Below are 60,432 nucleotides of genomic sequence, written 5' to 3' on the forward strand. Positions count from 1 at the left end.
GTCTTCAAATCCATTTCTAAAATTGTTTGAGAAAGATACTATGATGCTCTTGAGATAAATTGTCATTAATAAAGCTTTTTTTTACTGCCTTTTCTCTTTCAGTCGTGCTAAGGATCCGTGTGGCGTTCTGAGAGATACCAGTGTTAGAGAACAACTGACAATCCTGTGAGAGAACCAGGAGCTTAATTCACTACCCTTTATTCTTGGATGTTAACACCTGCTCTTTTGAAGACTTCACCTTTTTTGTCATTAAAAACCAATGCCTTTAATATTGGGTATATCCACACGTGTCCCATTCAAAGGTCATCTGCCTCTGCTGAAAATGTCCCATTTAGACTGGAGATGCACATCAGAGTGAATGGACAGACCACTAAAATTTGTGTCAGAGTTGTTGCCGTCCCCTCACTTAACTTTTCCGTCCTGTATGTCCCATGTCTCTTGAATTCTCCATTCATCCCTAAAACCCCTACCTCCTTTCTGCGGTCCCCCTTACTCCCACCATCTTCCGTAGCTGCCTTGATTTGACCAGCGAGCGGCCACAGCTGCTGCTCGACTTCTGTGCTGAAGGGGAGAGCTGACTGAAGAGAACACATGAGACTTATGGCTGATAGAAGGTGCGTTTGTCAAACAGCAGGAACTGGATCACGCACAGATTTTTGAGCAAGGTGCTCAAGATTGCTGCCTTTCAGTCCCATTCAGGTATCTCTATCTGTCCTTCGATTGTGCGGGCCTGATTTAGTCAGAATTTGTTTCTACAGTGTAGCTTGAAAGGAGGTTGAGAGTACTCTTTTTTTTCTGTTCAAGACTTCAGGTTTCGAGACTGGACTGTAACGTGTTGAATATTTATATGTATGTCTTAATCCCAGTTCTGATTTTAATGTAGAGCTCTGATACTTCTGTACTGTTTAGGCATACCCTAAAAGGAATTTTGTAGAGTAGCCTGGAGAGGAAATTCATACTGATGGAGTGGAATTCAATAACATATAGTTTCATATTTATTGTTCCAGGTTTATCCCCTTGTAAAATCTCTCCAAAACTTGGCAGTCATGCTTTGAATATTTATATGTAAATCATAAGCCCAGTTCTGATTTTAATGTAGAATTCTGATATTTCTAAAGACAAAAGGAGAGCCCTGACCTGTTCCAGATCCAACTGTGCTGACCAGTGTCCCTTCCACTTGCAGTCCTCTCAGGTTTCTGAGAACCCTTTAGGCTTACCCTTTCCCTGCTGTCTTGCTCATACAGCAGCCCCAGGCGTACCACAACCCTGAATCACACCCTGCTCTTGGCAGAGTCTGCTCAGTCCTGATCACAGCCCCATCTATCCCCAGGATGTTACCTTCACTAACATCATATAATATTCACGTTGTATACAAGTATCCTCCTTTCCCAACCCATGGCTGAACCATCCCATCACAGCATTCCCCATTTCTTGAGATCCTTGTTGCTTTTACCAATTCCCTGAGGGTGGGGGGGGGTGGGGTAGAGAGGGTAAGGGCTTGGTAATGAATTCTGCCTTGGATTGCAAAAGGCTGAAGAAAAGCTTGTAGTACTGAGTTCCTAACAACCTTCACCTAAGCTGGGTTGAACTGAGAACAGCTGCAAACTGGGGTGAGCAGGGTGATCTAAAGACAGAAAGAAACCTCACTGGGATTGCCTATCCCCAGCAGGAGTAGGTCCTTCCTTTTGTTGTTTACATTAGAATCAAACATGGGCTGCAAGTCAATCCTTTCAGCTCTGATTTCGAAAGTGAAGGTTCCAGATGGCACTTTGTGAAACCGATGCCACCAAGCGAACAATAGCTCACTATCCTACCTGTATAGTAATTTATTTGAAAATCAACTCTTAGTGTACAAATGCTCTTGTTACAGCAGGTGCTCGCCTCTCCTCGGGGCTGCACATACAGCAAGCAATGTGACTGATTGCACTGGTGTGATTGCACCATCTGGTGCTGCCCTGCGTGGAAGCATCAAGAGATTTTTCCTTACCTCAGAGCAAATTATATAAATATTTAAAGCTGAACAATGTGGTTTCAAACAATCCAGTCTGTCTTTGTCCATTGTTAGCGGCAGCTTTTTCCCCCTAGCTTTGGGCAATTCCAACAATCTCTGTTGGTTTCCACAGGTTTAAATTGGCTTGCAAGTTAATCGTGCTCTTAATAACACCTCACAAGTGCAAACTTGGCTGAATTTGTACAAACTGTATACCTATGTACGTTAAGCCATATTGCAATAAATGCAGCAGGTAAAACGAAATAACAGTAGCATGACCTGTGTAATCCCAGTTCTTATGTTTGTAGCTCCAAAGCTGTTAATAATATGTAAAGTTAATTCTTGTCTGAACCTCATTTAAATAAAGCTAGCTTTATCACAATGTAAATTGTCTGTTGGTAGTAATTGGACAGGCAAGTGCTTCAACTTGCTCGTTTTCTCCATTAATCCAGGGCCTAGGTAAGCAATGCGACAAACATAACTGTAAAACAAGTACAAAAGCTTCTTGTAACTGACAGCTGACAAATATCGCGCCTGAAGCCACGCTAACGGTGCAAGGAGCACGGCTCCACCTAACGATCCCACTTTGTTCCGGTGTATTGCTTTGGCCTCTGAAACTCTCATTTGAGACTGTGACTTCTGGCTTGTGCTTAAAAGCTTGAAGCTTTCTCAAATCCAATGTATTGGGTTACCAAATCTGATTTTTGTTTTTAAGGTAGATTTTCATTAATTAAATAAAATACAACTAAAATTTTCTTCTAATGTGTGTGTGTGTTGTTGTTCTTTTTTTCAGCTTTACTTCTTTTTGCTTTATCTTCAGTGAGTTTGATTTGCTCCTGATGCTAAATCCATTGTCAGTAAATACCTGCACTAGTCACAGGAAAGGCAGGCGCTGAAGCGCTCAGTGCAGGATGCTGTTTCCTCCTTTGTTTCATATTGCACCCATGGGCTCGTACTGCAGGTGCCTAATCACTGCCCAGCTCAGCAGCATCAGGAAGAACAGACTAAAGCAGCAGCTCCCACCAGACTGTGCCTGAGGTGCACAGCTGTAATCCTCTGCCTGTCCTTGTGCAAAGTCTATGTATTTATGCTATCCTGTTACTCGTTAATATGAGGTCTCTAAACGGCCATTAGTGTAGGGACTGGAGACGAAGCAACCTGAAGCACTGGAGGCTGTTTTGTTGGAACAGCTTGAGTATCCTGCCTATTAGCTCAGGCTATGGAGTGGATCTGGCTCTCCTGTTTGGATCAGCACACGTGTGAGGCAGCTGTGTGCACAGAGGGACCTGCATGGCCTGGCTGCAGCAAGTGCCTGGGGATGGGCAGGCTGCCTGCCAGAAATGGGATGCCTGAGGTGGCCTCGTGTGCTTGCTGCAGACTGGAGCTTTGTTATTCACAAGGCCATGAGGAACTGGTGCCCTGCAAGGAAGGGCATGGCTTGGGATGGAGAGGAGAAGCCCGGTGGGACTGGCAGCACAAGGTTTTGAGACCTGGCCTTGGGGAGATGGATGAGATGTGTGACCACTTCCACAGTGCTAACAAGGTGGGAGTTTGGCCGTTTAGTCTTTACCAAAGGGAGAATGAAAGATTATGTGTGAAACACCCATGTCTGTCCTGCTACAAAATTCTCATGGAAAGTTTTTAAAATAGGATGAACTGTTTTCTGAAGTGTCTCTGGTTCCTCTCTAGCAAATGGCTTCCATTGCTGGGAAGGTCTGCCTAGCTGAGCTTTTGGTGCTGGGACTGATGATAGGACAATGTGAGGGCAGCAGAAGGCCAGCAAGTCATGGAAGCTGCTTCCTGAGAGTGGTCTCTGCATCGCATCTTGCAGCAGCTTGATCCTATCCCTCTAATTCAGCCTATAGCTGTATCCCCATCCCTCCTACAAAGGAACCAGAGTAGCAAGAATAACCATCGCAGTAGTTTTTCCTCGAAGCAGCTGGACAGGAAGGGAATTCTTTTAAACTCACAAGGAATTTACAAGCCAACTGCTGGCCTGAGCAACAGAGATCCCAGGGGCCCATCATGAAGCATCCCATCACAAATCCCAGTGTCACAGTCCTCTCGCAGTGGCCTTCTGTGGGCCCTGGGTCCTGCAGTGATACAGCGCCTGCCCTGCATGAGCTGTCTCTGCCCAATAAGTGGTGCTGCGTTGATTCTACACTCATTTCCAGGAGATGCTGCCTGCTGTTTCCTGTACAAATGGCTGTACGAACTGAGAAACTGACACAAACCTGCCTGCACTGCCATGTCCCTCTTTCTGGTGGCAGCCTTGAGGGTTACACATTGGTTTTTACTGATCTCCCAGATGGTGTTTTCATATTACTTTATGAGAAAGACCAAGAATTATGAAGACAAGTGTAACCTGCCCAGTACTCGGGCTGTGACATGAACTCTCCTAAACTGCACTATTTGCTGAGCAATCTTAAAGACTGCATTATTCTCTTTGGCATGAATCTCCCTTCTGGGAAAATACTTTTATTGGATTTTTGCATAATCTGTCTTGATCCTGCAATTGGATTTAGGCTTGCATGTCCTCTCTGCTCCCCACAGAAGAGGCAGCTAATACCTCACAGATGAGGGGAGGAACCTTCATCTCTGTCAGTGGCTGCTGTGGCAATAGCTGGGCACATTGCCTGCCGTTCTTTCTAGAAAGGTGTAGCTCATTAAAAGAAAAACAAACCAACCCTTTAAGCCAGTATTCTTATGGACTGGTGGATGCAGGGCTTATATTTGCCATGGCAGCATACTGACTAGATTTGAAATCGTTGCTTTGTTTTCTGTCATTCACAATTGGTAGCTGCTTGTAGTAAGAAGAGACAGAGTATATTATCTGTATATTATTTCTGAACGTGTCATAAGGCCTGGACCTTCCCGTTACCTATTTCTGATTGTGGCTAACATACAGGGGGAAAGCAGTGACGTGCTTTGGCAAGCCAACCCATCACATTTCCATGGAGCACTGTAGAAATGAGGAACTTTGGCACACCACCACTGAAAAACCAATCAGTTCTTGCATTTTGAGTTGCAAACTATGCAGGATATTGATCAGTTGTCCCCTCATAGGGGTGAAGTAATACCAGCAAGGAAGTGGCGGTGGGAATTAGACTTGCCAGTTGATTAAGACTTAACTGCAACAGATAAAGGCTTTATGAACACAGTGGCATTTCTGCGATGAAGACCTTCCTGAAGAATATGTTTGTCCATGTAGACGTGTATATCACCATTAAAAAGAAATGGAATCTGTTCATATCCTGAAAGCAATACTTTGCAACGAATCAGAACTGCCGTGCAGCGAAGTGCTTTCCCTTTCTGCAGGAAAAGGCAGGAGTGGCAGCTTGTAACATCCGATAAAATAAAAAACAAGAAGTACAAAAGTATCTGGACAACTAATTATGCAAAAATTAATTAAGAGTAAAGTTCAGTGGAGCTCTGTTCTTCCCCTCACTGCTGTTTTCTTATGTAATGGAGACTCTGGAACGAGCTAATGGGTCTCCTGCTCTGGGTGGAGGACACAGAGCAACGTTTGGAAGGCTACAATTGAATTTTAAATAAGTTAGACTGAAATATTAATGATTCTCCTGCTTAGAAGAGCTTAAAATAGACCCTCGGAGAAGGAGTGCCGAGGTTTGCCTGTCTAAATGTTTCACTGAGAAATCTCTGATGCTGCTTGATTCTGTCGTGAGCCCAAAATACAACCAAGTCATGGGAACAGAGAGTCAGAGAAAGAAGACAGCATCATTTGTAGGCAGAAGAAAACGTAGTAGAGGGAGTAGCAGTGATTGTACTTTTTGCCCCTTGCTTGGGAAGGAGGTGCTCCATGCTGGAGGAGGGACATGTGAAAAGAAACTACCAGACAGCCTGCCTGGAGTTTGGTAGTTTATGTGGATGGAAGGGAATACTATGTTAATTCATGTAAGAAAATCCACTGAGGGATTTTAAATATGCAGAAACCACACCTAAGGCAGGAAATCCCAAAACTGAAACCGGGAAAACAAACATAAATTTACAGGGAAGTACCACATATGCTTGTCCCATGCTTACAACCTGCTTCAAGTACCCGCTTACAGACACTGCTTAAGACAGGATTTAACAATGCAGCAGTTTTTTAGTGTGCTGTTATGGTGCTCTCTCCTGCTGGAGCCCTTTGGTAATCAATATATGCCTGAATTGGGAAGGAATGGGTTGTTCTTCCAGTTCTACGCTGCTGGACTGAGGTTGGCTGACATTGTTTCTCCTCCCATCCTCTGCTTTTTAGGTTTATTAAACAATTTTTACTCAGGAAAGCTAGAACTTGGAAGAACACTGCATCAGATCATGGCATCTGCTCCTCCCATACCCAGAGAAGCTGACAATGTAACATCTCTGCATCCAGCAGGAGCCCTCTTTACCCCAGTACACCCTCCAAGGCCACCACCTCAGAGAAAGAAAGGACTCTAATGCTCAGACAGCAGTTGAAAGAGAACCAGCTCTTCGGTGGCTGTGTGATTTAGGGTGACTAAGATACAATGTGCAATGCACGTAGTAAAACACAAGTTATTCAACAGAGCTCAGAGGATAAGGTATTTTATGCCAGCTGTTTTCAAAAAAGACATGACCACTGTCTATAGTAACACCACTGACACCAGGAGCACCTGTCTCCTCCATAGCCTTAGATGTAGTAGATTCCTGGTGCCACTGGGGCTGACAGTAGCATCCTCTGTCACATAGATTTGGAATTCCCAGTTCACACTTTGCCATTTGTTAGCTACACTTAATTAAACCAGGTGCTGAGAAAAATCTAACAAGAAAGGTGCGAGTTCCTTTCATTTACTTTTAACCAGATCTGTGGGCATCTGTTGAGCCATTCAACTAAAGGCAGCTCCTAATCATCATAAACACACAGAAAGGGAGGGAATCAGAGGAACGACAGGTGGTGAACCTTGGTAACTTAATTGGTAGTAACCTAATTAGCGAGAACTACAGCACCTTGAATTGGCTGCTTCCTGAGACTATTCAAGGATGTGAAACCCATCAGGATGAGTCAGCAGGGAAACTCCCCGGAAAACTTTGCCAATTAAGAGGTCTGGCTGCCTTCACCATACACAGCTCTGGGTGGAAGGGGATCAGGAAGAATGTTCTGGGATCACGTAGGAACTGATTAAGAGATTTTTGAAGAGGAATGTGGGGATGTGTTAAGAACTGATAGGGGGTCTCTACTAGGAGAGTGGTTAGGCCCTGGAACAGGCTGCCCAGGGAGGTTGTGGATGCCCCGTCCTTGGAGGTGCTCAAGACCAGGTTGGACGGGGCCCTGGGCAACCTGATCTAGTAAATGTGTATGTTTGGTGGCCCTGCCAGGCAGGGGGGTTGGAACTACATGATCCTTGAGGTCCCTTCCAACCTGGGTCATTCTGTGATCTGTGATTCTGTGTGGAGTGTTTAGTGGAAGGATCAGTAATAGAGGAAGAGATTAATCAAGGTGGATTTGAGTAGGAAGGAATATAGGCATAGAAGACTGGTTGAGTATTAAGGTCAGAAGCTTGTGCTGACTGAGCTGTGCTTGATCACCACAGCTGATCTGCCTGCTTAAATCTGATTTCTGACCACCTTCAGTGTGTCTGGCTTTCTGCTTCACAGCTGTAGGTGTGCCTACCATGGAGCAGAGCTCTGTGTGCTAACGTGTGGGAGCTTTAGGGGGTTCTGGGTGCTGGTGCTAGACAGGTGTGGTGCCAACAGTGGATGTGATCTGTATGGAGTGGGGCTGCATTCCACCAGTGAGGGGGAGGAGCAGTATCAGGCCACCTGGACTGTTCATCTGAGAGCTGTGTGCATGCAGGTGGGTACTGGCTGGTAAAGACAGAAGTTTCTATCTATCTGTGTTAACTTCTGAGTCTGGATGTCAATGTACTTGCAAGAGTGCGCATTTACCCGTACTAACTGGATGTGCTCAGGCTCTGTCTCCTCCGTGACCCTGACGCTGTGGAGCTGTAGCAGCCCCCCATCTGCTGCAGGGATGGGCAGTGCCGAGGCCCAGAGCTGCCGTCCTTGACTTTACGCTTCTCTCGTGTAGCTGGAACCGAACGTGCAGGAAAGCGTCAGGGTTTCCCCTCTGCAAAGCTGCTCTGCCTCCTGGCCGTTGGCTCGTGGCTCCCTCCCGGTAGCACCGCCGGCAGACGGGGGGACACAATCCGAGGCTCTCCCTTTCACCCTCTCTTCACCCAAAGCACTCCAGACACCCCTGGGCGCTCCAGAGGCTGCTCACCACACCTCATTCAGCCCAACACCTTCTGCCTCTTCCCACAGGAGAACGGCACCACCTAGCGTTATCTGCCTGCTGCAGCTCGAGGGGATCCGCAATGCCCACAGCACGGTTCCAGCTGGGAGCAGCTGGGCTGGAGCAGAGCAGAATGGGCACAAGGTAGACTTGCTCTTTGCGTAAGTACCTCCTCAGCAGGTTCTGATCACAGCCTCTGAAGTGGGTCCGCCAGCAGTCGGGCTGCTGTGGCTCGGTGCTGTCACACAGGTGGAGAAGAAAGGATGAGAGCTCTCCCCTTCAGCCTGTGGCTGTTCTGCTAATAAGTGCGTGAGTTATTGGTTTTGTGAGTTAATGAGTGGGTGAATTAATGAAGCAACAACTTTGGGGAATTAACAATCTGGATCAGCCTATTGAAAGGAGATTGAGCCCTTGCTAACGAGCTCATGATCTGTGGAGCGTGTCACTCTGTGAATCTGAGAGGCTCAAATGAGCTGTGACATTTTGTCAGTGTCAGAACTGGGATCTCTGACATGTCCTCCTGGTGGGGATGAGCTGCTTTTGCTATAGCAGCTGGGGCAATGGGTTGAATAAGTGTGTGTTTGTTGTGGTGGCAAATGAAAAGCTGAACAGTAACAATAACTGGAAGAAAAACTGGCAAAAAGAGGGACTGTGAAACTTTGAGTTTCGTCTTGCTTAGAGAGCCACTGCATCAATGCTGATAAACCTTGGCATGAGTGTAACTTGAGAAAGCAATGACCAAGCCAGAGGTGTAAGCTCAGGGATTCTGATATCAGTGTGTACTGGCAGTGGGCCATGAATATACAGACAACCAGAGCTGAGACTTAATGCTGTGGCAGTACAATCAGCTGCTACTTGCACTGGGAGGATTCAAGTCCTAAGGTGATGGTGATGGTTAATGACCACTACTTTGCAACAATCCCTATTGACACAGGAGCCCAAACATAGCTGCTTGATGAGGACACTTACAAAGGACTCCCTCCCTTCACAAAACAAGCATCTTCCATCATAGGCAGCAATGGGAATGTCACCACCCACTCACTGGCTAGTCTGTTTTACTCTTTAGGTTCTCACAGAATCTCAGATGTGGATTTATTGAAGGAACGGTCATGGGTCACCCACAGGGAAAGTGGTGAACAGGGACAACACCACTGCTTGCCTCACATTGATGCCAACTGTCTTTATGCTGAACTGATGAAACAGCTGAATGAAGTCTAATTGGTGAGTCTCATCGCCATACAGCTTTCCTGTGTGGCCTGTATAGCACCCTAAGGGCTAATGACAACAAACCAGCACATCTCTGGAGGCATTCAAGGCCAGGATGGATGTGGCTCTGGGCAGCCTGGTCTGGTGGTTGGCAACCCTGCACACAGCAGGGGGTTGAAACTAGATGATCATTATGGTCCTTTTCAACCCAGGCCATTCTATGATTCTAATTCTATGGCAGAGCTCTGAGTGCTGCTGGCAGATTGCTCACCTTGGCTATTTCCAGCATAATTGATACAGGCAATCATTGTTTAATGAACTTCTAGTGAATGAAAACTATCGATATGGAAGAACAGGAGGCAGACAGGAGGACGTTTGCTTTCACCTGGCAAGGGCTCCGAGGTGTATTTCCTCACGTCTCACAAGGCTTATCACAGCCCTCTGCTTATGATGAGCTGGACGAAGAGCTGGAAGCATTAATATTACCACCAGAGGTCACTGTGGGGCAGCGCATCAGGTGCCTTAAGAGACGGCCGCTTGGCGGAACCTGCTAACCGGGCTGTGAACACCTGTCATAACACTCCTGCGGTTCGGTAAAAGAGGAGAAAAAACACCCCATAAAACCCAAACAACCGAGGATTCAGTGAGGAATTAGTCTTCTGGGGAGACAGGGTGGCAGGTGGGAGAAGAACTGTCCCTGCTGAGGTATTACCCAATGGTTATGTGTGCTTCTGAGTAAGAGGAGCTACATGCTGTGCTGGACACTTCAGGATCTTGGAGAGTATTTGTTCTAGGAATCATTATAATAGGTTGGCCATTCTATAACTCACTCTAGAAAACAAGAGCCTGAATCCTGCAGCAGCACTGGGAGAAATCAATGAGTGATAGAAACATGTAGTTCCCTGCTGCACCATCAAGTGGAGTCCATCTGCCCTCCTCTAGCACCTTGCTCAGCCTGGAATGCTATGAAGAGAGGCCTTGAATGTAAGTAGCTTTTAAAGAAATAGTAACTTTCTCCTTCCCAAGTGGTATTTGGGTCCCTGCAACTCATCTCCCCCACTGCTATTTTAAATTAGTGAAATGGAGATTAAAGCGAGCATTGCTTACCAGTTTAATCATCGGGCCATAGATTTCTGTTCCTTTTTACTGACTCTCATTGTCACTTACAGTTTTGCTTTACTCTTTGCTTTAATAATCTTTCCCTTTACCTTGGCATCTAGCCTGTAGTTTAACATGGTTATTCTGGGAGGTAAAATACGTGATTTCCAGTGTTTTTAGATAGAGAAAATGCTTGCTTTGCAAGGATGTATGGGATTTGATATACAAATACACTTCCCCTCCAGCAGAGCTTACTAGAAATCCAAAAGGACATGAATGTTTCTTTCCGTCATAGAGTGCCTCGTTCCCAAAGCTCTTTGCACTTCAATGAAATCTGAATTGGAAAAAGATGACAGGTATAGTATTTCCCTGGGCTATTTTGTGCACTTGCTTAAATCAGAAGACCTTCCTAATCTCTGTCTCTGAGAAATGCTTGGGAAAATAAGATGTTCTTGCAAGAGCAAGTTGTTAATAAAGTCTTTTCCTGTTGGATATGCTAAGTATCCTTGTAGCACTTGAAGAGATGCTGGTCCTAGAGAAGAACCATTGGCAAGGCTGTGGCAGAGCCAGAAGCTTTGTCCACAAGGTCTAAATCAGGTGTGCTAACATCTGCTCTTTTGAAGACTTCACCTTTATTGCCATTGTCACTAAAAAGCAATGCCTTTAATGCTGATTACAGCTGCCTGTGTGCTCCATGCTAAGGCACAACTGCTTCAAGATGTGGCCGATCTCTTTGACCACTTCATTATGAAAGAAATGAAAGGGAGAAATAACGCATTCAATTTTGTGCTGCAATGCTTGAAATACTTGTTTGGTGTCAATCCAGCTGAACAGGCTGTATCCTGTGCCTGTGCTTCCCCCCACAGTTGTTACACAGCCTTTTTACACCTTTCCCCTTCCTTCAACAGCTCTTTTGCAGCCTCATGCTGGTGAGAATCTTTGGCTTTGTTTCCCCTTCCATCTTAACCTTACACCTTAGTTGCAAGTAGAGCCTCATCCAAAATGCACAGCCCTGGATTAAGGTGCAGAATATGGCCCCTCATTTGCTTTTAGATGACTTTTTCCAGATTGTGGCTTTTCTGCATCAGAATTTCAGTCTAAGCCAGCACTGAGCTTGTGGCCTGTTGGATAGCTCTAGGGTGGCTGGCTGCAGCACAAGTCTTTGCCACAAATGTCCCTGTCAGCTGGAGAGAGAGAGTGTTGTTCCTGGACCTAAGCCTCCCTTCAGCAGGTGTCCAGCTTGCTCTGGTTACTCTCTAGAGCCTTTGTGAGTATGAGTAGCTGGAGCAACTCACTTGTGTAATCTTAGCATGTTTCCTCTTGTAGGCTGACACCAAGAAATGCCTCCCTGTTTATCCCACTGGACTCTGAAGAATAATTTTGACGCTCAGCTGGTAGGTTTTAAAGACGAACTGCGAGGAACTGCCTTGTTATACACTGCTTGCAAGTTGCTGCTTCTTGCTTCAGTCAGAGCAATCCATAGCCCTCAGACTATTCCAGTGACAGCTTAATGCCTAGAGTGTCACTCCTGCAAATCACCCTTCTCTCTTATGTTGAGTAGCTGAGATATCAGTGCTAAGAGTCTGTGGTATTGTAACCCTATTTCTTGGTCCTCAGAACCACATTTGACTGTGTTCCTTGGCAGCAAGAGGAAATAAATGCTGTCATTTCTCATTTCGGTGTCACCGCTGGGGTATACCACTGCAAGTAAGTTACATTGCTGAAGCAAATAAACCCACTTGGCAGCAGCAGCTGCACTTGTTTTCTCTCACCATGCAAAACCTCAGCTGGTGTAAGCACTCCAGTGGAGACCAGACACACGTTATGCCAGTCATGGTGCGCTCTCTTTCTAGGACATCAGAAGGAGCAAAACGACCCAGGTGATACTGCAACACTGAGTGAGTTCCTCATGCATTTTAACCCTTCCACATCAGGAATTTGTGCTGAGACACGAATACAGGGCTTGAGAACTTCTACTTTCTGTTGGACAAGTTCCTTTTGGGACAGAAAGTGACTCCTTTAGGAAGCTCTCTAGCAGCAGGATTCACCTCACAGTTCCTGGAGCACCGAGCAATACAGACATCACCTGTACAGACCTGTATGTCTTCCTGGGAGCATCCTGGACCTTCTGCTGTCCAGCTGTGGGGGTGTGGAGAAGCAGCAGCCCTCAGAGGGGAGCATGATACATCCATCCTTTGGTGTTATCACAGAAACCTCTGACACATCGAACGCTTCCAGAAATGCAAACCACCCTGTTATTTCTACACCCTACGTGTTCCCACCATCGTTAGAGGAAACAGCAACCAGAAAGCAAACGAAGCTATCGAAGTAAACCAAAAGCAAAGAACAGCCTTAAACAAAACAAACATAAACCCACATGAAAAGAAAAACAACAAAACCAAACCACCCCAAACAGGAAGGGAGGAGTCCTCAGATGTACGGTGGCAGTTTTACAGTTTGACTGACTGCTTCCTGACTGGTTTAGCCCTCAGGACTGCCCCGCTGTTGCTCCCTGTGCGCCAGTGAAGGGCAGCCCCGCTCTCTGTCCCAAGGGTGGGATGGTGTGAGAGGAGCCGCGCTGAGGGGCAAGTTTCTTCTTACCGAGGTGACCTTTGGACGTCATACGTACGCGACGCTGTGACGGAATTTGGCGCTAACGTTCCAGAAAGCCATTTCCGAACGTTAAGGCGGCGACTTAATGTAAAACGAACAGTGTTTAAATTTCCTCGATATTTTTAACACTGTTGTCAAACCATTGCACAACAGTACAGTGTGTCAGGGAAATTCACGTTACTCCTTTGGAAGCTTCCTCCCCTGCAGCTTGTTCTCACCAGCTTATAAAGCCAAACAGCCCAGTAGAGGAGGGAAGTCACCGCTGCCTATCTCTGTAGTGGAAATGCCAGGTGTATGGGAAATCACAGCTTGAACCTCTGATTAATCAGCTGAGGCAAGTGCTGGGTCAGCTGCGGGAGCACAGGTGAGAGTAATCTAGCTGTGCTCCCAGAAGGGGGTGGACTTTGACTCCACCCCCTCTGAGACCTCATTTAAGGGCTGACTACCACTGAGGCAGCATCTCTTGGAGATTGCTCCCCAGTGGAGACTGCCTCAGTTTCCTGGTCCAGGCATTGACATTGGTGAGTTTTCCTTTGTTAATAACCTTTGACTATTTATCACTATCTTGGTCAACATCTTTATATTAGCCACCTTTACACACCACCTTTACACCAGGTCACAGCCTGAAGCAGTGATGGAGCACGTGGTGGGAAGGCAGGACCAACCCAGGGGAGCTCAGGTGTATGCAGTGCGCCTGAGTGACTGGAAGGGGTGGAGCCGGGATCTGTCCCTTCCCAGTCCTCATATAAGGGCTGGCACTGGAAGCAAGGGGAGCTTGCTGGAAATTCCTGCCTACCTGGGGCTTTCCAAAGGTATGTACATTTTCTTCTTTCATTTCAATACTCTCTGGAGTTGAAATAGGGAATAGTAATAACAACAAAAAAACACTTTTTTTTTTTTTTTTGTCTGATTATCATTCAATGGAATTGGTTTGAGCTAAATTAAAGTATGGACCAGGGGCTGCTGAACAGCTCATAGAAAATGGTGTGGCCATGTGTATGCTCCCAATGCAACCAGGGAGCTGAGCTCAACCATTGCATTTTACATAGGAGCTCACCTGGAGCTCTTAAAGGATCACTCGGTGATGTAGTATCTGATAACAACACATTTTTGCAGTTGTGGTCATTTTTTGAAGTGAACCTGTGGCTGTCCCCTAAAATACTGCTACCTCAAAACCCTGAGCATATTCTGAATAAGGAAAGATCTATTACTCTAATACAAGACATAACAGACTCAATACCATAGAATCATAGAATGGCCTGGGTTGAAAACCATGATGATCATGTAGTTTCAACCCCCTGCTAAGTGCAGGGCTGCCAACCACCAGACCAGGCTGCCCAGAGCCACATCCAGTCTGGCCTTGAATGCCTCCAGAGATGGGGCATCCACAACCTCTTTTGGCAACCTGTTCCAGTGCGTCACCGCCCTCCACCCTATGTAGAAAAACTTCCTAATATCTAACCTAAACCTCCCATCTCAGTTACAAACCATTCCCTCTTGTCCTGTCATTATTTGCCCTCTTAAAACAACAAGAATGTAGTGCTATATCCACTGCTTTAAGCCATTAGTAAGTTATTTGTTCATATGTATGAAAGAGGTTTTATTCTGAATGCAGAATACATTGCCTGGCTTTTATACTTGTTAGATAAGAATTCTTTCAGGAAGGTAAAACCCAACAGCCTTTCACCTGCAACTCAATAAATCACATTCCCTTTAATTCAGTTTTTATTCAATGAAATGATGTATAAAAACTTACAAATCTGAGAACTTAACTATACACAAAATGATATTCAGTTTAAATGTATACACAGAGAAGAGCTGTGGTTTGTGACTTGCCCTCTCCCACCCCTCCCCCCAAAGCACAGCGCCTCCATTTACCATGGGGCACTTTGTTCTGTCCGTTTCAACCTTCTGCTGGCCCAGTATTTGCTGGGTGGACTCCATTGAGGCTGTCAGTTTGGTTTTTTATGCTAGGAGCAAAACATCTGGGCGTTTCATATAAAATAATAAGAATCAACAACTTGATTTTTAACACAAAGACACAGTGCTATCATCATCAGTAACTAAAATTACATAATTCATCCTTGCCGTTTTTTGCGGACTTTGGCTTTGAAAATAATGGGACTCTCAAAGAGCAGAATTTGCCAGTCAAAACTACAGATTCACTTTAAAACAACCATGATTCCCCCATTGCTAGAACATCTCTGTAACCGCTTTTTCTTCATCTTACCTCACGCAATCATACCAAATGAAACCATGGACTTTCCTTGCCCCAGTAAGGCAATGACGTTTTTCTCTCTCCTCTCATCAGGAATGACTCAAATCTCTACCTAACAACACGTGCACATGCTGCACTGATGAGGGTACAGCGCCCACTGGGCTGTCGCTTCTCTGGTTTCCTTTGTATCCTGGGTGACGACACTTATCCAACAGCTTCTGTTCTACAGGCCAATAAAAATGCACACAGCTCAGGTCGTTTCCCATTTGATTTAAAATCTGTGCAATGACTACTTTAGTCAGACAACTAAAATACTTTCCGGGCTGAACTGGAGAGCAGACGGCCAGTTGCTTAAAAAGGATGTGTGCATTTATTTACCTGTACCAAATATACACACAAACACTTTCCATATATATATAAATCTTTATACATATACGATAGTTTATATATATATATATAAAGATTGCCATCACATTATTATTACAGCTACTTAAGTCAAAATTTGACTAAGTAACTACTTTGCTTGAATCAATCATGCTATCTGAAACAGATACTCAAAGGCAGACTTGAAGGAAAATATAAGGCTAAAAGGAACTCGGTGCTCTCAGCTCTTTTTAACCCAACTAACAACTTTTTGCATTCACTTCAGTGAGGAAAAATTCGGAGATTTTTAAGTTATTATCTTAATCGATGTGCATGTGGAGTTCTAAAAAGCACGGTGTTTAAATAGCCAGATCTTCTCAGACTTCTTTTACCAGGGAAACTAATATATATATATAACATATTCCTCGCTTACCAAGCTGATACTCTGTTCCTTGTTACAGTCATCACTGTATCTAAATACACCTTCGAGTGATCTAAATTTCATTTAAAATCTATTAAATTTGGATTAACTAACACTGTCAACATAGTTAGCTGGATTATTTTTCACGTGTTCCTTTGTATTAAAATCAATTATGTTGTAGTTTGATGCAAGAGCTTTTTGTTTGTTTTGGTGGGAGAGGCAAAGTCCAATTTCCTAATGTGCCAGTACAGTTCTGGTTGCTGAAGACAAAGGGTGGGAAAGTTGGCGGAAGAGATGGCAGGGGGGGAAAGTGAGGTAAGAGGCAAGGGGAAGAAAAAATTGATTTAATAAAAATGAGTAAAGAAACTTTAGAAAATTGATATAGATTTCACATTCAGTCTAACAACACTGCTTCCTGCTCCTTTTTGATGGAGGCTAACACTGCATTATCAGTCTCTGTGGCTTCCGTGTCCCCACCACCCAGCAGAATGGAGCGATCTTCTTCTAGCGTGAAGACAGAGTTTTGATTTTGGCACGAATGTTTGACTACTTCATTGGGAGTCGAAAATGTTTTGTCACACAAGTTACATTTGTAGGGCTTGTTGGTCTGTACTAGCATGTTGTCCATTTGACTGCCTTCCTCGAAAGTACAGAGCTCCAGAGTCTGTTTGTCCACCATCGTGTACGTGTCCATGCTCTGGTTTAGGCACACGTGTCTGGCAGCCTGGTTAGCCCTACAAAAGCTCTTGTCGCAAGTGCTGCACTTGAAGGGTTTGCCAGTGTGTATGTACATGTGCTCCCTCCAGTGGCTTTTCTGAATAAATTTACGACCGCAGATGGAACATTCATACTTCCGTCTTTTTACTTCCCTCTCTTGATCTGCCTGCTCCAAGTTGTCTATGTCTGCAATATCCGAGGGGGGAGGCGTCTCTGATTGCTGCTGCCCATCGATTATTGGAGAGTCTGAGATCTGCTGCAGCTCACTGTCACTAATCATCCCAGCTTCAGGCACTTCCATAGCATCCTTCTCAGCCGTGTTGTTACAGAGAGACAAAGAAACGTTACTTTCTCCCTGCTGGCTGGACGTGAAGGGAACTCCCGTGTGGATCTGCAAGTGTTCACGCAAGCTACTTCGTAAATTGAAGCGGCGACCACAGAGGTGGCAGGCATAGTACTTGGGGAAGCTTCCATTCCTTTTCATGATGCTTGGCTTGACGTGTGCTATCGTGAGTGATGCAGGCTGTTCGTCTGAAGATGCTTCCATGTTGGCTTCCTCTCCCGCGGGTGAATTATTACCAGCAGCAGATACCAATTCTGGAGATAAAGATGATGGCAATTGGTCGGAAGCGGCCATATTTGTCCTGCTGACTTGTGGCAGAGTTGTAGGTAACTGTGAGAGCTGTGAGCCTTCAGAAACCTGTTCTTGGGTCATGCGGGAAGTCTGTGGCCTTGGTTCTCGCCCGAGTTTGTCAGCTGCCGATGTAACTTTAGCGGGATGTCTGATCTGGTGATCCGCGATCTGAATGCCATATAATGAAGATGCTAATGGAAAAACTTGATCCGGGTGAGAAAAAGTTCCCTGACTTGCAAGGCTGGCCTCCTGAATTAGTGGATACGCATGCAGAAACTTTATTCCCTGCTCTAGTCGAACTGGGTCAATGAGCTGTGGTGCCATCTTCCCAGTGTACATCAAATGCAAGAGATAACTGAAGATATCTGGCTGTATGTCGGTTGCTTTCAAACGGACACATTCACTGGAAAGTGAAACAAAATGATCAATAACAGATTGGGAGAATGCTTTCCATCAGATTTAAGTTATTCAAGTGTTGGTGAAAATCAGAACAGTAAACTTAAAATTCCAAAGACAGAATCTGTGATAAGCGAAGAGAAATGCTTTGCCATTTGCAAGATGACTTTTTTCCCCTCAGCAAACTAACTGCCTAGAAAGATGAAGCTGTCCCACTGTAAATAGCACCCTTCTCAATGGCTGCTATGAGGCAGATTTGTTGACACACTGATGTATTTCATAAATTGCAAAGATATTTTTCCTTTTTTTAAGTGTTTAAATACATCTACAGCCAAATTAAAACCTCCTAGCACTGGTGTCTACATTCACAGTCTCAGTTCTTAGCCCTGAAACCGCCCAAAATTCCTCTGACATGTCCCTGTTTGGCTTCTATGTCTTACTAGTGCTTCTAGTCACAGTTGTGCCAATGTGTGTTAACACCTTGCCTAAGCTGTGTGAGGATCCAGAATGATGCAGGACATGGTGTGAATTTCTTGATGGCTGGAAGCAAGAGATATAGCCTGAGCACATCTAATGCACAAAGGCCAGGCTCCCTGTAAAACAATAGTTTCTTTCCTTGAACGGGGAGGAAGAAAAGGTAGCAGCATCAGGAGTATACTTGGTGAAACACATCAGTCCCTTACAGTACTCAACAAGTGAGACCGTTTGTGGTTGTGATGCCCTCTTCAGCCTAACAGAATTGAAACCAATGCCATCCTTCAAGTTAGAACATGCCCTATGCATCAATCTTTAGGATACTCTAGTCTGAAACACCTACCAGTCCTCCCGTTGGATCTCTGTGTAAAAAGAAATGTGAGGTTCACAAGACAAGAAAAAAAATCGGGAGCATTTTGGTTAGGCTAACCAAGTTAACTTGGCTAACGAGAGAGCTGCTGGGATTCTAATTGTTGTTCAGTTATCTGTAGCTTTTACATTAAGCACATATTAAATAAAAGACAAATCCAGAAGCAGCCATGACTGTGCACTGCAGTCTGAATGCTGTAACCACAGTAGGTGAGGAGGAAATCAATCATAGCCAATTCTTCCCTTTCTTGAGGTGTGCCCTCTGCTTGAGCTCTATAACTGCTTCTGAACTCTGATACGTTTCCCAAAAATAAACTGGCAGCACTGTCTTCCAGTGACTGTTGTATGCTCCTGATGAAGCCCAGGCTGCTACATCTGCCTGTCTCTGAAGTGCAAATTTACTTCCGTCCTTGAAATCTTTAAAACTAGACTTTTTAAGGATAAAGAGTGTTTCCTGAATTACTACTGTTAATGAATCACAGTCCAACTTTGAAACAGATTCTAGATTCACTATGGCATACGAAGAAGCAGAAACAACACCGCAGGTTTCAAGCTAACTCAACAACTTTTGAACAGTCAGGTTGGGCTTCCCATAGTTACCTGGTTTGGTGAACAAACAGCATCTTGAAGTAGTTGGAGAAAGAAGCAAGGACCGATTTGTGTGCCTTGAAGTAGACATCGCCGATAGCAACCGTGCAGTCACACAGGAAACCAAACTCTCTCTGAGCATTTAGTTGCTGCAGCAGAATAAGTCCATGGTTGGCCAAATCCATTTTCTTTCACGCTCTGAAAAGCAAATGACTTTCATGTAAAACTGAACAGTAGATAAGCAGATGCAACAGAACATCTCCCTTCACAGATACTTTCCTCTAGTATCTGGACAATCTGCAAAAGTAACACTTCTTAACCTGAGCAGTGACATCAGTGACCTATTGCAAACACACAAGGATCTGTTTCACGACATACAATGCAGCTCACAAAGGCGCAAGTGATTTGCCCAGGTTTAAACAGCAAAGCAGAGCCAGGAACAGAAGGTTCTGTGAATGCATAGGGTAAGCTTAGATACAGAAAAACAAATAGCCGAAGGAGAGGAAGAACAACTAATAAGTACTGAAAACATCTGATTTTAATGAGAACAAAGCATTTGGGTACCACTTAGAACTATTCACTCATCTGATACCAGTCTCCTGCAGGGATGGCAAGAGACAAGAGCAGAACCCAACAAGAGCCATGTCAGCTAACTTCTTACAGGGTTCTTCTGCCTCTCTAAATACCTTTAACCTAAACTCTAGGTGTCCATCTGGCTGAATGTGAACTCTGCCATGAAATCATTGTGCTTTCCTGATAGGCCTTTCCTGGGAATTACCAGCTGCATACCTGACTCTTTCTAGGCTGACAACATGAATTAATTCTGGGTATCTGCAAGATGTCCAGACTCTTGGAAAAATAAGAGTCAACTGTTTCACTATTAACCATTTATTTACTTGCTGAGATCGGCTACAGCATGATATGGGACATGATTTTGCAGTTAGAGTTAGGTAGCATGGTTAGATTGTGGTTAGACTTGATGATCTTTAGGGTCTTTCCAACCTGAGCAATTCTATGACTTTATGTAAGGGCCTGAATCTTGTCTGTCACAGCAGGAGAGCCGAGGGGTGAGAGGAATGGCTCCATCCATGCTGGCTGCCCACACTGGTTAGGGTTTGAATAATTCTGTTTGTACAAGCTGAGGTCCCATCCCTCTCTCCCCACTTGCTCTGTCAGCGGGAACACAACTCATGCTCAATGTTAGTTAATCCCACACTGGGCTCCATGCAGGTAAACTTTACCACACTGAGGAAAACTCGCAGGGCTTCTACTGTAGTTTAAAGATGGATTTTATTCTGTGTGTTCTACACTTTCAGTTCTTTGATGCTCGGTGCCGTTTGCACACAGAAAGGGAAACTTGACAAGCAGAGCAAACCATTGCTAGGGGAGCTCCAGGAGGAGAGGATCCCCTCCAGTTATTATCATCCCCAATTGGTTTTAGCTTATGGCTTCACCCTTATCCAAGCAGCAGACTCTGCAGTAGCAGAGAAGCCAGTGCCCTTCCTCAGAGACGCAAACTAAGCTTTACTCAAAACGACACGGCGTCTGTACGCGTGTACGGCACCGCGTTTCTGTGCATATTTAACTTCAAAGCGGTTAAACGATCGTTAAAGGGCAAGAATTAGACTCTGAGGAAACTGCACGGTGCAGAGAGAACACGGGGCCGGCGGACGCGGCCGGGCGGCAGGCAGGGCCGGGCGGGACCCTGCGGCGGGGCGGCCCCATCGCGGACGGCTGAGTGCTGAGAATCACAGAATGAATCACAGAACGACCCGGGTTGGAAGGGACCTCAAGGATCACGTAGTTCCAACCCCAACCCTGAGAGCGGGGCCTGGCGGGCGGCGAGAGCGGCGCTGACAGGAAACAGCTGCTGGGCGCCCTCAACGAGCGCCGCGCCGCCCCGTTTCTCCCCCAACAGCTCAGAAAGGCGCCCCGGCTCCCGACGGACCTCGACGCTCCTTTGGCTCCGTAGGCCGAGGCTGCCCCTTTCGGTCACGACCAGCGGTTCGTGGGCCCGGCGGCGCCGCGCGGCCCCGTGAGCGCGGAGCCCGGTAGGAGCGGCCCGGCGCGTCGCCGCCCGTCGCACCACAATGGGGCCGCGCGCGGCCCGAGAACGGCCAGGGGAGGAGGGAACGGGCGCGCGCGGCCCGGCCGCTCCCGCCTCCTGCCGGCGCCGCAGCGCGCGCCTCGGGGCGCCGCTCCGTGCGGGGGGCGGGTCCGCCCGGCCGCGCTCCGCTCGCTCTGCTCGCTCTCCTCCCCCTCCTCCCCCGGAGCCGCGCTCGGCCCCAGCGGCCCGGGGTGTCGGCGCCCTCCCATTGGCCGTTGGGGCGGAAGGCAGGACGGCCGCGCGCCGCTCTCACTGGCTGAGCCCCGCCCCTCCTCCCCGCTCCCTGCCGCCCCCCCCCGCTCACGCCACGCGCGCACGGACGGACGGAGACGGCGCGAGACGCAGCGCGAGCGGAGCCGCCAGGGCGCGCGAGACGGGAACCGCCGCCGCCGGGGCCGCCCAGCCCTGCCGAGGAGAGACAGGCGGGGCCGCCCCTCCCGCCGCGCGCGCGGCTCCCTTCCCCCCTCCCCCGCCCTTCCCTTCCCCGCGCCGGATGCCGCCGCAGGGGGGGCCGCCCCGCGCCGCGATCCGACCGGCCGAGCCCGGCCCGGCCCGGCGAGGCGGCGGGACGCTCCGAGCCCCCTCCCGGCCCTCACCCCCTCGCCCCCTGCTCCGCGCGGCCCCCCCCCGACCCCCCCTTTCCCGGCGCGGCCCATCACCCCCCGTGCCGTGCCGTGCCCCGGATGGAGGCGGCCGTTCGGCCCGGCTCGGCCCCGGGGTTTCTCCAGGCGGTCGAGCGGCGGCCCCTCGCCCCGTTTCACCGCCGCCGCGCGGCCGGGCCGTGGCACACAATGCGGGCCGGGCCCGACGGGCCGCGCCGCGCCCCCGCCCGCCCCTCCGGCTCGCCTCGCTCCGGCGCGGGCCCGGCCGTCCCGGTGCGCGGGGCCGGGCACACACGTGCGGGCGGTCGGTCCACGCGCGGCGCGGCGGGCGCTGCTCACCTGGGGGCGCGGGGCCGCAGAGGCGCCTGGTGCCGCGCGCGCCGCCGCCGTCTCCGCGCCCAGCAGCAGCAGCAACAACGGAGTCAGCGCGGCGGCGGCGGCGGCGGCTTTTCCTGTCCGGTTACGTTAGGGTCACATGACCGAGAGCGGAGCACAGAGGCTGCGGCGAGGAGCCCCCGCCGGGGGGGAGGGGAGGCGGCGAGCGCTGTGGCGGCGGCGCCGGCGCCAGCAGCCGCCACCCTCCCTCCGCCCGCGCCGCCGGGCACGGCCCCGCCGCTGGGGGCTGCCGGTGCGCGGAGCCGCGGGGCCGGGTTCGCGGCCCCTTTAAAACTCCCGGGGGGGAGCGCAGCGCGGAGTAGGGGGGGAGCGGCGCGGTGCCCCGCCGCCCTGCTCCACTCGCGGCCGGGCGGGGGCGGCTCCGCGCGGTGGCGCGGCCTCAACGGCCTTAACGGCCGCGAGAAGCGGCGGCCACAGGTGCGTCCCGCGGGGCCGCGGCCTTCATTCCTTCCTTCGTTCCTAACGCGCCTCTCAGGGCCCGTTCCCGGGGAGGCGGCGGGCCGGGCCGAGGCCTCGTCTCCTTGACGCCCGCGATGCGCTGCGCTGCGGGGCCCGGGCGGCAGCGGGCGGTGCTGAGGCCGGGTCCCTGCGGGCACCGCGCGGGGGGCTGGCGGGGCAGCGTGATGCTTGGGAGCTCGTTTGGGCGGCAGCGGAGCGTTAGGTTTTAATCATTTTTGTTTCTTAGGTCTCTCAACTATGTCAGTGTAGTTCAGGCAGCACATGCAGGGCACCTGTCTGACTCGTGGGTGCTGGCTGTGGCTGGGCTGCTGTCTTCACAGTGGTTGCGTCCGTTGTGCTGTGTGGAGGAAAAACATCCAGTGCCAAAGCTTTCAGGGTGGTGTCTTGACAGCAAGTGAACTGAGGGCAGGGTGGGAGCGGGGGCTGCTCCACGTTGGTCTGCTCCGTAGCTCATCAGGGGACTGCAGCCAGCCGGGGCTGCTGTTGTTCTTACTGGGTCTGAATTGATCACGGGCTGGAGGAGTTGTGTATGTGTGTGACTGCTTCTGCACTGGAACTAACAGAAGGCCGGGTAGCTATAGCTGGAGTCTGCTTGCACTGGGCAACTCATAGATATCAGCTCATTTATCCAGCGGTGCCTGAAGAAGAAACAATTAAGTCCTAAAAATGACTGGCAAAACTTAATTTGATGCCCTGTCCTTGGAGGTGTTCAAGACCAGGTTGGACAGGGCCCTGGGCAGCCTGATTTAGTACATGTGTATGTTTGGTGGCCCTACCAGGCAGGGGGGTTGGAGCTTCATGATCCTTGAGGTCCCTTCCAACCCGGGTCATTCTGTGATTCTGTAATTTTTTTTGGAGCCGAAAGCTGTCAATGTTTGCTGCTGTTGTGATACTTTGAGTTTGAGGAAGCCGGACAGCGCTGCATCTTCTCTGAACTTGCTTTGAGTATCCTTGCTGTGCAGCAGCACAAGAGATGTGCATGCAGCAGCCCTCACAGCAATGTGTTAGGTGCTAATAGACTGTATCTAACCAGCAGAATGAAAGGCTTTTAGTCTGACTGGCAGATTTCTCCCTTTTACGTCTCTTGCGTTTCAAAATGCAAAGTAAAGAAAGTAGGTGTGTGTTGGAACTTGTGTTGCTTGGTGGTGGACAGAGCTTCTTCTCGCAGAACGTGGTGAGAGATGCAGTTTTCACTTGAATTCGAATGGGCTGCTTGGGAAGATGAGTGTGTTTCTGGCAGGTGCATCTTGGCTGGTTTTGCTCTGTGGCCTGCTTTTCTGTTGCGCTGGGATAATTCTGTGTCAGCATCCTGTGAGATTCTCCTCTGTGCTTTCTCTGAAACTGGTGGAGAATGAGCTTATTATTGATAACTCCAGCTCTAAAGAACCTGATTTGCTCTGCAGTTCTGTATTTCACCAATAACGTGACTCTTTTTGAGGATTTATTTCCTAATCTTTCTAAGTTTTTGAAAGGAGAGTTCAAAGTGCTTCTGATGTTTTGAACCCGAGAGCACTCTTGGTTGTGTTGCTGTTGTTGATAGGATCAGTCTCTGGGTTTCTTGGCAGTGCCAAGCCAGGGGAGCTCAGGTGCATGCAATGTACCTGAGTGACTGGAAGGAGTGGAGCCAGGATCCACCCCTTCCCAGACCTCATTTAAGGGCTGGCAGTGCAGGCAAGGATGTCTCCTCTGTAGATGCTGGCTTACCTGAGGATCTCATAGGCCTTCTTAAGCAGTGAGTGGTTTCATTCTCTTATTAATGTGCCTACAGCTATCATTTATAACCTGACTCTCACTTGCTGTGGCTTAAGGCCCTGCTGTTCTGCCATCTTGTTATGCTTTCTATCATGTTATGGGGGAATTGCAACAGCACCAGTAACTTCTTGCTTAATAAATATAATTCCTTTGATAGTGTCTGATCCTCTTGTCCAGGAATATCTTCCTCACTATAATTTGTCATTCCGTCAATCAAACCTTACTGGTGTATCTCTGCGTTGAGAGCACAAACCAAGAAGTGGTCCTAGGACATGCTCTTGCACAGGGATGCAGCAGCAAATGAGGAATGGCTCTGCATTTCCTCATGCCTTGGTTTCACTGGCATAGGGACCTGGTGGATGTGCTTACGATAGGCTAATGGTCAACCCATTAGACAGCAGGTCTCAGTTTCCTAGAGGCAAAGGATAACTGTTGTGTAGGCCCTTTCTTTTTCTTTTGGTGTACGCTGTATTTGTGGAAAGAAGGAAGAGGTAGAGTTGCTGTTCTTCTGGTATCGTGATGTTGGTTAAGGATATAGACCTAGAGGGAATGGTTTTAAGCTGCGCCAGGGCAGATTCAGGCTGGACATTAGGAAGTATTACTTCTCATAAAGGGTGGTCAGGCATTGGAATGCACTGCCCAGGGAGGTGGTGGAGTCACCGACCATGGGAGTGTTCAAGAAATGTTTGGATGTTGTGCTGAGGGATATGATTTAACTGGGAAGTATTGGTAATGGTTGGACTGGATGATCTTCTAGGTCTTTTCCAACCTTGATAATTCTGTGATTCTGTGATATGGAAGCATATTGTTTTTACACCTAGCGAACAAAGCTTTGTCTACAGCATCTGGGTACCTACAACTGACACCAGCAAAACAACCCCTAAACAAAACAGGACAAAAAAAAAAAACCCAAACAGATATTTTTTGCTAATAGAGCATCTGTCATCATAGGAAATGGTTTAACTACACATAAAAATAAAAATGGTTTTGTTAAGAGCCTCTTTTCCATCAGGAGTCGTAGTGTCACTTAATTGAGACAGCTCCTGCAGTGCAGATTGCCACTCTTTGTTCTGCCTTTGCCTTCATCCCAGCTTAGCTCGGTAGAGCCGCCCTGCCTGCTTTCAACTGCAAGAGCTGAAACGTGACTCTGCTGCGTTCTTAGCTGCGGAGATGTTTGTAGTGGAGCAGGATGATGGTTACATTTGTATATTTACTTGTGTATTTTGCTTTCCTAGGGGAAAAAGTTAAAGCTGCAACTGTACAGAGTGCATTTCTGAAGCTGAGGTGTTCTGTAGATAATGACGCATCTGAGTGAATAGCATTGGTACCGTGTAATGCTATGTGGTGACTTTAAGCTTATGAGATACTTAATACTCAACAGTTGTACCATGCGTAGTTATGGCACAGTGATTTTTGAAAGCCAGCAGAGATCTTTGCCTTCCTCCTCATTGTAAAGAATTACAATCTCTTGTTTTTTCTCAGCTGCTCTTATGTACTTCTCAAGCCACAATCTTTTCCCCTTATGTAGCTAAGACACAGTTAAGCTCTCTTTCCTGGCACCTGAAGTGTTTTGGGCAGTGGCTTTGGTTTTTAAATCCCTGCACGTTATTTATGGTATCCAGGTACCTCAAGTTCAGTACATCTTTTTGGTGGCTGTCAGGCCGTCATTAAGCAGTCTGCAGACTAAGATGCCAAGGTGCTTGACAGATGCTTAATGCCATCCAGGGAAGAAGAACCTCACAGGTCAGTCATTTCCAACCTGAAGTCTTTCCTTGTCTTGAGGGTGTAGACAAGGTGACTGGTTACCACTTGCTTTTACAGTTTCTGAATCAATCATCTACGTGTGAAGTGTGCAAAACTGGAAAACATTGTTCACAAAGTCCTTTCTATCGAGGTCTCTCAGCTCTTTTGTTGTCAGGTAGGTACCATGTTCTTTAGAAGGCAACTTTGTGACTTAGATATGAGTAAAAGTCATTTAGGTGGACACGTAGTATCTGACTCCTCTTTCCACTGTTGGGCTGAACTTTGTCCTGTTCCTACGGTTAGGTTAGAATGGAGAGAGAGAATCTTTGTTTTAGGTGGTAGATGCTTGAAGCCAGCAAATATGCCATCCTCCTAAAAGCTCTTATGTGCTCTCTGGACTGAATGTAAGTTATTTTTGCAGGGATCTTAAGGAGGTGTCATTCACATAATGCTTTATTTTTCATATGCAGAGCTGGCATGCTGACCAAATGCTTGTGGCCAGTAGAGAGGTTCCTTGCAAAAACTGCTGGAAGTCAGGAGTCCTGACTGTTAGCTTCCTTTGCTATTGTAGCAGTGGCTCATCTTCTAACAACTCTTTCTAGTAGATCCATCAAAGAAAATCATTTTCTACAAGTTGTCCTTCGTGTCATCTACCAGAAGCTGTTAGCACCGCTGTGGGCTCTATAAAGGATGGTCCATTTTGAATTACATTTGTCATTTAAAAGTTGCGTTTCTAAGAGTTGTAAGTACACCAGGCTTGCTGTCTTTTTCCTCACGTTCTGTATTTACTGTCATTGCACTCTTCCTTGGATGATCCTTATGGGCTACAATAGACCCATTTTGGAGCTTAACTGAGCTGTGCAAATTGTAGTGAAGGAAGTTCTTTCAGTTGAACTAGAAAGGTGTGTAGGGGGTGAGACAAGTGAGATATATCATCAATAAGAGTTTTTAGAGTCACGGTGTTTTTTTGCTTCTAGAACTGCATTTAATCTTGTCTCTGCCACAGAACTCCCTGCTAATCAGGTCATGCAGTAAACTTGCACAGGACCTCTGTCAGCTGCCCAGCTTGAAGCAGGGCTGAAGATTGCAGATGGGGATTGCTGTGCTATTGTATTTTGCTGCGAAGGCTCAAGTTAATTCTTGATGTGTTTGTATTCCTGGCTTGGACTGGGATCTCTATGTATAATAGTGAAGATACTCTCACACTGTCACTACACAGTTCACAGAATTGTAGGGTTTGAAAGGGACCTCTAGAGATCATCGAGTCCAACCCTCAAATCACTTCATCTCTTAACAAACCCAAACCCTCACTTGAGATGCAGCTGCCATGGGGTACAAGGTTGAAGCAGATTGATACAAAATATTAAACTGCAATTACAGGTTAACTGCATAAGTAACACTGAATAGTCACTCAATACAGCAAATGGGGTTGGAATCTTGGAGAAGGCTTTAGGATTTCACAACCTTCATCACCTGTACAGACAGAAACTGACGTAAAGTTGCAAAACTAACCATGCTTCTGTTTTCGTGTGTTTGATTTGCTAACTCTCAAGCACCATCTTAAGGCAGAACACCTGTGATATTCAAACCTAGATGTTTCACGCCTTTAAAGACCATCTTGGAGTCCTCAAATGCTTTTGTTAAGAGTCACTTGTGTAGATGGATGCATTTGGCCTGCAGGGTTACATTTCAGCAGCTTAAGCTGAAATACTAAAACTATTTAGTGTGTGAGATGAATGGGAACATATTGTTGCAGGCTCAGGTGTTATATTTCAATGGGGGATGAGGGAGAAGCCTATTTTGCGTTAAAAAAAGAAGTTAAGTTTGCAAGAATAATAACAGTTAAATTTTAACTTAATTCTTTGTTACAGTAGTTATGTAGGAAAAACCAAGCACCATTTAGTGGATTTAATGTACTATTTCTCTAAACCTATGTAAGAGATGAGTGCTGAGGAGCTGTTGTGCAGTTAATAGTAAGCTTCTGTCACCAAGCTGTTCTGCTGACTGATTCACTTGTGTGAATGGGGCTGACAGCTCAGACCTTCTCAGCAGCTCACAGAACTGGTAGTTGAGCTATTTCCAGAACCAAGATCTCCAGGTATTACCTGTTTTGATTCTCTGAGGAAAAGAGCCTCTACTGTTAAAGAGGAGTTGGTGCTTCTTACAATGGACAGATTTGTAGCCAGCTGTTTTTCCTGGCTCTGCCCAATTCTATTCTCATTAGAACAAACAGCAGTGTTGTAAGAAGCTTATTTCTTGGAAACGAGTCTTCTTCAGGACAGTGTCACTTCTATCCAAGAAGGAGCTGTGGAAGACTGGGGAACCATCAGAAATGCAGGAAGTAAGTAGCCACATAATCAGCATCTCTTTAACTGTCAAGGGGACAAGGCACAAGAGTCTGTCAGCAAATTAACAAGGTCAGCCCAGAAGGGGTCCATCCTTCTGTCTGTGCTCATTAAGGAGGAATACTAGTGCTCTGTATCCAGCCTAATGGCTGGCAGGACTCCCCTACAGCTGTATTGTTTGTACCTCAGCTTTATACACTGGCACGCCCATAGGTTAAGACTTCTTTAATATCACTGTTACAGCAGCTGGTATAACATTCATAATTTCTTTATTTGAGTAGAGTATGTACATATTTATCAAGAGAGACAATTCCACTATTTTCCAGAAGCATGTAAGACAGGAATTTTCTTGGCTTTATGGTCATTATGGTTTTGTCAGTTTCCTTCCAGAGTTTATTCTGATGTCAGAACACTACCCTTGCGAGTTCAAACATAACCTGTGAAATAGCAAACACACCATTAAATCAATGGACAATTCGTATCAATCTTTAAAACAGCTTAGACTGTAAGCCAGAAAAGAACTACAGGTACAACTCAAAAGCTACTTGCAAAGAACTGAAGACCAATCCCACTGCACATTTCATGAATAAGCAAAAAGTGGTATATAAATTGCACTTATTATTACATTCTTCAATGTGATAGCATGGAAAAAACCCAGCACAACCAACCTCAATGGTGATGAGTATGACTATCATCCACTCAAGGCGCAGAGCATGCTTTTCATTCAGGTGGTTTCGCATTAGGTCTGTCAGCTCCATGCAGTGCTGCAGCTTTTCATTCATTACCTGCAACAGATTTCAAACACAGGGCAAAGCTGGGTTCTACATGTTGTATGAGATCACTAAAGAGACAATCCATAAAGGGGCTCACTGCAGAAAGCTGTTAATATTTCTGCAGAAGTGCAGAATACAAAGTCTTGTAAGGTAGCATGCATAAGCAACGGGAGTTCTGATACAACTCTTATTTCAACAGAGTCGTAAAAGAACAAACTTAGATATGCATGTGCAGGTATTAAACAGCTACTGGGTGACATTTAGTCACAAAACGATGCAAGCAAATGACATGCAGCTTATGGGAATGCCTCAGAAGTAACTAAATAAGTATGTAAGTAAGTATGGTATCTCATGCTTATTCTAGTAGAGCAGTTAGCATAACATAGCCCTGCAATGAACTGACCTGGATGCTCATGTCATCAATAAGACGACTGCTTCACATCACTGTTTTTTTTTAAACTTGTTTTCTTGCACACATTTCAGAAAAAGAATTAAAGCTCCTCTTCTTACAACTATTTAAAGCCTATGTTAGTGGCTCAGGAAGTGCATAATCCATTTAAGTCTAGGTGGTTGAGGCAGGGTTGTTAACCTAAACTGGGTGAAAGATGTGAGTGGGTTATAAACACAGAAAGGGGGATGGTGTACAGGAGCCTATTGATCTCTGACTTTGATAAAATAAAAACAGACATTCATGGAGCAGCCTGTAGCCCGGCTGAGGCAATGACAGCTGAGTGGAATAAGGAACACTGTTCCAACAGTCAGACACCTACCTTAACTCTGCGATTAATATTGAGAAATTGGCATGTTTTGTCATAAAGCTCTTCCAGTTTTTCTCTGTCCCAGTAGAAGTCAGGTGTTATTAGCAGGTCTGAACTCAGATTTATGCGGTGTCTAAAAAGAATGGTTACTGCGGTAGTTTAAAGTTCCTTTTGGTGCATATAGCAATAAATATTTACACAGCAATTAAAAATTACAAAGTTTTTCTTGTTAAGTAAAATATGAGGAGAACCTCATTCATAAGAATGCACATGTAGTCACTGTTTAAAACTGGGAACATCTGAAACTTTACCAAGAACACTGCACACCTTACGCATTATTTGCTTTTGCCTTATGACAACATTACCTCCTTAACTTGTCACTTTCCTTGTCTTCTCCTATCTGTACAGAGGTAATTCACTCTGCTAGTAGCTCACTTGAAGCTGACCAAATATGTGAATTAAAGTTACAGGGGAGGTCCCTAACAGCTTGTTTCTAATTGAAAGTTCCTAAGTATGACTGACAGAGCTCATTGGGGATGGGAGCACAGTACAGAACCAGGCTACTGTCTCAACATTATAAAGGCTAGGAGATAAAAGTCTTCTGCCTCTCAACCTACTGCTCACGTATATCTTTGAGCTTTTGATCACTGTAGCTCATTTACTGAAAGGTCTTCCANACTCAGTGCTTAAGATAGGAGCCATATTTTCATCTACCTCTTTCTTCACTGATTTTGCAAGGTTTCTGTTTTAAATAAAAAAAATGTCTGTAATATTAGCAACTTTTCACTTGAGAGAGAGAAAACATAATCCCTGCAATGTAGCATTTGTTTCTAGTGAGTCTAGGGAAAGAACAGAACTTGTAGATGATGTCAAGTCACTGAAAAGCTTTTCTAACTTTGAGCCACAGTTCACAATTCTGCCAATCCCTGTGCTTCCTCCTGGTATCCTTTTGCATACTGTAGTACGTACTGTAACCACATTCCTGAACCCAGAGAAGGGTGTGGAATTAGTCCATTTACAAAATGCTGCTTAACATCTGTCTACAGTTGAGGTACTACAGTGTGCCCCAGTGGCGCAGTGGTAGGAATGCCGCGTTGCAACACCGGAGGCCCGGGTTCGAATCCCCCTGTGGCGCAAGTGGTAGAAGTGCTGCTCTGCTACACAGGAAGCTCGAATCCCAGGGGTTGGACTTGATCTCTAAGGTCCCTTCCAACCCACACGAGACTATGATACTATGATACAGTGGGTGAGTTGAGGCACTGAGTGGTGAGCCAGCTGGAAACAGTCCTGTGACCACAATAGCACACAATGCCTTGAGCCAGAAGGTGGCTGAGGGGATCCCCCCACTATTACACTGTGTTTAGGCCACACTGAACTGCTCCAAAGCTTGTAGTGTAGTCTGGTCTTTGTATCAGGCACAACTTGATTTTTAATTTTTGTACGATAATATCTTCAGAGTAACAAAAAATGTTACCTTAACGCAAAAAGTTCTCCGATTTTCTGCATGACATCTGCGTGAGACAGTTTTACCTTCCTTCTTGATTTTAGTATCTGCAAAGTAACAAGTTTTACCTGTCTGATCAAATAGCATTTACTGGTGGTTAAGAAGTCTGAAGCTGTACAGCCTGAAGTATATACGAGTTAAAATCTAAACACATATCAGATTTAATAACACTTAAGTTTGGTTTCCATAGTGCCTTGCTTATCTGGCTTGATACAAGTATTGTTGTTGAGCTGTTCACCTAGGTGAGAATCCTGGAACACTTTCTGCAAGTCATTTGTTCTCTCTCAATTCTAGTGCTATTTTTAAGGCATGACAGTGTTCTTTTACCTTGCTGCTGTTCAGCTTTTCTACAAATTTCTTCCTCACTTCAAACAATGTATTACTATATATTCATTAAAAATAAATGAAGATTTATCTTTTGAACCCTATGAATCTTGTTTTAATTACACCTCATGAGAAGGTGTTGTATAAGTGTAACACTCACGAACTCTTAATTATATTGAAGTTACAGCACACTGCTTTGAGGCCAAGCTTTGCCATGTTATGCTATGTTTGGTCAGGCTTTTAAATGCTGCTTGTCAGTGTGTATCGACAGCATATGACAGTGGCTCAAAATGGGAAAAATTATTCCAATGCAGTTTTCCACACACTGTGCCCCAGCCCTTTACAGACTGCCAGTTTCTTGTCCCAGCCCATTAAAGATGTTCTGAGCTTTCTATCGTGATGGATTTACAATAAAATGTGTTAAGTATCCAGTTGCTTTTTTCTATATCCTCGTCTGTATCTAGACTGATCCAGATTTTACAAAGCACAGGAGAAAATGAGGAGAAAGGTATAAACAAGACCTCACCTCAGGAATTGACTGGATAGATTCCACAAAGTTATCCAGTAACGATTCCCAAATAGCCAGTTTTACTGCAACACAGAGGTGACAAAGCAGAATGCTGTGAGGGGCTGGTATGTATGCTTTCAAGTAATCAATCTACATCTGCCAAAATACAGCAAAATACACTGACACAAACATAACTGTCTTGATCAAGTAGAGTATCACTTCTAAAATACGCATTCTATTTCTTTATGTCTTCTGTTTAAAGTTATGTTCCCCCATATAGTAGATGAATTTTGTAATTTACTCTAAAAAGCAGTAGTGGTTTTCCTTTAAAGTCTTCTTGAGGACAGCCCTACTGCTGCTAGTTTCTGTTCCCACTTACTACCTCATTCTAGGTCTGAAGAAACAGAGATTATTTCCTAGGGCAGAAGCATCAGTGTTGAGCCTGACTTCTCATTGCCTCCTGACATAAGTACCACCATGGCACACAGCCATTGCTAACAATCCTGGAAAACACGGTCTGAGACTCCAGTCCACACACTTGATGCTGCTAGACTTCCCAAGCTGAAAATCTGTTTTACAACTCTGTCTGGTTTAGCTGATATTGAGGTTTTTTTTTCTGTTAAGGATGTCATGATTAATTCAGATTACTGAAAGCTTTCTAATACTGGGCTACACTCTTGACTGTCCTAGAATAACCTCAAATGTGGGCAAAAGGATGCTTAGTAGGTCTGTCTTTTACAAAGTATTTCCTTAAGGAGTTTTGTTCATCTTTAAGATTTACACTGCAAAAAGGAATTCAAATTTAAGGAAGACAAAGTAAAAATGAATCCTCCCACTGATGCACAATCAATCTTTATGCAGCTTACCAAAACCAGACACTTGAGTCTTCTCCAGCCTTTCAATATACAAGTCCCATTCACAATGATATTTCACTAAATCTGTAGAATGAGTTGATAGTACACAACAGCATTAACTTACCAGAAAGACACATGGCATTTGAAAAGGCAAATTTCTGCAGAATGACTTCATCAGCATCCAGCTCAGAATTTAACAAGATTTCTCCCTTATGAAGCTTTGATTGTCCTCTGTAAGAACAAGATTGAAGCATCTTCATCAACTAAGCCAAATAGCAAAGGAACATTTAAAGAATTAAACATTAAAGATCAATGCAAGAAAGACTGGCTGTTTTATATAACGATAATGATCTATCTACATGGCTGTCACCCTCACTGTTGCATTTTACTCATGTTCAATACAAAAATAACCAAAACAGATAACTGAAAATGTATGGGAACTGTTGGATCACGGCTTGAACCTCGGATTGACCACCTGAGGTGAGCAATGAGTCAGCTGTGGGAGCACAGGTGAAGGCAATTCAGCTGTGTGACTGGAAGGGGTGGAGCCTGGCTGCACCTCTCCTAGACTCCAATTAAGGGCTGACTGTCATTGGAGAAGGATCTTTTTCTGGAGATCACTCCTCTTGAAGTTTTTCTTGCAAGCTTACACAGGTGAGCATTTTCCATTTGTTTCTAATTATCCCTTTCCAGAGTGATAACTCTAACTTTATGATCTGTGGATAGCAGTCTGTCAATGCCTTTCTTTATATTTGTTAACTATACACTGAAGATAAGTTCCTCAGTCTTAAGACTATGTCAGGAATCACAAATTCCATAACCGGATAGTCCATGCTGTTTCAAATGGCCATAAAACAAACAAAACAAAAAACCAACCCAAAAAAAAAACCCCAAAAAACAAAAAACCATGGTTGTCTTCTTAACTACCTTAAATGAACTCAAGCTCATTACCTCAGCTTATGGCATTGCTGTCTCCCGAGAACAGTTTTTTGGTGCTGTTGGAAAACTGCAGATAAATGACATCAACAACACTGATAAGTCCACAGAGGTCATTTGCTTTCCATGATGAAAAAAGTAGCTAAAAAGACAAGATGTGTGCCAGGCTTATCTGTCTGTATCACTCAAGCTATTTCCTTCCTAAGAAGTGAAGTATGTGCAGAACACAACTCTGTATTTCAACCTAGAGTTTATCCAGAGAAATTCTGTGTCTCCTTTAAAATCCAAGTTGTCACAATAATGGATATTTATTTTCCCTGTGAGACACTTCTGTTCTCTTTGGGACACTTGAAGAACATGTTCAGTTGCATGGATGCAGAGCTTCATAATTTATAGTCTGATGTATAACCAAGTCATAAAGGTTGTTAATTGAAAGTTTAGCAGTTCAGCAGAACTTTTGAGTTTACGTTTACTGTTCTCTCCTCATTTTACTCATTTGAAAAATAAAGAAATTGAAAAGAGTATTTTTACTAGTTGCTTTCACTTGAATTTGTTTTATTAGTCTGTAAGCTATTAAATAAATACAAGCACTTGGAAATACTTACTCTCCTATTCTATAGTTTATCTCTTCATTTTCCCAGTGGACTAGCGCAACTTCATAGGGCTGAATTTCATGCTGTTCCAGCACTCGCAATATATTCTTCATCTAAGAAAAAGACAACACACATACAGTAGTTACTACTGTAATACTCTATCACTCTGTGAAGAGCTAGCATATAATACATGGATGGAGGCAACTTTCCTGCTTATTAGCGTTATTCACATGAAAACAAGTAGGTGTGCTAGTAACTTTTTTGTATTTGAAGGAAGCAATTATTGCCACAGTTTATTTTGGAAGTTATGTGGAATAATTTTGTGTCTGTGAACAACTGCAATGGATCTGTGAAAATGTAATTCAATGCCTGCATTTCTAAAGCAAGGTAAGGACTAACCATGGCAGCAGTAGAGACTTCAACGAAGAAGTATAACAGTGAGCTGCACAAGACTTTGGCAGATGTCTGAGTGTGGGAAGAATCTTCAGGAGAAACACATCAGGTGGCCATTTCTTTCAAAGTTACTAGTTGGCTACAATCAATAGTTTGTTTCAGTGACCTATTACATATTCCCAAAAAAAACTGCTTTTTTTTTTTTTAAATTAAATATATATATGTTTGGGAACTGTTGATCATGGCCTAAACCACTGATAGACCACCTGAGGCAAGCAATGAGTTAGCCCTGGGAGCACAGGTGAAGTCAATTCAACTGTATGACTGGAAGGGGTGGAGCCTGGCTGCACCTCTCCAAGAACTCATTTAAGGGCTGACTGCTATGGGGGAAGAATTCTCTTTCTGGAGATTGCTCCCTTTGGAGTTTTTTCCTGTGAGCCTAGGATACAGGTGAGCATTTTCATTTATTTTTGATTATCTCTTTCTCCTGTGGTAATTCTAGCTGTATGATCTGTAGATACCAGACTAATCATACTACTCTGTATATTTGTTGATTGTACAATATATATCTATTTTCCTTTTTCATTTTTTTGCAAGTTAGGCCGACCAGTGAGTTACACTACTTACTGGGGCAGCTATGCAATGCAAGTCCTGCTAAAGCAATGCCAGAATTACCTGTTGATCCATAATGCAGTACTCCAGATTTAGAGGGTGTATTTACTTGGATCTTGATAACCTTGTTAGTGTTGTGGAGTCATCATTAATATAGTAATAGTTATACTGTTAACAAAGAGTCTTTTCCAAAACTATTTTCAGCTCAGAGTAAGATTTAACAAAGGTTTATAGACCATAACCAGCTGTGTGAAATTACTGTGCCCTGTAGTATGCATACTTCCAAAGCTCTGTCATTCATCTGGTGTAAGGTGGAATGATACAAAGATGGTAACAGATATTCAAAAGTTTATTTATAGGGGAAAAACTCACTGATATGGATGCCTTTGCTGAGAAATGCTGAGGCAGTCTCCAAGTGATGCTGCCTTAGTGGTGGTCAGCCCTTAAATGAAGTCTAGGAGAGGTGGAGTCAAGCTCCATCCCTTCCAGGAGCACAGCTGAATTACTCTCACCTGTGCTCCCACAGCTGACCCTATACTTGCCTCAGCTGATTAATCAGAGGTTCAGGCTGTGATTACCAATTTCCCATACAATCTGGTTAACAAGAAATGATGTTTCAGTGGCAGCTTTCTTTCAAAGTGATACAAAAGCTTCCATTAGACAGGAGTATATTCCTGGCCCAGCCTAACTTTACGGAAGGAACTACCTATCACACAGTACATCTAATGAGAACTTTTGGATTCACTAAGCGCAAGCTCTTGCAATTAGAGGTGATTGCATCACAGAATCACTTTCTAACAAAACTGATGCACTCCACATTGAAGCTAGTTTATTTGCCCTCACTACTTTGTATGGAATTGCTAAGTCATGGCCTAAACCAATGACTAGGCACCTGGTGAAGGGACACAGCCAGCCCTGGGAGCACAGGTAGAACCAGGTTCCACCCCTCCCTATGTCTCATTTAAGGGCTGTTTGCCAACAAGGAAGGATCTCTACCTGGAGATCCCCTTCTTTGGAGTATTTGGTGAGCCCTAATCCTTAGGACAGGTAAAGCGAATGTTTCTTTCTTTAACTGGATTGTGACCATCACCCTTTTTTGGGTAATTTAGAACTAGTTATCTGTTATTATCTTTCCCTACACTGGGAAGTTATTGCACAACCTTGTTGCTGAGCTCTCTGAAAAAAAGTATTTTACAATTTCAAATCCCAGTTATAATCAGCTTGTAGTTATTACTACTTCTGTTAAGTGTCTATTAGCTTAAAATAGCTTTTATTCTCCTAGTATTCATTCTGGAGTACTTTGAAAGAGCAATTTTGTCCATTCACAGCAAGTCCTTATACACCATTTTACTGAATTACTTTCAGTTTCTGTTCATGGGGCCTCTTTTTTCCCCTTGTTTCAGCTCGTTAAAACTCAAGCATAAAAAATACTGCCCTGTATTTGAGCAAGTTTTTTGAAAACCGACACTTTGACTATGACTTCAAAACACAGATAAAGGCAGTTTTCCTCTTTCATAAATAAAACTAACAAAAACGCTGACCGAAGTTACTCCTGACAGGAAGAATTTATCGAGTTTTCCATGGTACTTAAGCATGTAAGAACATACATGAAAATTAAACTTTTTCAGAGGGCAGAGGTGCCAAATTCATAAAAATCAACAGGGGTCAGTCAGGTAGCCTTCAGCAACACCTGTGAGTCAGCAGCAGAGTTATTGCCATAGCAGCCTGCAAGGTTTGAAGGGACAGCTGATGTCTCTGTAGGCTGGCTGAGGTAACCCTCCAAAATAGACAGAAAATCAGGAGCATTTCAGGTCTGATACAGGAAAAGCAAACCTGGATGCAGAAGTAGTTCACATCTGGAAGCAACTACTGTGTTTTCATCTACATTAGCAAAAATCTGTCTGTGGACTGCCCATCTTCGTATCATCTGGTTAACGCACCAATTAGTTTTGCATACCCTGCCTACATACCCTGCCTTTATTTATCTAGAGCTCAAATTTATTTAACCACAGGAGAAAAAGTATTTTTAAATAACTAGAAATATATTCATGAAAATAAATATGCCTGCAGCATACCCCTCTTGGTGGGCAGATATTATCATAAAGGGTACATTATTTCAATATTGCTATTTTTTTTAACAATTATACCAACCAATAAAAACCTTCCTTTAGGGAAAACTGATCACTGGTTTAAATATATATGTGTGTGTATATATATATATATATACACACACACACACATATATATTAATAGTGTGTGTATGTATGTGTGTATATGTATGTATATACATATATACACATTAAAAAAAAAACCTGTTTCCAAGTTTTGACCCTTACAAGTCATCCAAGTGTAAGTTTTGACTTAAATGGCTCTAAAGTGATCTTCTACTGCTCATTTATTTTTTTCCTTTGCATTCATTTCTTTAAAATAACCATTCATGTGTTGATTTTTCCCGATTTACTTTTTTCAAAATATATTGCTGCAGGGAGAAAAAAAATCTCTGTCAATCTCACAAGATTAAGGTTTCAGGGTTTTTAGACTGAAGAGATCTCACCCCCTTTGTACGTTACTGTGCATCTATTTGCTTATTTTGCGCAGAAAGATGGGCTTAATAGGTCAAATATAGGTGATGTATCAGCAACCCACACTCTTGAGGGCAGCAGCAGGCCAGCAGCCGCACTCCTTAGAGAATAATCAGTCCTATTCCTTCCTGAAGAGATCCAAGTTCTCAGAAAAAGCCAAAGCACAATGGGCTTTGTGGGACTGACACATCTTCATCTGCTGATGAAGCTTTAACGAACGGTTTTTCTTTACTTACACTTTTCTCATCCACATTCCAAAACACAACAGCCCCTTCCCTGCAAATTCAAGGAAAAACTGAGGTGTAATTACACTATTTTAAATGTACTTTAACGCAATACTCAAATTGTACGGAGGCAATTCTTGACACTGTGAATTAAGGGATTTAATACTTATGCAGAGAGACTATGCAATTGTTGCTTTTTAACCATACTTTAGTTTAAAAAGTTAGAATGTTTTTTTCCCCATGTGTAAATATGTTTTTTATTCTGAATCCTTTAGATTGGACAGTTATTCCTTGAGCTTCATGAGGTAGTATGATGCTATGATTTAGCAAGCTGCACTGCTTTTGCAGGACTGCTATTCATAAAATAATGTTTTGGACATAGATTGTACCTTACCTGAAGAAAAAAATCATGCCAGGATCATCTTCTTTAGCAGATTTCTCAGTACCCATCACCAAAACATTTGCAGCATCTAGTTTGAAATAAATAAACAAACAGAAGTTCAGAATGAAGAATTAAACTTCTAAATGTAATGGCTACGAGCACAATTCCAGTTCAAAGTCACTCCTGTATGTTATTTTTCCGATTAAGAAGCTGTAATATAAAGCTACACAGCTTCTCTGAAATGTCACACTTTAGATAGACTCAGCTATGATGCTGAACGTCATTAGAAAATGTAGTTAATGAAATACAGTTGTGTTAAAGAACAAAAGACTTAAGAAAAAAACTGATGCAGGGCAGAGTAAATAACCAAGAGCAGAAGGCAGAAGTGGACACGTAGCATGGAATAATGGAAGTAAGCCCACAGTTGCAGAGCAATTACCAACATCTCTTTCTCTCTTTTTATTTAGCAAGGGACTAATCTGTGCTCAAATTTTGCTGACTGTGCTTTGATAGAAACCTGAAAAAGCCTGCCCCCGAGACAGCAGAAGTTACACCTGTGTTTTCCTTTGGATGAAAGCATTCTTTAAAAACAAATCTTCTAGTTGCTCTCGTTTGCCACTTGCTTTCGATTTGCATTGAGGAAGTGTCAGAATGCACGAACTGTATCTATTCTGCATGAAATTAAACTGTAAAATGAATTTCAGCCACTAATAGGGGTTCATTACATGAGACCAGATTTAAGGTAGTGTATACAGAATAACTTCGGTGTAGATCCTGAGTTCTCAAACCAGTTTTTTCTCCTGCCCCCTACGTATCTGCTTTGCTGTAGTATTTTGCTAATGCAGACACTGTGGAACTGGGGCCAGGCAGATTAAGGTGACAGGAAGAGATGCCTAAATAAGTATAGGATGAACTTCTGTTGATAACTGAATTGAGACCGTACAGCTGACCTGTATGAACTCTTTAGAGATTTCTTGCACTTGCTATTCCAGTTCAGGAACAACTGATCTGATGAATCACTAGGGCAGGTTCTGGGTGTGAAGCAGGAGTTTACCACAGAACAAATGTCTGTCTGCACTTTCTCATTTGCCTTTTCAAGTATTGCCCTTACTTAATCTTTCTTTATCCTCTCCAGATAAATAAAATCTATACAGTGAATGTCCGTTTGGTCCATTATAAGGAGGGCTACAGTATCAACCTCTAAAATTTTTTTAAAGTGGTAAAAAACTGATAAGAAAAAATAATAGAAGTACACTACAAAGCAACAAATCCACACTAATTGGTAATTTAGATTTCTACATGCTAGTATTTTTCAGGTGTATAAGATACAACTTTTGACTGGGTAACTTAGCATTGTTAGATCTACGTACTAACCATCACAAAGCTTGCTGTCACAATCAAGCTTTCATCACTTCCTGAAAGCTTCTGACAAAGTATGTATTGTAAGGAGCCAAAAACACACCGTAAAGAAATGAAAGAATCGGCAAACCCCACACTCCCAGGGTAAAATGCCATCAACGGTAATGTATGCATCACAGCAATTTGGGATAACTTTATCCTGAAGCGCTAAAAAGAGTGTTCTTTCTAATACAGAGGATCTATGAAGGAACATGGAGCCTATAGCATGTAATGCCTTCTTTCTGAGAAAGGCAACCATTACCCTGCAATCTTTATAAAGATGCAGTGGAGTACTGTCACAGTTGGTTTCTTAAGAGAGGCAGAGAGACATTTGCTAACCTCTTATGAAATGTCCGTGAATTATATCTTTTGCTTCATATAATCTGGTCATTCACAAACAATAATAAATCTGCTGCCAACATATGAAAATCACAGCTGTTATAGGGCTAGAGGGGCTTTAAGCTATAAAGAGCCCCATTTGTTTTTCTCTTGTAGTGTGCTTCAGCTATTTCCATGCTGTACCTTTCCAAGTCTTCAGAGATACTTTGTATAGATCCGGAACCAATTATTGCTGAAGGGAACCATTCAACATTTACCAGGATATATCTGGCCCGGTATAAAGTATCAACTACATTTTCTTTACCAGAAGGAAATACCTATGTGTATCTTCTATATTTCATGTAGTCAGCAAGATTCTCTCTCACGTGCCTCCAACCCTTGGCAGCTTATGTTAATAGAAATGTGGGTACGGAAAGAAGGTGCAACACTTCAAATTTCAAAGACTATTGACAGCTGAGCCACTGTGGTATCACACTGCTAAAAAACCAATTAAAATAAACTTTCAGAAAGTTTTCAGTCAGTGAATTTCTATCGAAGAAGAGTTTCTATCAGGAAGTTTCATTTATGTTTTCTTGAATGTGTTCCCGAGACCATCTGATTTGTTGATTCTTTCACAATAATGGTAATATAATGGTTCATTTTCATTTCACTTAAAGCGAATGGAATTTTAAATAGAGCTGTATTTATCCATTCCAAGGTATTACCAAAATAAAATCATAAGAAGTTATAAAAATTAAATATCTCACCCATATTTCGTTTCCCAAGATACAGTAATAATAATACCACCTTTAAGATGTTTTAAAAATCTACCTCTGGGCAAACTTGTTATTTCAACATATCCATGGGAAGTCAGGTCATGACACAGATTACCAAGATGATATTCATCTGCTGTTGCAAAGGCTGTGCACTGCATCAGATTCTGTGCCAAAGGAATAAAGATTTGAGTTAGGGAAAGGCTGAAGCAAGATGTACATAAGACACGCTCATGTTTGCCTCAAAGCAATCACAAGGGTGACGTTTTTTCATTTATTCGCTCTATTCTACCGTATCACTGTTCTGCTGCCCGCTTGGTGTACAAACACTAATGAGATTAGTTGCTCCCTGTTAAGTGGGGAAGCAAACATATCCCTCATTCATAGACTGAGATCCAACTACTTGCCACGACTAAGTCTCATCAACAAATTTCACGACGGGGCCACAGATGGAGCCCTTCTTTCCTGAATGGCAGTGAAATGCTTCAGCAGCACAGCTACACTTGCTCACCCCTCCCACAGCCCGTGACATACTTGGCTGACCAGCAAAATCAAAACTAGGATAAATTGAGTACTAGCCTGAAGATGCATGGAGTTAAACTATCCAAGCCTGCTTAGCAAGCATAAGCTCAAGCTGCAAACAATGTGTCCTGAGCTCACCACCCAGGTAACTCCTGGAACCTAAACCATCACAATACTGCAGCACAGCAAGTCACAGACCTTCAGTACAAGCCCAAATGCTGTACATCACCAGAATTCCCCTCCGAGTGAAATCTTGCACTGACAATGCGGTCTAGATTGAAGCCACAGTTGAGCAGTATACAACAACCAGAGCTTGTCTCCATGTTGCACAAACACATATAAGTAAAATGCCACGTGGAAACAAATAACTGGCACCATGCAAGAAGATGAGGAAGAGTGATACTGACTCACAATAAGATCAACTCGTGCATGGCAGAGGAATCAAACATCTGTGTAAAAGCTTTCCTGATGAATTCAACAAGGCATAATAAACCGCTCTACAAAACCTACTCCCCATTTTCAGTACACTTCTTTGTTCCGATACCTCATATATCCCATAATAATGTTTTTCAGTACAATGGAATGGAAGATATCCAGAAAAGCAATGCTTCTCATTGCAGATCAGTCACTTTCCAGCTTTTTGGAACCAATACAAGGGGGGATGTGACTAACAACAAATGTACAGAAGAGCTGTACTCATCTGCAAGTGCTTATACCCACAATATGCTTCAACTTAACATCCAAATGATTTTCTCATGGCACTCATATGCAGTCAAAATGCAACACCTGCAAAGGTGCTCTGCTCCTTAAGGAGGCCCAGAACCAGTAAGCTGGGTCAAGGCCTATATTGAAACTATTTTTTTTCTTAATATAAATGTTCTGTTGTCATTCCCAAAGTTTTGTCTGCATCACTTTCTTTCAGTGCCCACTAACAGAGAGCAATTACAACGTCCAGAGAGCAATTCTATGGATGTATTCCCACAGCTGGTAACAGTGGAACAGAACTGCATTTTCAGTTCCCTTGCTGCAGTACCTTTGAAAAGTTGTGTTCTTACAGTATAATCTCCACAAATCCATTCCCAGCATCTAAACTGCCAGTGCAAATTATACATTCTCAGTTCTTCTGGAAAGCTCTGGTTAATACAAGCACACACACATGCTGCCATGAAACCCTTCAGGGAGCACGCTTATCTTCTAGCTACAATATCATCTGAAAACCCTTACCCTGCTCTATACATTCTGCAGTTAAATTAGTTATTGTTCACTTCAAGGTAGATGTGCTACAAGAAAGACTGTTTAATTTACAGCTGTGATTTTAGTTTCCATGTGAAGACTTTAATTAGCACCAGAAGTTGGCTGCCAAGAAGATGTGCCTGAAATAGCAGTTTGGACACGTAACTTGGATATGGTTCTTTTTTATTTTATTTTTAAACAATGCGCTGTTTCTCCTTTACTAAAATACTGTTCACTAAAGGACATTTAGCATGGGTGTAGAGTTTAAGACACCTATAATTTATGCATCCACAGGCATTTTAGATGCTCAGGCTCCCATGGTAGTTGATGGAGATGTAACACAGAAGTCCACAGTCAGCTTGTCCTAAAATACCTGTGTTAACTGGCTGGTAAACCTTCATCCCACACTGCCTGTCACGTCACCTTCACCTGCAAACTTGCCTAAAATAAAGGCAGTTCTGTCCTGCTGACAGCAACTCCAGCCACTTGCCACCTCTCCTTCCCAGCTGCACCTGGGTTCACTAAGATTCAGTTCAGATCAGCCATTCTAAGTACTCCTTTTCTGTATCATCACCTCCCCAACAACTGCACAGGCACTATCATTCTCATAGCTCATCCCTTGCATTTTGAGAATACAAACATTTTTAAGTAAGAAAACCAATAAGATGAACTTAAACTTCACATCACCACAGGCATCCATCTTTATCTCAAGGATACCTGCTACTGCATCTTTAATTGATTTTCAAGCTTTGTCTAGGCAACAGCATTAAAAATCAGCTTAAAGGCTTCTTGTCATGTGAGACCTTGTGAGACAAGTAACTAACCTGAGTAGTAGTGACACTCTGCACCAAATGACTAACCAAACCAGTTATCACGTGTGAGTAACCCCCCATCTATCCTGAAAAGCTGGTCTAATGATCATTTATCACTGCTGGAGCTCAGCATTCTATCTGCAGACAGTACCTGAAGATGAATGCTTAGAAGGAGCTTATTCATGGACCATTCTGCAAAAGGAAGTTGCTAATGACCCCATCAAACAGAAAACATCACAGACCTCAGGGTTCACCTAACTGAAAACCTGAGGAGTGAGTCTACAGCATGTCTACAGGGGCAGACTGTGAAGGAAGACAACAGTCAACTCTAAGCTGCATTGGAAACGTGGCTTATGTTACTGGAGGGTTCTTGGTTACTTCAAAACATGCAGAGGAAGACAAGATCAGCTTTTTTTTTGTGACACCAGGATTTATAGAAAAATGACAGAATGGTGGAAAGAAAAAAAACACATTAAGGAGTCTCCATTTGCTGTACCTAAACAGTCTCATTTTTCAGATAGCTCTTTACATTACATCCTCATTGCAGCCTTTCAATACCTGAAGGGAACCTACACCCAGGAGGGGAGTAAACTCTTTTAAAGGGCTGACAATAGCAGGACACGGGGAAATGGTTTTAAGTTGAAGAAGGGAAGAGTTAGGTGGAGATGTTAGGGGGAGTTCTTCACGTAGGAGTGGTTCGGCCCTGGAACAGGCTGCCCAGGGAGGTTGTGGATGCCCCGTCCTTGGAGGTGTTCAAGGCCAGGTTGGACGGGGCCCTGGGCAACCTGATCTAGTAAAGGTGTATGTTTGGTGGCCCTGCCAGGCAGGGGGGTTGGAACTACATGATCCTTGAGGTCCCTTCCAACCCGGGTCATTCTGTGATTCTGTTATTACATATCTCCAGGGGAGTATTCAAATAGGTTCCAAAAAAAAAGGAAAGAAAAAAAAGCATTCCAAAAAGCTGTCAGCCTGCCCAGGGTCAGGGTGACAGCCTGGCAGTACCCCTGTAGATGGAGCTGTATGTTAGACAAAAGCACACACTGTTTACTTAGAAATAGGAAATGGTTTGCTAATTCCTAGTTTACATGACTTCTGGCACACCGTTTTGCAATGCCGGATCTGCCCCAGAAATGAGATTATTTCAGTCTCAGGCAGAACGTTTTCAATGTCTTCAAAATGGAAGAAAGTAAAAATAGCAGTGTGTATTACTTGCAAGCACACAGATGAAACTATAAAACAAAGACACTGCTGGCATTTCTTACTGCCATTCGAAAACCTCAGGAATCTAAAATAAGTCACCTAAGTCCACCCAACAACTTCTGGATATGTCACAGCATAATCAGAAAGCTTGGAACAGGATGTGGTATGTTAAGACAAAATCCTACATTTTCTTCTTTCAAAGCAACAGGAAAATTCAAATGGGAAATGAGGTTTCTACAATGGAGCCTTGATGGTACGCTCTATCATACTCCTCTTAGTCGTACAAGATATTAAGCAGGAGCTTATATGTCTGGAAGGTAATCATTAAGACCTCACTTCCCATGCTCGCATTCAGCAGACCATGTAATAGGCAGATTTTGCAATGTGCAAGCTATTTCTGGAAGCACAATACTTGTCTCAGTCTCACCTATAGTACTATTTTGTTAGCAACACTCTGGAACTCAGTTGTTATTATAGCTCGAGGAGAACAATAACATTTCGGACTCCATGATTTTCCTTGGAGGTGTTATACTCAAGTATGCTTACAGTCTGCTTTAGCTAGAATTAGTGGGGCTCTCAAAGACCAATCTCGGGGAGTAACAGCAACAAGTATGCACTGTTCCAGTTACTCATCCTGTATATCTGATTTTATCCATAGGAGTTTGTTGTGGCAGTTAAGCTGTAGACCCAGGAGTCTGGTGATCCAGGTGCTATTTCTACACATGGAATAATGTTGCTCAAGTTACACAGGCTACATCTGCAGCTCAGTTCTTCCACTGATAGCACAGAAATGACCTTCTATTTTTCTGAAATACTGCGAGGCTTTAAATGTTAAGTACAGTGATCCTCATCCACAAAAATATATGCTACAAAAATACATTTTATCGCTTAGAATAGATCTGCTGTAGTGTTAAAGCTATTTCACTATGGTCTGAGATGTTGTGAGTGTTTATAAAGAAATAGACACAGTCATACTTGAGAACAGTTTAAACTGAAAGTTTCTGAAACCTAATTCAAATATTTGTAAACTTGGTATTATTTCCTCGCATCTTGATTTCTGTTAGCAATAGAGCCAAGCCTTGAAACTGGATAGAACTGACAAGCAAGAAATGGAAAGTTAAGTTACTCTGAAAGGCAAATCTTGATCCTAAATATTAAATTTGAGAACACTGCCTTAAAGAATTTTTAAAGGATTTCCTGTCTTTCTGTTCTAGAAATCAACTCTCTTCCCTCCCCTTTGTTACACATGGCTGGTAAATCCTGGCTTCATCTCCAGACTATCAGACACACTCGTTTCTACCAAGTTTGCTTCTGTCTGTAGAGTTCCAAATCCTCTGAGGTCATAGTCAGGTAAATAATAAAATCCTCTTCATCAAATAAATATGCTAATTTCATTAAAATGTTAATCTAAACCCAAATCTAAATTAAATTAATAAAGTCCCCTCTACATGATATAGAATGTAAATTCTGTTCTTTACCTCCATGTCTGACAGTAGTGGCTGGTTAGCTCTGGAGGGTTGCTTGGTCCTCGGTGCCTTTGGTGGCCTTTTAACTGGCTGGGTACTTGACTTTGGAATAATTTTACTACTTGATACAATTGAGTAAAATCTTGACGATATGTTCCCGAGCTTTTTAATATATTCCACACTGAGCTTGTAGTTTTCCACTGCTGCCAAGCCAAAACGTTTCCAGGGTGGGATAAACATCTCCCCACCCTGATAATAAACACTTTTCCCCAAAGCAGATACATTTCCTTGGATCATTTGCCAATTCTTGACTCGCACACAGGGACTTGTCAAAGAAGGGGAAGCAGTCTTTGGAGCATACGAGTTCCCAATCTTCTTAGCTGTACTATGATCCGTTCTGTCAACATCTTTATCCAGCTTTAGAAGACGATGTCCAGTTTTATTAAATCTTTGGCATCGGCATATAGTAGTTAAAGAGTGAAAAGATGTAGTCTGAAGGCGCAGGAGTTTCAGTCTCATTGCTTCCCTCTGAACTGCATTTAAAACAAATAAAATCCTCTATCAGACCTTTGGAAAGAAATATTATTTTCCCCTTAGCTAAATGGTGAACCATATTATTTTTGTGTGTGTTAGTACTCCCAAACATACAGTGATGGGTCTGAACAGCTTTTTCCCAATGCTATGGCACTACTTTTAAGATCAAAGCACATTAATGGCAACCTGATCTAGTAATTGTGGAAGTTTGGTGGCCCTGCCAGGCAGGGGGGTTGGAACTTCATGATCCTTGAGGTCCCTTCCAACCCAGGTCATTTTGTGATTCTGTGAATGAACTGTGTGCTTGCAATACACGGTGGGAGAAGCAGAACAGGCTGCTGCATCAACAGGTAAGCAGGTGCCTTTTCCATTTGCTGCTCGCTCTGCACAGCGGTCTGTGCTCCAGTAACTCCACTGATACAACTACTCATAAGTGAGCACTCAGCTTAAAGAGGGTTTATGCTGCTGTGTGAGATCCTCATGCACTATAGAAGCAACCACCACCACCAGATTACTGTGTGCTACACTGAAATACCACTTACAAAATGCACATAGTGACCACCATCAGCTAAAGGTGCTGCATTGCTAACAGCCAAGAGGTGGCTGGATGTGGCTCTGGGCAGCCTGGTTTAGTGGCTGGTGACCCTGCACATTGCAGGGGGGTTGAAACTACATGATCAATGTGGTCCTTTACAACAAATCAGGTTACGGTGCTGACCCCGTGGTTAGATAACAGCGCAGTACAGACTGTAAGGCCTGCAGGCAGGTCTACCTGCACTGACAGGAATGTGCACCGTTATTCCAATAGCCCAGAACAAAAAAAACGGATTCCTGGATGTATTTGTGTTTCACTGTATGTGGTAATGAAATCAGAAAGCAGGCTTAGCACCTCAGTGGGTGTGCGACACTTGCTGCAGTGCCAAGTCCCTGCCCCCACCTGCTGTCGTTAACCAAGAACACTTCTCCAGTGGCACAGAATCGTGATGTAACTTAATGGAGGAGAGACACGTTAATACTGTCGGAAGCTGTATGTAGCTCTACATAAAGCGGCACGGAACGCATTTAGCGTAAGCAACTGATGTCGGGTGTGATTGTGCATGCTTTTCACTTGTAATCCCATCCTGTAAGCGTGTTGCTGGCAGACGTAGTGGAATAAGCGTATTATTTCCATTTCGAGCTCCATCCAGCGTTCAGTAGCGGTACACAGGCCGTACACAGGCCGTGCGGAGCTGACAGGCCACGCACAGCCCCGCGCAGCCTCACGGCGCCGCTCGGAGCGGAAGGTGCCGCCCCTCCCCCGCTCCCCGGGGGAACTACCAAGCAGCCAATAGGGACGGGCGCTGTTCCGCCAACGGAAGAAGAACGAAGCGCCCCCCCCCGGTTCCACCACTCCCTTCAGGCGGCAGCCGCGGTTGAGGCGCCGCCCCGCGGTTGAGGGGCACCTCGGCCGCGCCCGCCCTGCCGCCCTATCGCCCTGCCGCCCGGCTACGGCCGCGTTACCCGGCCGTGAGGGGTGAACAGGACGGAGGGGCCGGCAACGTTCTGACTGCGGCACCGGCAGCCGGGAAGGACAAGGACAAACGCCGCCCCGTTGTACAACTACAGGCGGGGGCCTTCCTTCCCGCTCTCGTTGCCCTCGTTGCCCTCGTGGCTTTGATCGGCACCGTTCCCCCCCCGGCCCCTTAAATCCTCCCGTGGCAGCTCTCACGATGCTGCTCGCACCCGGCGCCGCCCGCCTTTCCCCTCCCCCCGCTCCCCGCCCGCCGCCGCCGCGCGGTTGGTGGAGGCGGCTCTCGCGGCGCTGAGCGCTGAGCACTGACCTGGGGGAGGGGTCGCTCCTCTCCGCCGCGCTCAGCCGCGGCCCCGCCCACCGCCCGCCGAGCTCCGCCAGGGCTCGCCCGGCCCGCCAGGCCCCGCCCGTCGCCGCGCCGCGCCGGGTGCGGTCGCCGCTTCCAATAACGTCCGGCCGCCGCGCCCGACTTCCGGGGGGCGGGGCAAGATGGCGGCGGTTACGGCCTTACCGGTCTCGCTCTCGGCCAGGTTTAAGGGGTCCGTCGGGGCCCGGGGCGCTCGTTACCGGCTGCGGGGCGAGGGGCAGGAGGGAGACGAGGGCCCGGCCTCGGCTTCCCACTCGCCCTGAGGCCGTCTGTGGGCGTCGGGCCTTCCGCAGGAGGCTCGCGGCCTAGCGGCTTGTGCCGGGTGGGGGTGGAGCCGGGGGCCGGCGCTCGGCCCCCTCCGGGCGAGCGGGGGCGGTGCCGCGGCCGGGCCCGTTCCGGGCGGCACCGGGAGGTGGCGCTGTGGGTACGGGGCTGGGGCCGTCTGAGGGCGGGCGGCGGCTCTCCGCCCCCGCTGTGGGTGCGGGTGTCTTAGGCCGACAGTGGCTGTGGGAGCCAGGGTGGGGAGGGGCGGGGTGTCGAAAGGGCTGACAATAGCAGGACACGGGGAAATGGTTTTAAGTTGAAGGAGGGAAGATTTAGGTTGGATGTTAGGGGGAAGTTCTTCACTAGGAGAGTGGTTAGGCCCTGGAACAGGCTGCCCAGGGAGGTTGTGGATGCCCCGTCCTTGGAGGTGTTCAAGACCAGGTTGGACGGGGCCCTGGGCAACCTGATCTAGTAAATGTGTATGTTTGGTGGCCCTGCCAGGCAGGGGGGTTGGAACTACATGATCCTTGAGGTCCCTTCCAACCTGGGTCATTCTGTGATACTGTGGTTCTGTGGGTGTGCACTTCCTGCGGTGCTTTGTGGGTGCTGCTCTGTGCATGTGTGAGTTGCTGTGCTCAGGGCTTTGGTGCACGCAGTAGAAAAGCTGTAAAAATCATTCTTCCTTATGGGTTCCAGCTCGTTGTGGCGTTGTGCATGTCTTGTTTGCCACCTTTCCCCTAAAAAAAGCAAACCAAAACAACAGCAAAAAAACCACTGAACAAAAGCAACCATAGCAGTAAATGGCTTGATTATTATGTAAAATAGAACGCTAGGTTTATATATAAACTCATTTAAGTTCACGTGTAATTGTGAATAATATATACTTACATATTGGAAAGCAAGCAGTGTGGATTTTGTTGTAACTAACACTAAATATACCTAAGCTTAATGCAGTTCTCTGTGCTTCTAGTTTTATGTCTTTACATCTGATAGCAACAACTGGAGAATGTGTTTTAGCTTGCAGTTAACCCCTGTTTGTGTCCCTGTGGCAGGGCCAGTCATAGTATCATTCAACTGCTCGGGTTGGAAAAGACCCTAAGGGTGATCAAGTCCAACCACAACCTAACCATACTACCCAAACTCTAACAGCCCTCTGCTAAATCATGTCCCTGAGCACCACATCCAAACTGGTTTTAAAGATTTGTTTTTTCTCATTGCTGTCAGCTGCTTTAGGTGTGCAGAAAATGACTTTTAAGGCCACGCTATTAAAAAACATCATACAGTCTATTTAAAAAATAGTAGATATTTAATCATTTCCTCTCAGGAATAAAATGTTGCTGCTTTCCTTTTTAGATCCTTTGCATATATTACAGTTAAAGACCGACTGCCCCAGATCCTCACAAAAGTTATTGACACTCTGCATCGACACAAAAATGAGTTCTTTGAAGAACATGGTGAGGTAAGAGTGAGGTTTCTGCTTGCCTGGGATTTTGTTTTTCCCTGACTATTGGAGATCCTTTCTGTACATTTGTGTTTTCTGTTCCTCTTAATTAACAATAAGGTCCGAACTAAAAAGAAGTCCGATGTGTGCTTCATTTTGGGATGTTATGTGTGTAAGGAATGTCATTCACCCAAATGTGTTTGGTTGAATCAAGCTCTGAGTTGTTCTGGGATTTATGTGTGGTAGCTAAGTCTTATCATGTATTGATTTCCTGAAATATTACTCTATGTTGCTATAGGAATAAGTGTCCATTATAGGAACTTTTATTCTTTGCCTGTTTCAGAAGGGTGTTGAAGCTGAGAAGAGAGCTATATCCTTCCTTTCCAAATTACGGAATGAACTGCAGACAGACAAACCTGTGACTCCCTTAGAAGATGATCTGCCTGATGCTGCCCTATGGAACCAATACCTAGACTACCAACGTAATTTATCCAATGGAAATGGAGAACCAAGTTGGTTTCAGTCCCCTTGGTTATTTATAGAGTGTTACATGTATCGAAGAATTCATGCAGCAGTAACACAGAAGTAGGTATTTAGTTTGGTGTCTTGGCAAAACATTATTATTTCCCCTTTTTATTTTGGGAGATAGGAAGACGTGGGCAGTAAGGGAAACGAGAACTTTAAGCTTTTTCTATATTAATTTCCCCCTGTCTCACACCTCAGATTTAAAATCAATGTTCAGTAAATTTTGAAGTTAGTACTTTTTATTATGCCTCAGCTTCTGTGGCTCTGTGAAGTCTCTCAAGTTTGACTGCTTAGCTTCACCTTGCAGACTACTGTATAGTGAGGTCTTAGAAGTTATTTAGTATTTCTAAAAGTCTAGAATTACATCTTGAGGTATATATTACCAATCTACTGGACATTCTAACTTGTTTTGCTACTGCTAGAAATCTGAAGTTCTTACTACAGAACACTCAGCTTCAATAGTCTGTGCTGTTCATTCTACACCATCATCTTTGTGTTTGCAGCCCATTTGTTGCATCAAACTTAAGGAGCTGATCCTGGTTAAATATAACTTAAACAGGAAAAGTTTCTTGTGCTGGTACTGTGAAGATGTAGCAGTACATTGTAAAGGGATAGGAATTAACAGTTTTAGGCTCAAAAGCTTTATGCCCATAACGCTATGGAGATAGTAACACAGTAATGGATTTCTTTGTTTCTATTGGTATATTGCTCAATTTGAAATCTTGCAGCAAAAAAAAAAGTCTCCTGGATTGCTCTTAAAACAAACATTTTTCATTAGCAAGCTTTACAGTTCTTGGTCTTTATTATTTGTCCTCTCTTAATTATGTGGTTCAGTATGGTTCCTATTATAAGTTGATATTTCTAATATATGACAGGAGCTGAATTATTTCGTCAACTTTGGCATATTAATTTTCTGAAGTCTTAGTTAAAAGCTTTCAAAACAATTACTTACCACTCTAAGACACTTTGGTATGGGAAATGCACTTCAGGAGGCACAAATCCAATTAAAAGTGGGCCTACAATTCACTGTGCTTTTTCACTTACATGTTACAGTTTTATTTATCTGTGCACAAAAAATGGAGCTCGTAATGGTTACAGTATGTGCAGTCATGATAGAACACTTGTTCACTGTTAGAGTATGTTGCTAATAATTTCAAGATGTCCTGTATGCTGTTTGTTCCAGTAAGATATGTTATCAAGTTTTTATTGAAATATGTAAGAATCCAGTATGATTAGTTGAAACTGGAAAAATCTAGCAGGAGTCCATAATGTGCCTTAAAAAAGCTGAGGTCTGACCTTTCCTTTTCAAATGTTTCAAGTGCTGTCATAGAAAACGTGGAAAGTATGTTAATGCATTCATTCTCTTCTTATTTTTAGCCCACCTATTGGCAGCTTCGACGTATTTAAGGAAGGAAAGGCTCAAAATTTCTTCGAATCCCAAGAGGCTATTATTGCTTTATGCACTTATTTTCAGGAACTCCTTAAAAACATCAAGGATTTAGACGAGAAGCAACTTAAGGGGGAACTTTTTAAGCTACTGCAGGTAAACTACTAGTGCTTCTCTGTAACAAATGAAAGCTTCAGGTTATAAGGAATTTGAGTTTGCATGGAAATAAAACTACAGCTCTTATGTTTGTAAAATATGTGATGAAATCCTGACAGGTGTATTGTATTGCTACTTTGGGAGTATTTATGTTTTGATGTTTTGATGTTTTATGGCCTCAAGTTGCGCCAGGGCAAGTTTGGGTTGGATATTAGGAAGAACTTTACAGAAAGGGTGGTTAGGTACTGGAATGGGCTCCCCAGGGAGGTGGTTGAATCGCCATCCCTGGTTGTGTTTAAGAGCCGTTTGGATGTGGTGCTCAGGGATATGATTTAGTGGAGGGTTTTTAGAGTTAGGGTTCTGGTTAGGCTGCGGTTGGACTTGATAATCTTCAAGGTCTTTTCCAACCTCGATAATTTTATGGTTCTATGATTCTATGATCACCTGTACTAAGTTTGATGTTTTCCTTATACCACTGATCCCCCCCGTGCCTTTGAAAACTTTGCTTGTTCTCCCTCAAAAAAAAGAAAGCTTCTCTAAAACACCTGAATCAATTTCCATATGGCCCTTTTGTTGTTTAACCATAACATTTTAAAGCAGTTCATTTTACCGTCACTTTAAAAACCTTTAGACTCGCCTGGAAAAAAAGTTAGATGTCTGTTGGCCAGAAGTGCTTTCAAAGCTTACAACTATTCTTGGAAAATAATGCATCTGGGTAGAATACAAAATATCCTAGGATTATGATAAGTTATATTGTTGGCAACAATGCACGTGGACTGTTTGATCAGCCTTTGTAAAGAGTTCATTAAAGCGTACTTTTAAGTATTCATAGAAAAAAAAAAATTAAATTCTGCTTCTTACTTGATTTCATCTAATAAATTAACATGCTTCTATTACTCCTTTTTTTGTCTTCCCTCTGATGGTTTCTGGAATTACTGTGTAGAAAGTATACATTATAAGTTTTCAGGTGTATTTACGTCAGTGCGAAATGTCTAACATGCTGATGCATGTTTCTGATGCCTGCATAAGGGCAGAGCAGTGTTTAGTTCCTTCCAAGAATTGTTTTTTCCAGTATCGAGATTATTGTACAAGAAGTTGCACTTTATTTAAACTTGGAAGAAAATGTGGGTTTAGAGCCTTTATGTCCCTAAAATAGAAGCAAATAAAAATCTTTAGGTGTGTATGATATTTGGAATGTAGCTATTACAAGGCTTATCAATTGTGATTTTTGTGTTTTCTTCTCTCCCCCTCTTTCTAGGTGTCACTGTGGGGCAATAAGTGTGACCTTTCTTTTTCAGCCGGTGAGGAAAGCTCTCAGAAAACTAGTCCTTTACAAAGCCTGGAAAACATGGTACCTTACATCATAGTGAATGATATGGAAAAGCTTTGGTCACTACTTATAAATGCCAAAAAAAGCAATACAGATAAGTGTATTGTTAGAGTTGATATAATCTTGGATAATGCTGGATTTGAACTTGTAAGTGATCTTGTGTTGACTGACTTCTTGTTATCGTCAAAGCTAGCTGATGAAGTCCATTTCCATGGAAAAAGTATTCCCTGGTATGTGTCGGATACAACAAAGAATGATTTTAACTGGACTATTAAACAGCTTCAGGCAGCTAATCATATGTGGATGTCTAGATGTGGGATAAACTGGGAGGGCAACTTGAAAAAGGGCGCTTGGGTTTACAAAGATCACATGTTTTGGACTTTGCCACATATCTATTCCAGCATGGCTGAGGTTGCTCCTGATTTGTACGCTGATCTACAGAAATCAAACTTGCTTCTTTTTAAAGGTGATCTAAACTACAGAAAATTAACAGGTGATAGAAAATGGGAGTATACTGTTCCATTTCATCAGGCCTTGAACAAGTTTCATCCTGCACCTCTCTGTAGTTTAAGAACGCTGAAATCTGACACTCAGGTTGGCCTGAAGCCTGGGCAAGGTGAACAAATCCAGGCTTCTGACCCGGAATGGATGATAAGTGGCAAATATGGGGTAGTTCAGTTTGATGCTACTACCTGATTCCAACTAAATGGTTCATAAAATCCTAACAGCTAGATGTAGAAGACTTGTGACTGCTTTCTCTGTTTGGCTTAAGCAGTGATTCTGTTTGCACTTGTTTCCAAATGATTTGTTGTCCCTTAAGACATTGATGTTCCTTAAATATTTTTGAGCTGTCTTTGTATACGTAAATTGTTCTGCATTTCAATATATACTTATTTTTTTTCCCTAATGCCAGTGGCTGATGTTTAAAATGAATATTTGGTTGTCTATTTTTTCCCCCTCATCTGTGGGTATGAGAGTTTATGCCTAAGAAGTGAAAAATCTACTTCAGAAACCATTTCCTTAAGCACATCTTAACATGTATTTACTTGCTGCAAGATAATTTGTTCTTTATGTGCCATGCATTGCATGAAAGTTAATATTTTAGCAAGTACATAAATAAATCCTTTTGAATGTGGTCATTGCAGGATCATATTTTAAAACTGTTTGAGGGAGTTTAATTGTACCTAGACTTTATCACAAGAATTACTTTCTACATGTTGCTTGTGTCAATGGACAAATCACTTTCAGTGTTTTTAAATAGTTATCTTTGCTTGAACATGGTTAGCAGTATAATAAGACAAATGTTTTTAGTAAATATTGATTTAGAATTTAGAAACTGAATTTAAATTTTTGATTTTAAAACATGAATGAATGTTGCTATTTATTTTTGTTTGTAAGAGGGAAGTTATCCTATCTGGTAAGAAAATCAGTAGGAAAAAGGACAATTTCATTTTAAGAGTGTGGAAGGTATTGTTTATTTAAGGGTATTTTACTAAAAACAAGATGAAAAATAAACAAAAAGAAGAAAAAAAACCCCACCAAACACACAAGCTTGAAATGAAGGTGGCCTTTACATTGGTGATTGTGGTTGAAGCATTTTTGCCTCTTTCAACTTATATGTATTTTAGAAGGATACCACAATTTATATTGGGGAAATGCAGCCCCATTTGCACTAAGAAGTACAGTATATGTCAGAGGTATATGCCATGCAGGTTGCTGGCAATTGGAGTTACATCCTAGTTTCTTCTCCTCTACTCCAGTGTCAGGTTACCTCACACTGAAATTGGGTGGGGATTTAGTAACATTTTTGTGTTTTTTGTGTTTTTCATTCTTTCCCCCCAGAACGTAAGGAAAGGAGAAAGACTTTAACTTCTAAACAAAGAACTAAAAATGGATTCTCTCAAGTCTTAAAAGTATTGGTGGAATTAGGGCCCTTTATAGAAGAGCTGCAGGTTTGTTGGGAAATGGTGGTAAAAGTCTGTCTTTCTCTCTGTGATGTTGTCTAGGGCTTCTAACAGCAGAACTTGCCCCTGGTTACCAAGGACATGATGTTATTGAGAGGAAAAGTAGATGATTGGTAGAGAATCTTTCCCTTCTGTTTTATAGATACAATTAAATCTTATACAATAAGGACACGGAAGTGTCCTTATTTGGCTACATTCTGGAATGCTTTGGCAAGAGAATTAGAATGACTCTATGGTGAAAGCTGGATTAAAAGAAATTTCTGCACTCATGGTTAAACTAAGAGAAGGGTAAACTTTAGTAGGTCTACAGAAGTTGGAGGGGGAAGATGGAATATTTGTAGCTCTTCTGGGCTTTGAAATGAAACTGGAATCCCCTTCTGCTAAGTGAAATCACTGGCAAAGTATGCCACATTTATCATTCTAAAATGGAGAGAATCAGTTGCTGCTACAAGGACTGTTCATATAATAAAGATCTATGTAGTAGTTGAATATGCTCCATTTACTCATGACTTTGATTATTTGTGTTTGTGTTCTTTCTTCTGACCTCTGAAAGTATAGTAATATATTTTAAAGTTGCAAGGTCAAATATTCAAAAACTAAAATGCTAGGAATTTCTTCAGGCAAGGTGGTAATGGAGGTGGTGCTCTAGTTTTGAGAAGTGGGCTTAGTGCTGTCATCTCCCTTGTACCACTGGTATAGTACTCTTAGAAGATGAATTCACATTAGTCGTAAGTTGCTTGATTAGATTATGCAAGTTGGAAATCCAGTTAAGAGAGCTGAAGGTCAGATAGCTCATCTTTGTCTGTAGGGAGCTCAAAGAAGCTCCGGTTTTGGTGCTTTGATAAGATACATAGATGTCATGATGAGTCTGGAGCCTCAACTCCTCATCTTTGAGGATGCTGTTAATTTTTTTCAAATGCACTTTGAAACAACAGCTTTAGTCAAGAGCTCATACAAAGGTGGATGTTGTGGAATACGTGCAATAAAAGCTTTCTGTCTTGTCCAAAGAAACGGAATAATTAATGGAAAGAGCCTGACTTGTTTGTGTACAGATTATTTGTATGGTGCTCACTTAAACTGCTGAAGAGGTTGAAAAGTGTGTAATGAACAAGAAGAAAAAAGGGTTGTTTCACTGTTAAGGCAATCCTTTGCTTAAGAGGTGAATCTATTCCCATTTGCAGATGCTGAGAAATGTTTGCATTTTTATCTGGCTGTTAATCTGACTCTATGTTCCCAAGTTGATTTCAGGCTCTTTACTTCTGGGAACTCAATGCAGTAAGTACTCTGACGTCATGATAAGTAGTTTTACAAGTTCTAAACCACTTAGGAAATGCATCAGTAGTTGCACAGTAGTACTGAGTCTTCTTCTTGGAGGCTGTTGTGTTGATGTTTGTGGGGGAGCAGGATTTCCTGAGTATTGTAGACGTGTAGTTCTTAGATTAGTACTTGAAATGTAATGTAAGGCATGATACCATACTGAAGAAAGGAAAGAGTTCAGTTCTCCAGTTCATAAGGTGAACATATATTTAACCCCTCACAAAGAGAAGCCTGGAAATTTACATGTGAAGATAATAGAAAGAATGCACAGCCATATATTCCAAATTGCTTGGCTTCCTATAGCTTTAACTACAAAGTGCCATTTATAGACAGAATTTAGCATGCATCATACCTTTTTGTTTTTTGGTTGGCTGTATTGTTGTAAAATTTGCATTGCTGATAAGGAAAAGAAGTGATGCTGAAATGCCAGTGTTATATTCGCCCGTGTCACAATGTAGTGTTATTCTGGCGAGGCATTGTGCTCCTCTGTTGAGCTAGTTACAGTTTAGTTGAAAATACAAGTCCAGTTATAGTTATTCATTGTTAACTACTTGTGTTAGTGCAGCTTTGTGAAAGGGCGACACTGTTGCTAGTATAAAGCATGTATTATAGCAATAGCATATGCTATAATACTGCATAATTATTTTCTTGAGTCTTCAAGAAAGTTGCTTCTGTACAGCAGTCACAACTGATTGCCCCAAATGCTTCTACAGCATAACTCAGGAGCTACAGATTTGTATAGCAAATTCTTGAGGTTTTATTTTCCCCCATATGCCACTTGATTACCTACATCAAAAATAAGGGTATTTTCAGTGATTCCAAGGACCACAGACCAGTTTCTTTTGACTGTTTTTTATCCTACCTTTTGAGCAGCTGTATTTGTAAATCAGTTTTTGAGAGACAACGATGACTTCCATGTGTGATGAAACTGTAGAAAAGTAGCGTCACAGGCACAAAAAAAAACCAGTGCATGAAACTAAAGACTTGACAATCCATTAGGTAAGATATATACAATAATTCTGTATGCGTTTGAAGCTGTAAGATGAGGCTTTGTAAAATAAATTGATGCAGAAAATAAGTTGACTGTGTGACTGGAAACTGTTTGAAGAAACAAATTCTGTAACTGTGTGCAAATGTCAAACTTCATACTGTTTGAATGGCTGGAAAAGCAACTTGAAATAATTCAGGTCTAAGTTCCTGGTATTTTTTCTCTGAAATGGATTTTATATGATGCCAATAAAGCTTATTTATCCACGGAGGTTTTGAAAGAAGTAGATAAGAGTACCTTATATTTTTCCTTAATATTGCCATATCTCAGTAAAAGTTTTACCTTGTTACATTGCCAATGCTGTCGTTTGTTTCAAATCTTTGAGAATCTGTTGACATAAATGTGACAACTTCTTCCTAAGGTTAGTGCAGCTGGGGGGAGTTACCAGGGTCCTTTCCCAAACCAATAGGTACTCCATATATTTTCAACAAAAATGGGTTGTATTTCAGAGTTTCAATCCATGCAACTACAAGATTTGATAAATTATTTTGTTTATGTGCACTGCTGATGTTCTGAAAACCTTAATTGTTGCTGCTGAAATAGTTGCTTTAGAATTCCTAGTCTACTGCCATTCATTGTTGAACTACTTAATTCCTTGTTTGACATGAATTATATTTATCCCCGGTATTCTGTCAGCATCTGAAAAATATTCACTCTGTTGCACAGAAATTACCATCATTATGTGTTTTTACTCTTAAAAAATTACATTGTATATAACATAATAATTCTGAGGCGGAATTTTGTACAGAATTGCTCATTTTTAATTCAATATTTTGTTTGCTTAGAAGCCTTGTTTATCCAAACTTACAGAGTAGAAGTATAGAATGATTTGTCTTTTAAGGCAGAAATAACCTATGACTAATCTGACGAGTTTTGAAAGCAACTGAAAATATACTGTTTGAAATGTTTCTTTTATTTCTTTACAATATGGCAGCCAGCACAGTTGATGAGTTCTTCTATACAATGGACAACTTTGTTGTTTTGGTTTGTGTCCAAGAACAGCGTTTCAAACCTTTCTGAAATCTAATGATTTTTATTCTCGCTGAGTCAGATGCATTTCTATTTCTGTTACCCCTGGAAATAGAAGAGGTGCATTTATTCCATAAGTCAGCACAGGCTAATTAATTTAAATTGTGGCTCAACCTCACGGCTGTGAATTCTGCAGATAAATTGTAAGGAGGTGTTTTATTTATACTTGTGGAGGAAACGGACCTGGGAGTACCGATTGATGCTCGGCTGAACATGAGCCGACAGTGTGCCCGGGTGTCCAAGAAGGCCAATGGCATCCTGGCTTGCATCAAAAACAGTGTTACTAGCAGGAACAGGGTGGTAATTGTCCCCCTGTACTCAGCACTGGTGAGGCCGCACCTTGAGTACTGTGTTCAGTTTTGGGCCCTGGAATGTGTTCAGAGGAGGGCGATGAAGCTGGTGAGGGGTCTGGAGCACAGGCCATATGAGGAGAGGCTGAAGGAGCTGGGAATGTTCAGCCTGGAGAAGAGGAGGCTCAGGGGAGACCTTATTGCTCTCTATAACTTCCTGAAGGGAGGTTGTAGTGAGCTGGGGGTCAGCCTTTTCTCTCATGTAGACAGTGATAGAACTAGAGACAATAGTTCCAAGCTGCGCCAGGGCAGATTCAGGCTGGACATTAGGAAGTATTACTTCTCAGAAAGGGTAGTCAGG

General features: G+C 43.6%; 4 protein-coding genes across 12 annotated transcripts in view; 2 read left to right on the forward strand and 2 right to left on the reverse strand.

The window, feature by feature from the left end:
- AKAP12 (A-kinase anchoring protein 12) overlaps positions 1-2,752 on the forward strand; it is a 31,588-nt gene extending 28,836 nt beyond the window's left edge. For all 4 annotated transcript variants that reach the window (XM_015858138.2, XM_015858139.1, XM_015858140.1 and 1 more), the window contains one exon: positions 103-2,752. In XM_015858138.2, coding sequence (XP_015713624.1) covers positions 103-111 — 9 coding nt within the window. In that variant the 3' untranslated portion in view covers positions 112-2,752. The remainder of the gene's footprint in view (positions 1-102) is intronic.
- An 11,993-nt stretch (positions 2,753-14,745) lies between these two features.
- Positions 14,746-22,620, reverse strand: ZBTB2 (zinc finger and BTB domain containing 2). 3 transcript variants are annotated; one of them, XM_015858167.2, is made up of 3 exons: positions 22,389-22,620; positions 19,353-19,538; positions 14,746-17,916 (listed from the first exon to the last, which is right to left on the reverse strand). In XM_015858167.2, the coding sequence occupies exons 2-3, from the start codon at positions 19,523-19,525 to the stop codon at positions 16,557-16,559; spliced, it is 1,533 nt and encodes a 510-aa protein (XP_015713653.1). In that variant the 5' UTR covers positions 19,526-19,538; positions 22,389-22,620; the 3' UTR covers positions 14,746-16,556. The 3 variants fall into 3 exon arrangements, with proteins under 3 accessions (XP_015713653.1, XP_015713654.1, XP_032299571.1); XM_015858168.2 differs by lacking the exon at positions 22,389-22,620 and adding an exon at positions 21,289-21,396; XM_032443680.1 differs by lacking the exon at positions 22,389-22,620 and having other exon boundaries at positions 19,353-21,255.
- Positions 22,621-28,994: 6,374 nt separating this feature from the next.
- Positions 28,995-49,342, reverse strand: RMND1 (required for meiotic nuclear division 1 homolog). 4 transcript variants are annotated; one of them, XR_004306473.1, is made up of 12 exons: positions 49,264-49,342; positions 46,922-47,442; positions 41,735-41,843; positions 39,200-39,275; positions 38,818-38,857; positions 35,007-35,107; positions 33,590-33,696; positions 32,630-32,694; positions 31,750-31,826; positions 30,288-30,408; positions 29,413-30,111; positions 28,995-29,181 (listed from the first exon to the last, which is right to left on the reverse strand). XR_004306473.1 is itself a non-coding variant. In XM_015858107.1 (12 exons), the coding sequence occupies exons 2-12, from the start codon at positions 47,426-47,428 to the stop codon at positions 29,149-29,151; spliced, it is 1,353 nt and encodes a 450-aa protein (XP_015713593.1). In that variant the 5' UTR covers positions 47,429-47,442; positions 49,264-49,342; the 3' UTR covers positions 28,995-29,148. The 4 variants fall into 4 exon arrangements, 2 of the variants coding, with proteins under 2 accessions (XP_015713593.1, XP_015713596.1); XM_015858107.1 differs by having other exon boundaries at positions 29,413-29,529; XR_001554134.1 differs by lacking the exon at positions 28,995-29,181 and having other exon boundaries at positions 29,438-29,529; positions 29,921-30,111.
- A 56-nt stretch (positions 49,343-49,398) lies between these two features.
- Positions 49,399-59,050, forward strand: ARMT1 (acidic residue methyltransferase 1). Its single transcript, XM_015858112.2, has 5 exons — positions 49,399-49,492; positions 50,938-51,043; positions 51,369-51,610; positions 52,928-53,093; positions 54,352-59,050. The coding sequence occupies exons 1-5, from the start codon at positions 49,443-49,445 to the stop codon at positions 55,117-55,119; spliced, it is 1,332 nt and encodes a 443-aa protein (XP_015713598.1). The 5' UTR covers positions 49,399-49,442; the 3' UTR covers positions 55,120-59,050.
- Positions 59,051-60,432: the final 1,382 nt, after the last annotated feature.

This window comes from Coturnix japonica, chromosome 3 (genome assembly GCF_001577835.2).
Source record: "Coturnix japonica isolate 7356 chromosome 3, Coturnix japonica 2.1, whole genome shotgun sequence".
Taxonomy (NCBI): Eukaryota; Metazoa; Chordata; class Aves; order Galliformes; family Phasianidae; genus Coturnix; species Coturnix japonica.

Coding starts and splice junctions, on each gene's coding strand:
- RMND1 (XM_015858107.1), bottom strand. CDS start 47,428: ATGAGACTGAAACTCCTGCGCCTTCAGACTACATCTTTTCACTCTTTA. Junction 32,695..33,589: donor AAATGCCATGTGTCTTTCTG/GTAAGTTAATGC, acceptor TCTGTGTTGCAG/TAAAACTGGCTATTTGGGAA. Junction 30,409..31,749: donor GGAGAACTTTTTGCGTTAAG/GTAACATTTTTT, acceptor CATTCTTTTTAG/ACACCGCATAAATCTGAGTT.
- ARMT1 (XM_015858112.2), top strand. CDS start 49,443: ATGGCGGCGGTTACGGCCTTACCGGTCTCGCTCTCGGCCAGGTTTAAG. Junction 51,044..51,368: donor TCTTTGAAGAACATGGTGAG/GTAAGAGTGAGG, acceptor TGCCTGTTTCAG/AAGGGTGTTGAAGCTGAGAA. Junction 51,611..52,927: donor CATGCAGCAGTAACACAGAA/GTAGGTATTTAG, acceptor TCTTATTTTTAG/CCCACCTATTGGCAGCTTCG.
- ZBTB2 (XM_015858167.2), bottom strand. CDS start 19,525: ATGGATTTGGCCAACCATGGACTTATTCTGCTGCAGCAACTAAATGCT. Junction 17,917..19,352: donor CTGTTTGTTCACCAAACCAG/GTAACTATGGGA, acceptor TTCACTTTCCAG/TGAATGTGTCCGTTTGAAAG.